Genomic DNA, 72,089 nt, shown 5'->3' with positions numbered 1-72,089 from the left:
TGTCAAATAAAGAAATGATCAAAGTAAATGTTGTAGATCTTGAAAATTTATATAACTTTGTAGTTAAAAACTTTTTGATTTGAATTCGTTAAGGCCTTCAAAATTCGATTTGAAACTTTCTTTGCCGAGTGTTTTATTTTTGACACTCCGGCAATGAAGGTCTTTGCCGAGTGTCACAGAAAAACACTCGGCAAAGAATTTTCAAATTTAAGAAATTCAAATGTAGTGTTTGCATGACAAGATGATTTCAAAACAAAAAGTTATGAACTACAAAGTTTCATAACTTTTTTAGATCTACAAAGTTTATTTAGAGAGTTTTTCCATCCGAGGTGGTTTAAAACAAATCAAAATTTAAAATTTTCAATTAAAAACGCGGTTTTGCATGACAAGATGAACTCAAATAAAAAAGTTGCCAAATACAAAATTTCATAACTTATCAAGATCTACAGAGTTTATTTAGGTTATTTTGTCATATGTTCATCCGACATGGTAATTTTAATATTTTTCTCAAATCTTATATATCTCTCTTGTAGTTTCATAAACTATAAGATAGAGATGTAAAATTTGTAAATAAATTTGTTTTGGCTTTGTCAAATGAATAAATGATCAAAGTAAATGTTGTAGATCTTGAGAATTTATACAACTTTGTAGTTAAAAAGTTTTTGATTTGAATTCGTTAAGGCCTTCAAAATTGGATTTGAAATTTTCTTTGCCGAGTGTTTTATTTTTGACACTCGGCAAAGAAGGTATTTGCCGAGTGTCAAAGAAAAACACTCGGCAAAGAATTTTCAAATTTAAGAAATTCAAATGTAGTTTTTGCATGACAAGATGATTTCAAAACAAAAAGTTATCAACTACAAAGTTTCATAACTTTTTTAGATCTACAAAGTTTATTTATGTAACACCCAAAATTTGAATTTCAATTAATAGGATTTAATTTCATTTATTTAAGTATTTTTGTGAGCATTTAATTCAGAGAATAAATAATTGTTGTTAAAATTAAAATTCATCATAAGTTTAGAAACATGAATTTGCATTCATGCTGGGGCATATTTTTATTTGAGCTGTGAGATTTTGGATTGAAGTTAATTGTGTTCAAAATTCTATTTGAAAAGGGCTTTGAAAAATAAAATAAAAAAAAAAGAGAAGAAAGGGGAAAGAACCCCGCAGCCAACCCCTCGCGGCCCAGCTTTCCCCCGGCCTGGCTCTTTCCCCCGGCCCAGCTCCTCCGGCCCAGCAACCAGGCCGCCAGCGCGCGCGCCTTCCCTTTCCCCCTCCTTCTTCTCGCTGACCTTCAGGCCCCGCGCGTCAGCGCCTACCCTTTCTTCCCCAGCGCGACCCCGAGCCGAGTTCGATGGAAACTTCGTTTCCACCCCGATTCGCCGGGATTTCCTTGCCAAATAACGAACTGAGCCTCTGCAAAACTGTCAAGCCTTTCCCCCGTGCTCCCCTATTCCCTTATATTGAAGCCGTGAGGCCATATCCGTCGCTCAATCTCGCTTTCGGATCTCGCCGAGAAAAGCAAGAGCGCCGCCGTCGCGATTGTCACCAATCGAAGCTTCTCCGCGGCCTGTGACTCGTCGCCGAGGTCCGCGTGGAGTTTCCGAAGTCCCCGAGCCTCTCCATTCTCTCTCTCGTGCGATCTGAGCCGTGCTAACTGCTGCCGAACCCAGCAGGATCACCGCCGCCGGCCATCCGCGTGGACAGCCCAACTCCGTGCACTCCCCGGCCTTCAAACCCCCCTACGTGAGTTCGCCTTGACCTCCTCTTGCCTCCCATGCCCTTGGTTTGGAGTTTGGCTCACCGTGGCACGTTTTCCGCTAACTCCGGCGAGCTCCGGAGGGAGCGTCTATGGCGCCGCCGCGAGGGGTCACCGCCGGTGGCCGAGCCCTCTTTCTCTCTCTCCTGCATCTAATCGGAGCCGTCTCTTGCTGATCCAACGGCCCAGGGTGGCCGATACCCTTTCGGCGTACATCTTGCTTAAGAGCCCCTAGAAAACATGATAACCAACCCGCGGTCCAAGGCGTAATCACCGGTTTACGTTTTCATGTTTTAAAAGCGTATTTTAGCTTATAGCTCTCAGATTACGTTTTCAGCTAATTACAGAAATGCCACTGATATTGTTTTGCTCATAAAATATTCATTTTAACTCCGTTTTGTCCATTCAAATCCCGTTAGATTCGTATTTACGATCTCTACATGTTAGAAATATTAGTTTACTGTTTTGAAACTTTTTAATTTTCTGGTTCTATTTAATTATTTACTTCTCTATAGGAAATCTTAGAAAATTCATATCTTTCACGTTTTAATTCCGATTTTCGTAAACTTTACGTCTGTATGATCGTAGCGCTGCGTAGAATATTTTGATAAACTTTTACATTTGTTTTACCACTGTTTGGTATATTGTTCTAATTATATCTTGTTTGCTTCGTGTATGATTGTCTACATTGGATTGCGTGTTGTTGATTGATGATTGGGATTAGACGGTGAGCCGTACGTCGGTGATCAAGGTCAATCTTTTGAGGACCAGCAGGCTCAGGAGAGCTTTGAGCAAGGCAAGTATAACTTGGGATCATCCTTGTTACCTATTCACTTATAACTACACATATACATCATATGCATGCTATCACCTTGTCGACCTTAGCAAAATCATAGATGATGGTTACCTGGATTCCTTGCTACCTACTTGATATGCATTTGTTGTAGATGTGCTAGTGCTTGATATAATCCATGATCTTGTAAGATGATTAATAGCTATGCAATGAACATAAAAGAATGACAAATAACTGTATGAGATCTTGTCTGTAAGTGATCACCGGGACAACAGTACAACCATGAGGGCTATAATGGCTCTGGCTTTAGCTCAGTATGGAGACCTTTTCTAGCTTGTTAGCGGTTACCCGAAAGGGCGCTAGAGGGGCTGAACCGACACGGGTACAGTGCGAGCCCTGTCCCTATGTGTATAGGCTGCGCGTCATTGTGCCATTCGGAAGGGGGTATCTATATCTGCTCGCAAAGGAAACCTTGCGGCCCTAACATGTTAGACAAACTTTTGAAAGGCTTCATAGTGATCCCTGCCGACCTCCCTAGGAAGGGGGTTAAGAGATTAGCTACCTCGGGCGAAAGGGTAAATCATGACTCATGGGTAAAGATGTACAACCTCTGCAGAGTGTAAAACTGGTATACTAGCCGTGCTCACGGTTATGAGCGGCCTTGGGGGTTCTTGCTGCGCCGACGATGAGCTTATTAAGTTGTTATGTTCATTTGATTATCGTTTATGCTATGAATTAATTATGCTTACACTTGATCATAGGATTAATGGGTTATTTATGCTACCTTGACAATTGCTATTTAATTATGAGCATGCTATCCACCATTTAAAGCTTAATGCAGTCAAACCAGTGTCAGCTATTTGAGCCTCATGAACCCCTGGTTATACTTGTTGAGTACGATATGTGCTCACTCTTGCAATTTCCCAACACCTCAGGATATGATAATGAAGATGACTGGAATGAGGATTATCGCTATGAGTACTAGGTTTGGAGTCAACCAGTCAGCAGTGTCCCTGTGTGGAGCTTCCGTCGAGAGCATTGTTTACATTATGCTATCATTTCTGTATGAGACTATGTGACATTTTATATTCCGCTATGTAATAAACACTGCAATGGTACATTTGAGATTTGTCTACTTATGTGTGCGACTGTTTCTGGGGCACATATGAGTCTTTTATGCATCCTATTTTGTTCTTAAAATATGGGTGTGACAAATTGGTATCAAAGCTTTGTTGACTGTCGGACGCAAGCCTAGTTAGAAATTGGCCGTCTTAAGATTTTGAAATTGCTACAAAATCCTTATTCTATGAACCTTGATATTTTCTCCTATACTATATCCTTTTCATTGCTATTCATCTTCACCTTGTTGCTTATTTTAAATACTTGTTCTCATCCCCACTCCTTGCTTGATATGCTTTTAGAACTTTTCTTACCACCTTCTAACGTCATTGAAATAGGAGCTATAGGATCTTTACCCTTAATAGGAAGAGAACGTTAGTACCGCAAGTTGAGTCAATGCTTGAAGTGTGAAACTTTGATGCTTGGTTTGGTTTGTTATTATGTTCATGATTGATTTGGATCTTTGTAATGAGTGTAATGATCTTGTGGATTTTCTCTACAATTTCATTTAGTCTATAGGCCTAAGGTATAAGGATTAATGAACTAAATAGTTGGGTTTGGTGAAAATTCTGTTTCTGTCTTTTGCTGTTTTCTGGAGCAGTCTGCAAAGAATCTGGTGCATCTCAAAATCTGTTCGTGCAATGTTCATCAAATGTTTCTGGGAACAATTGGACTTTCATATCTTTCCAATGCCTCAAGAATGACAATATTATCGGTTATGAGCTGGGAGATATGACTGTTCAAAGTTGAGGTTTCTGCGCAGTCTGGAATTCTGGAACAGTTTCGGTTGTACCCAGTTTTTGATTAAACTCACGTTGGAATCTGGTAATATGATCAAAATTAAAGTTGTAGACAATTTCTTTATCTTTCCAACGGTGTACAGCATGAATCCTTTTGAGTTCTGGAACTCGAGATATGACTGATATTCTGATCTACTGATGTTGGATGTTACCCAGAAAATTTCAGATTCCGTTAACTCTTGTAATTGTCATGTTGGACATTACTAAGAAGTGTTTATATACCTTGGAATGCAGATGGCAGCAAGGGGAAGAGGCAGAGGCAGAGGCAGAGGCCGTGGCAATGGCAATGGTGACAATATCCCAATCACTGTGGAGGAACTCATGCAGACTCAAAATGAGATGATGCACGTCTTCATGCAGCACTTGCAGCAACAACCTCCACCAACACCACCACCTGTTCATGTGAAGGACAAGCGTGGAGAGTTTATGAAGGGAAGACCTCCTGTATTTACACACTCAGCTGATCCTATGGAGGCAGATGATTGGTTACGTGCTGTGGAGAGGCAACTAAACATAGCACAGTGCAATGACTTGGAGAAGGTGTTGTATGCTTCTGGACAACTTCAAGGTGCAGCTCAGACATGGTGGGAGTCGTATCAAGTGGCTCGTCCCAACAATGCTCCTCCGGTCACTTGGTTGGAGTTTTGCAGAGACTTTAGAGCACGACATATCAATGAAGGAATGATGGATCTCAAGCAGGAAGAATTCAGATCTCTCAGGATGGGTTCTATGTCTGTGGCTGAGTATCATGACATGTTTGAGCAGTTGGCTCGCTATGCCCCAAACGAAGTTAGAGAGGATGCTGACAAACAACGCCTCTTCATGAAAGGTCTTTACTATGAACTTAGGTTGCAGTTGGCTGGAAACACATATCCTACCTTCCAGGCTCTGGTAAACCGTGCTATTGTGTTGGATAACATGCGTAAAGGTCAAGATAAGAAGAGAAGAATGTTAGCTCAAGGTTCTGGAGGCAACAACCGCCAACGTTACCATTCTCAGCAGAGCGATCAACAGAGGTTCCAGGGACCAGTTAGTCAAGGGGATCGCAACCAACAATCTCAGCATAATCCTAATCAACAACAGAGTGGACAACAGACTTCTCGCTCGGGAAATTCAAATGCCACCTCTATGAAGAGAAGTGCTTCCAATACCCCTACTAGGTGTTTTCGCTGTGGGAAAGAAGGTCATATGTCATATGATTGCCCGGAGAGATTCAACCAGCAGAACAACAATCAAAAATCTAATTCTCATGGAGCAAAAGTGAACCACGTGGCTGCAGAGACAGTACAAGAGGGACCAGAGATTATGATGGGTACGTTCAGTATCAACTCTATTCCAGCTACAGTTTTATTTGATTCTGGAGCTTCGCATACATTCATATCACAAGCATTTGTTAGAGTTCATAGCATTCCACTAGTTGCCATGAGAACCAATATGCTAGTGAACTCACCAGGAGGGACTATACCAGTTTCTTATTGTTGTCCCTCAGCAAGTCTCTCTTTAAGGGGGGTAGATTTCCCGGTTAGCCCTATGGTTATGAGAACCTCAGGCATAGATGCGATATTGGGTTTGGACTGTATGAAGAAATATACTACGGAGATTAAGTGCAAAGAGAAAGTAGTAGTTGTGACAACACCAAAGGGAGAGAGAATAAGTGTTGACGTAGCAGTACAGGCTCCACCCACAGCTACAGTAAACCAGCTGGATGATGATATTGATTTTCCAGATCATGCATTGAATAAATTTCCAGGTGATTACCAGGTATGCTACTTGATTAGAGACATCGAATTTGCTAGTGCAATGGAATTGGTTTTTAGAGGCAGGAGCAACTTGAAACAGAGAGAATGTTTGGAGAAGGTCATATCCAAAGTGGTTTGTTTATGCACTACTCAATCTCGAGGACGAGATTATTTTAAGGGGGGTAGAATTTGTAACACCCAAAATTTGAATTTCAATTAATAGGATTTAATTTGATTTATTTAAGTATTTTTGTGAGCATTTAATTCAGAGAATAAATAATTTTTGTTAAAATTAAAATTCATCATAAGTTTAGAAACATGAATTTGCATTCATGCTGGGGCATATTTTTATTTGAGCTGTGAGATTTTGGATTGAAGTTAATTGTGTTCAAAATTCTATTTGAAAAGGGCTTTGAAAAATAAAATAAAAAAAAGAAGAAAGGGGAAAGAACCCCGCAGCCAACCCCTCCCAGCCCAGCTTTCCCCCGGCCTGGCACTTTTCCCCGGCCCAGCTCCTCCGGCCCAGCAACCAAGCCGCCAGCGCGCGCTTTCCCTTTCCCCCTCCTTCTTCTCGCTGACCTTCGGGCCCCGCGCGTCAGCGCCTACCCTTTCTTCCCAGCGCGACCCCGAGCCGAGTTCGATGGAAACTTCGTTTCCACCCCGATTCGCCGAGATTTCCATGCCAAATAACGAACTGAGCCTCTGCAAAACTGTCAAGCCTTTCCCCCGTGCTCCCCTATTCCCTTATATTGAAGCCGTGAGGCCATATCCGTCGCTCAATCTCGCTTTCGGATCTCGCCGAGAAAAGCAAGAGCGCCGCCGTCGCGATTGTCACCAATCGAAGCTTCTCCGCGGCCTGTGACTCGTCGCCGAGGTCCGCGTGGAGTTTCCGAAGTCCCCGAGCCTCTCCATTCTCTTTCTCGTGCGATCTGAGCCGTGCTAACTGCTGCCGAACCCTGCAGGATCACCGCCGCCCGCCATCCGCGTGGACAGCCCAACTCCATGCACTCCCCGGCCTTCAAAACCCCCTACGTGAGTTCGCCTTGACCTCCTCTTGCCTCCCATGCCCTTGGTTTGGAGTTTGGCTCACCGTGGCACGTTTTCCGCTAACTCCGGCGAGCTCCGGAGGGAGCGTCTATGGCGCCGCCGCGAGGGGTCACCGCCGGCGGCCGAGCCCTCTTTCTCTCTCTCCTGCATCTAATCGGAGCCGTCTCTTGCTGATCCAATGGCCCAGGGTGGCCGATACCCTTTCGGCGTACATCTTGCTTAAGAGCCCCTAGAAAACTTGATAACCAACCCACGGTCCAAGGGGTAATCACCGGTTTACGTTTTCATGTTTTAAAAGCGTATTTTAGCTTATAGCTCTCAGATTACGTTTTCAGCTAATTACAGAAATGCCACTGATTTTGTTTTGCTCATAAAATATTCATTTTAACTCCGTTTTGTCCATTCAAATCCCGTTAGATTCGTATTTACGATCTCTACATGTTAGAAATATTAGTTTACTGTTTTGAAACTTTTTAATTTTTTGGTTCTATTTAATTATTTACTTCTCTATAGGAAATCTTAGAAAATTTATATCTTTCACGTTTTAATTCCGATTTTTGTGAACTTTACGTCTGTATGATCGTAGCGCTGCGTAGAATATTTTGATAAACTTTTACATTTGTTTTACCACTGTTTGGTGTATTGTTCTAATTATATCTTGTTTGTTTCGTGTATGATTGTCTACATTGGATTGCGTGTTGTTGATTGATGATTGGGATTAGACGGTGAGCCGTACGTCGGTGATCAAGGTCAATCTTTTGAGGACCAGCAGGCTCAGGAGAGCTTTGAGCAAGGCAAGTATAACTTGGGATCATCTTTGTTACCTATTCACTTATAACTACACATATACATCATATGCATGCTATCACCTTGTCGACCTTAGCAAAATCATAGATGATTGTTACCTGGATTCCTTGCTACCTACTTGATATGCATTTGTTGTAGATGTGCTAGTGCTTGATATAATCGATGATCTTGTAAGATGATTAATAGCTATGCAATGAACATAAAAGAATGACAAATAACTGTATGAGATCTTGTCTGTAAGTGATCACCGGGACAACAGTGCAACCATGAGGGCTATAATGGCTCTGGCTTTAGCTCAGTTTGGAGACCTTTTCTAGCTTGTTAGCGGTTACCCGAAAGGGCGCTAGAGGAGCTGAACCGACACGGGTATAGTGCGAGCCCCTGTCCCTATGTGTATAGGCTGCGCGTCATTGTGCCATTCGGAAGGGGGTATCTATATCTGCTCGCAAAGGAAACCTTGCGGCCCTAACATGTTAGACGAACTTTTGAAAGGCTTCATAGTGATCCCTGCCGACCTCCCTAGGAAGGGGGTTAGGAGATTAGCTACCTCGGGCGAAAGGGTAAATCATGACTCATGGGTAAAGATGTACAACCTCTGCAGAGTGTAAAACTGGTATACTAGCCGTGCTCACGGTTATGAGCGGCCTTGGGGGTTCTTGCTGCGCCGACGATGAGCTTATTAAGTTGTTATGTTCATTTGATTATCGTTTATGCTATGAATTAATTATGCTTACACTTGATCATGGGATTAATGGGTTATTTATGCTACCTTGACAATTGCTATTTAATTATGAACATGCTATCCACCATTAAAAGCTAAATGCAGTCAAACCAGTGTCAGCTATTTGAGCCTCATGAACCCCTGGTTATACTTGTTGAGTACGATATGTGCTCACTCTTGCAATTTCCCAACACCTCAGGATATGATAATGAAGATGACTGGAATGAGGATTATCGCTATGAGTACTAGGTTTGGAGTCAACCAGTCAGCAGTGTCCCTGTGTGGAGCTTCCGTCGAGAGCGTTGTTTACATTATGCTATCATTTCTGTATGAGACTATGTGATATTTTATATTCCGTTATGTAATAAACACTGCAATGGTACATTTGAGATTTGTCTACTTATGTGTGCGACTGTTTCTGGGGCACATATGAGTCTTTTATGCATCCTATTTTGTTCTTAAAATATGGGTGTGACAATTTAGAGAGTTTTTCCATCCGAGGTTGTTTAAAACAAATCAAAATTTAAAATTTTCAATTGAAAACGCGGTTTTGCATGACAAGATGAACTCAAATAAAAAAGTTGTCAAATACAAAATTTCATAACTTCTCAAGATCTACAGAGTTTATTTAGGTTATTTTGTATGTTCATCCGACAAGGTGATTCTAATATTTTTCTAAAATCTTATATATCTCTCTTGTAGTTTCATAAACTATAAGAGAGAGATGTAAAATTTGTAAATAAATTTGTTTTGGCTCTGTCAGATAAATAAATGATCAAAATAAATGTTGTAGATCTTGAGAAGTTATACAACTTTGTAGATAAAAACTTTTTGATTTGAATTCGTTTAGGCCTTCAAAATTCGATTTGAAATTTTCTTTGCCGAGTGTTTTATTTTGGACACTCGGCAAAGAAGGTCTTTGCCGAGTGTCAAAGAAAAACACTAGGCAAAGAATTTTCAAATTTAAGAAATTCAAATGTAGTTTTTGCATGACAAGATGATTTCAAAACAAAACATTATCCACTACAAAGTTTCATAACTTTTTTAGATCTACAAAGTTTATTTAGAGAGTTTTTCCATCTGAGGTTGTTTAAAACAAATCAAAATTTAAAATTTTCAATTAAAAACGCGGTTTTGCATGACAAGATGAACTCAAATAAAAAAGTTGCCAAGTACAAAATTTCATAACTTCTCAAGATCTACAGAGTTTATTTAAGTTATTTTATCATATGTTCATCCGACATGGTGATTCTAATATTTTTCTCAAATCTTATATATCTCTCTTGTAGTTTCATAAACTATAAGATAGAGATGTAAAATTTGTAAATAAATTTGTTTTGGCTTCGTCAAATAAAGAAATGATCAAAGTAAATGTTGTAGATCTTAAGAATTTATACAACTTTGTAGTTAAAAACTTTTTGATTTGAATTCGTTAAGGCCTTCAAAATTCGATTTGAAATTTTCTTTGCCAAGTGTTTTATTTTTGACACTCGGCAAAGAAGGTCATTGCCGAGTGTCGAAGAAAAACACTCGGCAAAGAATTTTCAAATTTAAGAAATTCAAATGTTGTGTTTGCATGACAAGATGATTTCAAAACAAAAAGTTATCAACTACAAAGTTTCATAACTTTTTTAGATCTAGAAAGTTTATTTAGAGAGTTTTTCCATCCGAGGTTGTTTAAAAAAATCAAAAATTAAAATTTTCAATTAAAAACGCAGTTTTTCATGACAAGATGAACTCAAATAAAAAAGTTGCCAAATACTGAATTTAATAACTTCTCAAGATCTACAGAGTTTATTTAGGTTATTTTGTCATATGTTCATCCGACATGGTGATTCTAATATTTTTCTCAAATCTTATATATCTCTCTTGTAGTTTCATAAACTATAAGATAGAGATATAAAATTTGTAAATAAATTTGTTTTGGCTTTGTCAAATAAAGAAACGATCAAAGTAAATGTTGTAGATCTTGAAAATTTATATAACTTTGTAGTTAAAAACTTTTTGATTTGAATTCGTTAAGGCCTTCAAAATTCGATTTGAAATTTTCTTTGCCGAGTGTTTTATTTTTGACACTCGGCAAAGAAGGTCTTTGCCGAGTGTCACAGAAAAACAGTCGGCAAAGAATTTTCAAATTTAAGAAATTCAAATGTAGTGTTTGCATGGCAAGATTATTTCAAAACAAAAAGTTATCAACTACAAAGTTTCATAACATTTTTAGATCTACAAAGTTTATTTAGAGAGTTTTTTCATCTGAGGTTGTTTAAAACAAATCAAAATTTAAAATTTTCAATTAAAAACGCGGTTTTGCATGACAAGATGAACTCAAATAAAAAAGTTGCCAAGTACAAAATTTCATAACTTCTCAAGATCTACAGAGTTTATTTAGGTTATTTTGTCATATGTTCATCCGACATGGTGATTCTAATATTTTTCTCAAATCTTATATATCTCTCTTGTAGTTTTATAAACTATAAGATAAAGATGTAAAATTTGTAAATAAATTTGTTTTGGCTTTGTCAAATAAAGAAATGATCGAAGTAAATACTGTAGATATTGAGAATTTATACAACTTTGTAGTAAAAAACTTTTTGATTTGAATTTGTTTATGCCTTCAAAAATCGATTTGAAATTTTCTTTGCCGAGTGTTTTATTTTTGACACTCGGTCTTTGCCGAGTGTCAAAGAAAAACACTAGGCAAAGAATTTTCAAATTTAAGAAATTCAAATGTAGTTTTTGCATGACAAGATGATTTCAAAACAAAAAGTTATCGACTACAAAGTTTCATAACTTTTTTAGATCTACAAAGTTTATTTAGAGAGTTTTTCCATCTGAGGTTGTTTAAAACAAATCAAAATTTAAAATTTTCAATTAAAAACGCGGTTTTGCATGACAAGATGAACTCAAATAAAAAAGTTGCCAAATACAAAATTTCATAACTTCTCAAGATCTACAGAGTTTATTTAGGTTATTTTGTCATATGTTCATCCGACATGGTGATTCTAATATTTTTCTCAAATCTTATCTCTCTCTCGTAGTTTCATAAACTATAAGATAGAGATGTAAAATTTGTAAATAAATTTGTTTTGGCTTTGTCAAATAAAGAAATGATCAAAGTAAATGTTGTAGATCTTAAGAATTTATACAACTTTGTAGTTAAAAACTTTTTGATTTGAATTCGTTAAGGCCTTCAAAATTCGATTTGCAATTTTCTTTGCCGAGTGTTTTATTTTTGACACTCCGCAAAGAAGGTCTTTGCCGAGTGTCGAAGAAAAACACTCGTCAAAGAATTTTCAAATTTAAGAAATTCAAATGTTGTGTTTGCATGACAAGATGATTTCAAAACAAAAAGTTATCAACTACAAAGTTTCATAACTTTTTTAGATCTACAAAGTTTATTTAGAGAGTTTTTCCATCCGAGGTTGTTTAAAACACATCAAAATTTAAAATTTTCAATTAAAAACGCGGTTTTGCATGACAAGATGAACTCAAATAAAAAAGTTGCCAAATACAAAATTTCATAACTTCTCAAGATCTACAGAGTTTATTTAGATTATTTTGTCATATGTTCATCCGACATGGTGATTCTAATATTTTTCTCAAATCTTATATATCTCTCTTGTAGTTTCATAAACTATAAGATAGAGATGTAAAATTTGTAAATAAATTTGTTTTGGCTTTGTCAAATAAAGAAATGATCAAAGTAAATGTTGTAGATCTTGAGAATTTATACAACTTTGTAGTTGAAAACTTTTTGATTTGAATTCGTTAAGGCCTTCAAAATTCGATTTGAAATTTTCTCTGCCGAGTGTTCTATTTTTGACACTCGGCAAAGAAGGTCTTTGCCGGGTGTCGAAGAAAAACACTCGGCAAAGAATTTTCAAATTTAAGAAATTCAAATATTTTGTTTGCATGACAAGATGATTTGAAAACAAAAAGTTATCAACTACAAAGTTTCATAACTTTTTTAGATCTACAAAGTTTATTTTGAGAGCTTTTCCATCCGAGGTTGTTTAAAACAAATCAAAATTTAAAATTTTCAATTAAAAACGCGGTTTTGCATGACAAGATGAACTCAAATAAAAAAGTTGCCAAATACAAAATTTCATAACTTCTCAAGATCTATAGAGTTTATATAGGTTATTTTGTCATATGTTCATCCGACATGGTGATTCTAATATTTTTCTCAAATCTTATATATCTCTCTTGTAGTTTCATAAACTATAAAATAGAGATGTAAAACTTGTAAATAAATTTGTATTGGCTTTGTCAAATAAAGAAATGATCAAAGTAAATATTGTAGATCTTGAAAATTTATATAACTTTGTAGTTAAAAACTTTTTGATTTGAATTCGTTAAGGCCTTCAAAATTGGATTTGAAATTTTATTTGCCGAGTGTTTTATTTTTGACACTCCGCAAAGAAGGTATTTGCCGAGGGTCAAAGAAAAACACTCGGCAAAGAATTTTCAAATTTAAGAAATTCAAATGTAGTTTTTGCATGACAAGATGATTTCAAAACAAAAAGTTATGAACTACAAAGTTTCATAACTTTTTTAGATCTACAAAGTTTATTTAGAGAGTTTTTCCATCCGAGGTTGTTTAAAACAAATCAAAATTTAAAATTTTCAATTGAAAACGTGTAACATCCTAAAAATTTGCATCTTTTGAAATAGGTCTAAAATGATTTAATTAGGTATTTTTGTGCTCATAAAAACATAGTAAAAATGAAAATTTTCCTTAAATTAAAATTCATCATAGGGTTTAGCAACAATGTTGTGTATACATGCTGATGCATATGATTTAAGGTGATGTTGCTTGTTGCTCCTTTGTGTATTGAGAGTGAGAAAAATCTTTAAAATACAAGGCCGATCATACTTGTCTGACACGTCTTTCTCTTTTCCTACAATCAAACTCCTTGATTCTCAGCTTATGCTTTCATTTGGAGTTTCTCAAAATATTTTCTTTGTAACCCAAATCACTTCTTGAGTTCCTCACCCGTCAATCTATAAAAACATATCAAAAACTATTTCAGTATTTTTCTGGAACTTGTTCCCACATTTCTGTAAGCATAATCTAATTTGTAGATGCTCCAAATTATATTGTCATGAGCTCCAAATATTTTATTTGAGTTCTTCAATCATTCAATCTGTCTCTAGGAATTTTTCCAGGGATTTTCTAAGCTTAGGAGCATTGTTGTGATATAAATAGTAATTGTAAACTTTGTTAGAATTATTTTTATGCACAAAATTAATTAATTCCGAAAGTACTTAATCCTAACTCTTGTCCATCTCAAACCAAACCTTTGGCTCTTAGACTAATGGATCAAGGTCTATACACGACTATCTCGCATCGATCTGCTCTACCTGTTCTTTTATTTCCTTTCTTGGTCTATTTTGCTTTCACGAGAGGTTATTATATATACGGATATGAAGAAGCAAGCAATTAGGCCAAATCTTTTATGCGTATAGCTTACGGCAGCCTGTTGCTAGTTTTGTTTCTGTTGCCACGAAAGAGAAATCGAACTATATTTCCTCCCAAATATACGCTAAAGGTGCACAGGGACTCCATGACTCGATGTTGGTTGTTATGCCCATTTATAAATAGCAAATCGAGCCTCCTGTATCCCTTTTCCAAACCTTTGAAAATATCCTGGTTGATCGAAGCCACGCAATCTGTCGCCGGTGCCGCTTACCTCGCACAGAATCAAACTACCATCATCGGCATATACAGCCACCCATTAAAAAGCGAGCTGCTTCCTGATGCCGCTAACAGATGCACCGTGACGGCTAGGATGCCTTTGCCTTATTTCTTGTTTCTCCACAAGATTTTGGTCCCATACAACATCCGCATCAACTACGGCTGTAATTCGATTCTACCACGGATAAAACAGCCACCAGCCTATAGATTGGTCCGACTTGTTTTGCCTTTCGATGTTGCTGCTCTTTTCTCCTAACCCTAGCACCTCTCATCTACCGAACCATCTCTTGCCGTAGCCGCCATAGCCAAACGATGACCAAAAAGATCATCAGCCACGATGCAGATCAGCCGAAATCGTCTACACCCCGACAGCGCAATCTACCATCAGCTGGAATTTTCTTGTGAAGACGCACAGGCTTTCGAGGAACACTTGCTTTGTTTTCGGCCGGAGGAGCACGACGATATGAAACACCACCACCGGTACGGTCACCGTTCTTTTTCTGTATCTATATCATCTTCGGCTGTGTACCAGTCTTACCATCGATCTGTTTCCAGCTATGAACTTCCGCAAAGCAAGTAGTTGCCGGTCACGAAGGGATAAGCTAGCAGGCTATCTTGTTTTCATCTACATCTACTACACATCCAACCACCGCGTCCGTGTTCGCTAGCATGAAGTACCTCAGCTGTGATCGTCCTGACCACGCGAGCTAGCTGATGAAGCATACGCTAAAGTGCACCATGATTAACGAAAGGTTAGCGGCCAGATTAGTTCTTGTCATATTACTCTATTACTAAATCAGGTGCTGATGTCATGCTAACATCACTTTGGTGCAATATCCGAGTCCCTGCAATAAAAAAATAATAAATAGGAGTGCTTACACACGTAACCAGCTTAATTCATGCAGGCATGATTAAAGATGTGTATTATTTTATTGATTAAAGATGATGCTGACCAGGTCACGTACATGTCATTCATGCATAATAGATTACTATTATCCATTTATTCCTCAATTCAAGAAAATTCATCTTATATATATATATCCCGAAGGTATTCCCTAATAACTACATAAAAAAAATTATGCAATTGGATTTATAAATAAGATATAATTAGTTTATTTTGGTTTTCTATTTCAAAATACAAATTGACTTAACATGATATTTCTCTAGAATTTTCTATATATAATTTTTATATAATTAAAATAAATAAGTTTCAAAAGTAAATCTTTCGGTAGTTGTTTCTATTTTGGCATAGCTCTAATTAGAGTGCTTTTCACGTCTTGGTGCTTGTAGCAATGTGTAGATTAGTTTTCAAACCATTTTTATTGTTTGGTGTTTGTTCTAATTTAGTTCTATTGTTTGCTTCGTGTATGTTTGGCCCCGATTGTTTGTGTGTTTGTGATCGATGATCGGAATTAGTCGGTGGGCAATTCGTGGTGATCAAGAGTGCTTCAGTGATCAAGATCAGAGCCTTGGCAACTAGTAAGACAAGCAGGATCAACAAGAGCATTTGAATTAAGGCAAGTATAGCATTTGGATTTTATTTGTGTGACCATGATCCTGTGACTAGATTAATGTTAAGTAATAAATGATAAAAATGACTTTTTAGCCACTTTATGATTTATCTGTACGTGATCACCCGGGACAACAGTGCAACCATGAGGGCTATAATGGCTCTGGCTTTAGCTTAGTATGAAGACCTTTTCTAGCTTGTTAGAGGTTACCCGAAAGGGCGGAGGGGCTGAACCGTTTTGGGTATAGTGCGAGCCCCTGTCCTTATGTGTATAGGCTGCGCGTCATTGTGCCATTTGGAAGGGGGGCATCTATATCTGCGCGCAAAGGAAACCTTGCGGCCCTAACATGTTAGACGAACTTTTGAAAGGCTTCATAGTGATCCCTGCCGACCTTCCTTGGTAGTGGGTTAAGAGGCTGATCACCTCGGGCGAAAGGGTAAATCATGACTCATGGGTAAAGATGTACAACCTCTGCAGAGTGCTAAAAACTAGTATACTAGCCGAGCTCATGGTCAGGAGCGGCCTTGGGGACATCTACATTAAGGGTGATGATTCTTGTGTGTTAAATATACTCATTGTTTATTGTTTAATGCTTTACATTACTTATGTCACATTGATCATGAGGTTGTGGGAGCTATACAATCTAGTTGCTATACTTGTGGAGTTCGACATGGACTCACTCTTGCTATTTCCCCCACACTTCAGGAGATATTTTAGGCTTGTGATCAACCAGTCAGTTTGGATCCTGTAGAGTGAAGTTAATACCCGAAGTTTGAAGTTGTCTATCCGCTGTTTGCTATCAAAGGTTATCTCTTTTATACTAAGTATGTGATATATTTATGCATTGTCTTTTGATATTACCCTTTATTTGTAGCTATATGTGAGGTTTGACTTGTAAAACTCACATATGGTGCATATCTGATTTTGTCCTTAAAATCGGGTATTACAAAACGCGGTTTTGCATGACAAGATGAACTCAAATAAAAAAGTTGCCAAATACTAAATTTCATAACTTCTCAAGATCTATAGAGTTTATTTAGGTTGTTTTGTCATATGTTCATCCGACATGGTGATTCTAATATTTTTCTCAAATCTTATATATCTCTCTTGCAGTTTCATAAACTATAAGATAGAGATGTAAAATTTGTAAATAAATTTGTTTTGACTTTGTCAAATAAAGAAATGATCAAAGTAAATGTTGTAGATCTTGAGAATTTATAGAACTTTGTAGTTAAAAACTTTTTGATTTAAATTCGTTAAGGCCTTCAAAATTGGATTTGAAATTTTCTTTGCCGAGTGTTTTATTTTTGACACTCGGCAAAGAAGGTCTTTGCCGAGTGTCGAAGAAAAACACTCGGCAAAGAATTTTCAAATTTAAAAAATTCAAATGTTGTGTTTGCATGACAAGATAATTTCAAAACAAAAAGTTATCAACTACAAAGTTTCATAACTTTTTTAGATCTACAAAGTTTATTTAGAGAGTTTTTCCATCTGAGGTTGTTTAAAACAAATCAAAATTTAAAATTTTCAATTAAAAACGCGGTTTTGCATGACAAGATGAACTCAAATAAAAAAGTTGCCAAATACAAAATTTCATAACTTCTCAAGATCTCCACAGTTTATTTAGGTTATTTTGTCATATGTTCATCCGACATGGTGATTCTAATATTTTTCTCAAATCTTATATATCTCTCTTTTAGTTTCATAAACTATAAGATAGAGATGTAAAATTTGTAAATAAATTTGTTTTGGCTTTGTCAAATAAAGAAATGATCAAAGTAAATGTTGTAGATCATGAAAATTTATATAACTTTGTAGTTAAAAACTTTTTGATTTGAATTCGTTAAGGCCTTCAAAATTCGATTTGAAACTTTCTTTGCCGAGTGTTTTATTTTTGACACTCGGCAAAGAAGGTCTTTGCCGAGTGTCACAGAAAAACACTCGGCAAAGAATTTTCAAATTTAAGAAATTCAAATGTAGTGTTTGCATGACAGGATGATTTCAAAACAAAAAGTTATCAACTACAAAGTTTCATAACTTTTTTAGATCTAAAAGTTTATTTAGAGAGTTTTTCCATCCGAGGTTGTTTAAAACAAATAAAAATTTAAAATTTTCAATTAAAAACGCGGTTTTGCATGACAAGATGAACTCAATTAAAAAAGTTGCCAAATACAAAATTTCATAACTTCTCAAGATCTACAGAGTTTATTTAGGTTATTTTGTCATATGTTCATCCGATATGGTGATTCTAATATTTTTCTCAAATCTTATATATCTCTCTTGTAGTTTCATAAACTATAAGAGAGAGATGTAAAATTTGTAAATAAATTTGTTTTGGATTTGTCAGATAAACAAATGATCAAAGTAAATGTTGTAGATCTTGAGAATTTATATAACTTTGTAGTTAAAAAGTTTTTGATTTGAATTCGTTAAGGCCTTCAAAATTGGATTTGAAATTTTCTTTGCCGAGTGTCGGCAAAGAAGGTCTTTGCCGAGTGTCAAAGAAAAACACTCGGCAAAGAATTTTCAAATTTAAGAAATTCAAATATAGTTTTTGCATGACAAGATGATTACAAAACAAAAAGTTATCGACTACAAAGTTTCATAACTTTTTTAGATCTACAAAGTTTATTTAGAGAGTTTTTCCATCTGAGGTTGTTTAAAACAAATCAAAATTTAAAATTTTCAATTAAAAACGCGGTTTTGCATGACAAAATGAACTCAAATAAAAAAGTTGCCAAATACAAAATTTCATAACTTCTCAAGATCTACAGAGTTTATTTAGGTTATTTTGTCATATGTTCATCCGATATGGTGATTCTAATATTTTTCTCAAATCTTATATATCTCTCTTTTAGTTTCATAAACTATAAGATAGAGATGTAAAATTTGTAAATAAATTTGTTTTGGATTTGTCAGATAAACAAATGATCAAAGTAAATGTTGTAGATCTTTTGAATTTATATAACTTTGTAGTTAAAAAGTTTTTGATTTGAATTCGTTAAGGCCTTCAAAATTGAATTTGAAATTTTCTTTGCCGAGTGTCGGCAAAGAAGGTCTTTGCCGAGTGTCAAAGAAAAACACTCGGCAAAGAATTTTCAAATTTAAGAAATTCAAATATAGTTTTTGCATGACAAGATGATTACAAAACAAAAAGTTATCGACTACAAAGTTTCATAACTTTTTTAGATCTACAAAGTTTATTTAGAGAGTTTTTCCATCTGAGGTTGTTTAAAACAAATCAAAATATAAAATTTTCAATTAAAAACGCGGTTTTGCATGACAAAATGAACTCAAATAAAAAAGTTGCCAAATACAAAATTTCATAACTTCTCAAGATCTACAGAGTTTATTTAGGTTATTTTGTCATATGTTCATCCGACATGGTGATTCTAATATTTTTCTCAAATCTTATATATCTCTCTTTTAGTTTCATAAACTATAAGATAGAGATGTAAAATTTGTAAATAAATTTGTTTTGGCTTTGTCAAATAAAGAAATGATCAAAGTAAATGTTGTAGATCATGAAAATTTATATAACTTTGTAGTTAAAAACTTTTTGATTTGAATTCGTTAAGGCCTTCAAAATTCGATTTGAAACTTTCTTTGCCGAGTGTTTTATTTTTGACACTCGGCAAAGAAGGTCTTTGCCGAGTGTCAAGAAAAACACTCGGGAAAGAATTTTCAAATTTAAGAAATTCAAATGTAGTGTTTGCCTGACAAGATGATTTCAAAACAAAAAGTTATCAACTACAAAGTTTCATAACATTTTTAGATCTACAAAGTTTATTTATAGAGTTTTTCCATCTGAGGTTGTTTAAAACAAATCAATTTAAAATTTTCAATTAAAAACGCGGTTTTGCATGACAAGTTGAACTCAAATAAAAAAGTTGCCAAATACAAAATTTCATAACTTCTCAAGATCTACAGAGTTTATTTAGGTTATTTTGTCATATGTTCATCCGACATAGTGATTCTAATATTTTTCTAAAATCTTATATATCTCTCTTGTAGTTTCATAAACTATAAGAGAGAGATGTAAAATTTGTAAATAAATTTGTTTTGGCTCTGTCAGACAAAGAAATGATCAAAATAAATGTGGTAGATCTTGAGAAGTTATACAACTTTGTAGATAAAAACTTTTTAATTTGAATTCGTTTAGGCCTTCAAAACGCGATTTGAAATTTTCTTTGCCGTGTGTTTTATTTTTGACACTCGGCAAAGAAAGTCTTTGCCGAGTGTCGAAGAAAAACACTCGTCAAAAAATTTTCAAATTTAAGAAATTCAAATGTAGTTTTTGCATGACAAGATGATTTCAAAACAAAAAGTTATGGACTACAAAGTTTCATAACTTTTTTAGATCTACAAAGTTTATTTTGAGAGTTTTTCCATCCGAGGTTGTTTAAAACAAATCAAAATTTAAAATTTTCAATTAAAAACGCGGTTTTGTATGACAAGATGAACTCAAATAAAAAAGTTGCCAAATACAAAATTTCATAACTTGTCAAGATCTACAGAGTTTATTTAGGTTATTTTGTCATATGTTCATCCGACATTTACATTCTAATATTTTTCTAAAATCTTATATATCTCTCTTGTAGTTTGATAAACTATAAGAGAGAGATGTAAAATTTGTAAATAAATTAGTTTTGGCTTTGTCAGATAAAGAAATGATCAAAATAAATGTTGTAGATCTTGAGAAGTTATACAACTTTGTAGAGAAAAACTTTTTGATTTGAATTCGTTTAGGCCTTCAAAATTCGATTTGAAATTTTCTTTGCCGAGTGTTTTATTTTTGACACTCGGCAAAGAAGGTCTTTGCTGAGTGTCAAAGAAAAATACTAGGCAAAGAATTTTCAAATTTAAGAAATTCAAATGTAGTTTTTGCATGACAAGATGATTTCAAAACAAAAAGTTATCGACTACAAAGTTTCATAACTTTTTTAGATCTACAAAGTTTATTTAGAGAGTTTTTCCATCTGAGGTTGTTTAAAACAAATCAAAATTTAAAATTTTCAATTAATACGCGTTTTGCATGACAAGATGAACTCAAATAAAAAAGTTGCCAAATACAAAATTTCATAACTTCTCAAGATCTACAGAGTTTATTTAGGTTATTTCTTCATATGTTCATCGGACATGGTGATTCTAATATTTTTCTCAAATCTTATATATCTCTCTTGTAGTTTCATAAACTATAGGATAGAGATGTAAAATTTGTAAATAAATTTGTTTTGGCTTTGTCAAATAAAGAAATGATCAAAGTAAATGTTTTAGATCTTGAGAATTTATACAACATTGTAGTTGAAAACTTTTTGATTTGAATTCGTTAAGGCCTTCAAAATTCGATTTGAAATTTTCTTTGCCGAGTGTTTTATTTTTGACATTCGGCAAAGAATTTTCAAATTTAAGAAATTCAAATGTTGTGTTTGCATGACATGATGATTTCAAAACAAAAAGTTATCAACTACAAAGTTTCATAACTTTTTTACATCTACAAAGTTTATTTAGAGAGTTTTTCCATCCGAGGTTGTTTAAAACAAATCAAAATTTAAAATTTTCAATTAAAAACGCGGTTTTGCATGACAAGATGAACTCAAATAAAAAAGTTGCCAAATACAAAATTTCATAACTTCTCAAGATCTACAGAGTTTATTTAGGTTATTTTGTCATATGTTCATCCGACATGGTGATTGTAATATTTTTCTCAAATCTTATATATCTCTCTTGTAGTTTCATAAACTATAAGACAGAGATGTAAAATTTGTAAATAAATTTGTTTTGGCTTTGTCAAATAAAGAAATGATCAAAGTAAATGTTGTAGATCCTGAGAATTTATATAACTTTGTAGTTAAAAACTTTTTGATTTGAATTCGTTAAGGCCTTCAAAATTCGATTTGAATTTTTCTTTGCCGAGTGTTAGGTCTTTGCCGAGTGTCACAGAAAAACACTCGGCAAAGAATTTTCAAATTTAAGAAATTCAAATGTAGTGTTTGCATGACAAGATGATTTCAAAACAAAAAGTTATCAACTACAAAGTTTCATAACTTTTTTAGATCTACAAAGTTTATTTAGAGAGTTTTTCCATCCGAGGTTGTTTAAAAAAATCAAAATTTAAAATTTTTAATTAAAAACGCGGTTTTGCATGACAAGATGAACTCAAATAAAAAAAGTTGTCAAATACAAAATTTCATAACTTCTCAAGATCTACAGAGTTTATTTAGGTTATTTTGTCATATGTTCATCTGACATGGTGATTCTAATATTTTTCTCAAATCTTATATATCTCTCTTGTAGTTTCATAAACTATAAGAGAGATGTAAAATTAGTAAATAAATTTATTTTGGCTTTGTCAAATAAAGAAATAAAAAAAATAATTGTTGTAGATCTTGAGAAGTTATACAACTTTGTAGTTAAAAACTTTTTGATTTGAATTCGTTTAGGCCTTCAAAATTCAATTTGAAATTTTCTTTGCCGAGTGTTTTATTTTTGACACTCGGCCAAAGAAAAACACTCGGCAAAGAATTTTCAAATTTAAGAAATTCAAATGTAGTTTTTGTATGACGAGATGATTTCAAAACAAAAAGTTATCAACTACAAAGTTTCATAACTTTTTGAGATCTACAAAGTTTATTTACAGAGTTTTTCCATCCGAGGTTGTTTAAAAAAATCAAAATTTAAAATTTTCAATTAAAAACGCGGTTTTGCATGACAAGATGAACTCAAATAAAAAAGTTGCCAAATACAAAATTTCATAACTTCTCAAGATCTACAGTGTTTATTTAGGTTATTTTGTCATATGTTCATCCGACATGGTGATTCTATTATCTAAAATCTTATATATCTCTCTTGTAGTTTCATAGTTTATAAGAGAGATGTAAAATTTGTAAATAAATTTGTTTTGGCTTTGTCAAATAAAGAAATGATCAAAGTAAATGTTGTAGATCTTAAGAATTTATACAACTTTGTAGTTAAAAACTATTTGATTTGAATTCGTTAAGTCCTTCAAAATTCGATTTGAAATTTTATTTGCCGAGTGTTTTATTTTTGACACTCGACAAAGAAGGTCTTTGCCGAGTGTCAAAGAAAAACACTCGGCAAAGAATTTTTAAATTTAAGAAATTCAAATGTAGTTTTTGCATAACAAGATGATTTCAAAACAAAAGGTTATCAACTACAAAGTTTCATAACTTTTTGAGATCTAGAAAGTTTATTTAGAAAGTTTTTCCATGCGAGGTTGTTTAAAAAAATCAAAATTTAAAATTTTCAATTAAAAACGCGGTTTTGCATGACAAGCTGAACTCAAATAAAAAAGTTGCCAAATACAAAATTTCATAACTTCTCAAGATCTATAGAGTTTATTTAGGTTATTTTGTCATATGTTCATCCGACATGGTGATTCTAATATTTTTGTCAAATCTTATATATCTGTCTTGTAGTTTCATAAACTATAAGATAGAGATGTAAAATTTGTAAATAAATTTGTTTTGGCTTTGTCAAATAAAGAAATGATCAAAGTAAATGTTGTAGATCTTGAGAATTTATACAACTTTGTAGTTAAAAACTTTTTGATTTGAATTTGTTAAGGCTTTCAAAATTCGATTTGAAATTTTCTTTGCCTAGTGTTTTATTTTTGACACTTGGCAAAGAAGGTCTTTGCCGAGTGTCAAAGAAAAACACTCAGCAAAGAATTTTCAAATTTAAGAAATTCAAATATAGTTTTTGCATGACAAGATGATTTCAAAACAAAAAGTTATCAACTATAAAGTTTCATAACTTTTTTAGATCTAGAAAGTTTAAAAAAATCAAATTTTAAAATTTTCAATTAAAAACACACTTTTGCATGACAAGATGAACTCAAATAAAAAAGTTTTCTAATACTAAATATCATAACTTCTCAAGATCTACATAGTTTATTTAGGTTATTTTGTCATATGTTCATCCGACATGGTGATTCTAAAATTTTTCTAAAATCTTATATATCTCTCTTGTAGTTTCATAAACTGTCACACCCATATTTTAAGAACAAAATAGGATGCATAAAAGACTCATATGTGCCCCAGGAATAGTCGCACACATAAGTAGACAAATCTCAAATATACCATTGTAGTGTGTATTACATAGCGGAACATAGTAAATCACATAGTCTCATACAAAAATGATAGCATAAAGTAAACAACGCTCTTGACGGAAGCTCCACACAGGGACACTGTTGACTGGTTGACTCCAAACCTAGTACTCATAACGGTAATCCTCATTCCAGTCATCTTCATTGTCATATCCTGAGGTGTTTGGAAATTGCAAGAGTGAGCACATATCGTACTCAACAAGTATAACCAGGGGTTCATGAGGCTCAAATAGTTGACACGGGTTTGACTGGATTTAGCTTTTAATAGTGGATAGCATATTCATAATTAAATAGCAATTGTCAAGGTAGCATAAATAATCCATTATTCCCATGATCAAGTGTAAGCATAATTAATCCATAGCATAAACGATAATCAAATGATCATAATAACATAATAAGCTCATCATCTTAATGTAGATGTCCCCAAGGCCGCTCCTGACCGTGAGCTCGGCTAGTATACCAGTTTTACACTCTGCAGAGGCTGTACATCTTTACCCATGAGTCATGATTTACCCTTTCGCCCGAGGTAGCTAATCTCTTAACCCCCTTCCTAGGGAGGTCGGCAGGGATCACTATGAAGCCTTTCAAAAGTTCGTCTAACAAGTTAGGGCCGCAAGGTTTCCTTTGCGCGCAGATATAGAGCCCCCCTTCCGATGGCACAATGACTCGCAGCCTATACTCATATAGACAGAGGCCACACTATACCCAAAAGGGTTCAGCCCCTCCGCCCTTTCGGGTAACCTCTAACAAGCTAGAAAAGGGCTTCATACTGAGCTAAAGCCAGAGCCATTATAGCCCTCATGGTTGCACTGTTATCCCGGGTGATCACGTACAGACAAGATCTCATACAGTTATTTGACATTCTTTTATGTTCATTGCATAGCTATTAATCATCTTACATGATCATGGATTATATCAAGCACTAGTAAATCTACACCAAATGCATATCAAGTAGGTAGCAAGGAATCGAGGTAACAATCATCTATGATTTTGCTAAGGTCGACAAGGTGATAGCATGCATATGATATATATGTAGTTAATAGTGAATAGGTAACAAGGATGATCCCAAGTTATACTTGCCTTGCTCAAAGCTCTCCTGAGCCTGCTGGTCTTCAAAAGCTTGGTCTTGATCACCAACGTACGGCTCACCGTCTAATCCCAATCATCAATCAACAACACGCAATCCAATGTAGACAATCATACACGAAGCAAACAAGATATAATTAGAACAATACACCAAACAGTGGTAAAACAAATATAAAAGTTTATAAAAATATTCTACGCAGCGCTACGATCACACAAACGTAAAGTTCACGAAATTCGGAATTAAAACGTGAAAGATATGAATTTTCTAAGATTTCCTATAGAGGAATAATTAATTAAATACTACTGCAGAATTAAAAAGTTTCAAAACAGTAAACTAATACTTCTAACATGTAGAGCTCGAGAAAACGAATCTAACAAAATTTGAATGGACAAAAACGGATTTGAAATGAGCATGTTATAAGCATTTTAAAACCAGTGGCAAACTTGTAATTAGCAGAAAACGTATTTTTCTTTTAAACCGACAAAAATACGCTTTTAAGTTGAGAAAACGTATTCAGTGGAATACGCCAAGGACCGCGTGTTGATAAGTGAAGACCCCAGGGGCTCTTTAGCAATTCTCGCAGCGAAAGGGTATCTTCTAATCTCGACCGTCCGTGAACGATCCGACGGCCGAGATTACTCCAGAGGTTCCCAGGCGGCGGGCCGGCCGGCTCTCTGGCCTCCGGCGCGGTGGCGCCATGGCCGGGGAGGCCGAGCTCGCCGGAGCTCGCTGCCTGGCCGATTCCGAGCGCTGCTGCTTGAAGGAAAAGCACCGGGAGACGAAGAAACTCACCGCGAACACGTCTGGGGTCGTTGCTCGGGCCGAGGAGCAAGGGAGAGGTGTGGACACGCGCGGCGGCGGAAATTTTTCCGACGAGATCCGGAACACACGGTTTAGGGCTTGGTTTCACTAAATAGATGCAAAGGAGAGTTCGCTGCGGTGCTTGGGGGTCTTATAGGGCGCAAAGGAGCAAGAAATCCCAGAATCTTCGGGATTTGGGAGTTGGCTCGGGATCGGTTGCTTCCAACCGATTCCTACCCGGCCACGGCAGGAGGTAGGGGAAGGAGTGGGCGCTGCCATGCGGGCCCCGGTTGTCAGCGGTGCAAAGAGAGAAAAGAGGGGAGGGATGCGGGCCGCAGGGTTGCAGGGCCTCGGGAGGTTTCCTGGGCCGCGCGTAGGGGGAAAAGAAAAGGAGCATGCCTGGGGTGAGGGGAGCTGGGTCTCAGCCTGGATTCCAGGAGCTTTCTCTTTTTTTTTCTTTCCAATTTTTTTTCCAAAGCCGTTTCCAAAGAGAGTTTTGAATTCTCATCAAAAACAAGCATAAAATAAAATGTGCTCCAACATGAATGCGAAAAACATTTTTCTAAAACTTACGATAAATTTTATTTTCCACAAAATTATTTAAGTGCTACTTTAAATGCTCACAAAAATACTTAATTAAATCAAATTAAATCCTATTAATCCGAAATCAAATTTTGGGTGTTACATAAACTATAAGAGAGAGATGTAAAATTTGTAAATAAATTTATTTTGGCTTTGTCAAATAAAGAAATGATCAAAATAAATATTGTAGACCTTGAGAAGTTATACAACTTTGTAGTTAAAAACTTTTTGATTTGAATTCGTTTATGCCTTCAAAAATCGATTTGAATTTTTCTTTGCCGAGTGTTTTATTTTTGACACTCGGCAAAGGTCTTTGCCCAGTGTCAAAGAAAAACACTCGGCAAAGAATTTTCAAATTTAAGAAATTCAAATGTAGTTTTTGCATGACAAGATGATTTCAAAACAAAAAGTTATCGACTACAAAGTTTATTTAGAGAGTTTTTCCATCCGAGGTTGTTTAAAAAAATCAAAATTTAAAATTTTCAATGAAAAACGCGGTTTTGCATGACAAGATGAACTCAAATAAAAAAGTTGCCAAATACAAAATTTCATAACTTCTCAAGATCTACAGTGTTTATTTAGGTTATTTTGTCATATGTTCATCCGACATGGTGATTCTAATATTTTTTTTAAAATCTTATATATCTCTCTTGTAGTTTCATAGTTTATAAGAGAGATGTAAAATTTGTAAATAAATTTGTTTTGGCTTTGTCAAATAAAGAAATGATGAAAGTAAATGTTGTAGATCTTGAGAAGTTATACAACTTTGTAGTTAAAAACTTTTTGATTTCAATTCGTTAAGGCTTGCAAAATTTGATTTAAAATTTTCTTTGCCGAGTGTTTTATTTTTGACACTATGCAAAGAAGGTCTTTGTTGAGTGTCAAAGAAAAACACTCGGCAAAGAATTTGCAAATTTAAAAAATTCAAATGTAGTTTTTTCATAACAAGATGATTTCAAAACAAAAAGTTATCAACTACAAAGTTTTATAACTTTTTGAGATCTACAAAGTTTATTTAGAGAGTTTTACCATCGAGGTTGTTTAAAAAAATCAAAATTTAAAATTTTCAATTAAAAACGTGGTTTTGCATGACAAGATGAACTCAAATAAAAAAGTTGTCAAATACAATATTTCATAACTTCTCAAGATCTACAGAGTTTATTTAGGTTATTTTGTCATATGTTCATCCGACATGGTGATTCTAATATTTTTCTACAATCTTATATATCTCTCTTGTAGTTTCATAAACTATAAGAGAGATGTAAAACTCATAAATAAATTTGTTTTGCATTTGTCAAATAAAGAAATGATCAAAGTAAATGTTGTAGATCTTAAGAATTTATACAACTTTGTAGTTAAAAACTATTTGATTTGAATTCGTTAAGTCCTTCAAAATTCGATTTGAAATTTTCTTTGCCGAGTGTTTTATTTTTGACACTCGACAAAGAAGGTCTTTGCCGAGTGTCAAAGAAAAACACTCGGCAAAGAATTTTTAAATTTAAGAAATTCAAATGTAGTTTTTGCATGACAAGATGATTTCAAAACAAAAAGATATCAACTACAAAGTTTCATAACTTTTTGAGATCTAGAAAGTTTATTTAGAAAGTTTTTCCATGTGAGGTTGTTTAAAAAAATCAAAATTTAAAATTTTCAATTAAAAACGCGGTTTTGCATGACAAGCTGAACTCAAATAAAAAAGTTGCCAAATACAAAATTTCATAACTTCTCAAGATCTACAGTGTTTATTTAGGTTATTTTGTCATATCTTCATCCGACATGGTGATTCTAATATTTTTCTCAAACTTATTGTAATACCCGATTTTAAGGATAAAATCAGATATGCACCATATATGAGTTTTAGAAGTCAAATCCCACATATAGCTACAAATAAGAGGTAATATCAAAAGACAATGCATAAATCTATAACGTACTTAGTATAAAAGAGATAACCTTTGATAGCAAACAGCGGATAGATAACTCCAAACTTCGGGTATTAACTTCACTCTACAGGATCCAACTGACTGGTTGATCACAAGCCTAAACTTCTCCTGAGGTTTGGGGGAAATAGCAAGAGTGAGTCCATATCGAACTCCACAAGATTGTATAGCTCCCACAATCTCATGATCAATGTGACATAAATTATGTAAAACATTAAACAATAAACAATGAGCATATTTAACACACAAGAGTCATCACCCTTAATGTAGATGTTCCCAAGGCCGCTCCTGACCGTGAGCTTGGCTAGTATACTAGTTTTAACACGTTGTACATCTTTACCCATGAGTCATGATTTATCATTTCGCCCGAGGTGATCAGCCTCTTAACCCACTTTCAAGGAAGGTCGGCAGGGATCACTATGAAGCCTTTCAAAAGTTCGTCTAACATGTTAGGACCGCAAGGATTCCTTTGCGAGCAGATATAGATACCCCCTTCCAAATGGCGCAATAACGCGCAACCTATACACATAAGGACAGGGGCTCGCACTATACCCAAAACGGTTCAGCCCCTCCGCCCTTTCGGGTAACCTCTAACAAGCTAGAAAAGGTCTTCATACTGAGCTAAAGCCAGAGCCATTATAGCCCTCATGGTTGCACTGTTGTCCCGGTTATCGGTTACAGATAAATCATCAAGTGGCTAAAAAGTCATTTTTATCATTTTTTGCTTAAATATTAATCAAGTCACAAGATCATGGTCACAGAAATAAAATCCAAATGCTATACTTGCCTTAATCCATTTGCTCTTGCTGATCCTTTTAGTTCTGCTGGTCTTACTTGTTACCAAGGCTCTGATCTTGATCACTGAAGTACTGCTCACCGTCTAAACTCGATCATCGATCACACAAACAATCGGGACCAAACATACACGAAGCAAAGAAAGCTACAATTAGAAACAGTACACCAACCAATAAAAAGATTTGAAAACTAATTTACGCATCGCTACGAGCACTCAGACGTAAAAAGCACTCCAATTGAAATAAGAAACTACTACGGAAAGATTTAAATTGTAAAAGAAATAAACATGTAAAAGCATCTAACTGAATTTATATGACGTGTTTTTAATCTTAAGAAAATATAATTTATAACTACATTTTTGTGAATAATTAATCAAATTAATATATGTATTTCACACCAGGTTAAAAAACATATGTTGCTTTTATTACAAACTAGTTTCATACAAATTAATCGAGCTAATATTATTATATATCTTAATGATAAACACATGTCATGAGACAGGTTAAACATTACTGCTAGCATGTAGATTGTATCGGCCAGATTCTAGCGCAATAGTCACGGCATGGTGTAATTAATAGACAGCAAGGCATGGAGATGCTCACATCGAACAACTATGAATAATAGGCAGCGTCGTTGATGATCCTGCATGGCTGGACATGAAGATCATGCATGTGGTCGTGCGCCTGTATCAGTGGTTCCACAGCGGCCGGCAACTCCAAGCGACGGACTCGGCGACTTGTAGATGGCGAAACTATGATGGGATGGGTAGCAGCCATGGCTCCTGCAGCAGGCGATACTAGATCATAAAAAAACAGAGGTAGGAAAAAGAAGAGACATGACTCAGGAGGAGATCGACAATGTTGCCAGGCTCTTCTTAACACGAAGAAGACATGTACTCTCCTCAAAGGCTCGTACATTCTTGATGCCAGCAAGGAAGCTACAACAATGGAAACGACGTATGGCCTTCTCTGCCGAAGATGAACTGGAAGGCAACGGCTTGATCTTTCTCATCATGGTGGTGCTCGATCGAATCCGTAGCTTCAGCAAGCGTGGCTCAAGGCAAGGATTAACATGTAGTTTTTAGCATGGCAGATGGAGACGACGAGAGAGAGCAGTAGGGCTGTGCCTTAATCCTCGATTGCTATCTATAGTTGGGCATCACGGGATGGATATGGAGTCCTTGGCTTGCACGCCATATATCGCAGAAAGATTGGAAAGTAAAACAGAATTGATGGGTGACTCTTGATCTGTATATGTCCTCTCGTCCAAACAAAATATATGGGCCTAGAAACAAAACAACAGGTAGAACATGGATCAATGCGAGAATAGTATAGACCTTGATCCATTAATCAAAGAACCAAAAGGTTTGGTTTGAGATAGATTAGAGTTAGGAATAATTATTTTCGTAGTTAATTTATTTCATAAATAAAATAATTCTAGAAAGTCTAGAATTGATATTTAAGCTGCGAAAAATACTTCAAATGCTCTAAAAATTTGGAGAAAATTATCCGAGACATTATGAAACATGAAGAACCCAAATAAAGTATTTGGAGCTCATGATAAGTTTGTTTGGAGCATCTAAAAATTGGATTATGCTCCACGGAAAAGGCCAGAAAAATTCCCAAGAAGTTTATAGAGATTGTTTGACGGATGAGGAACTGAAAGGAGTGATTTGGGTTGTAGAGAAAAGATTTTAGGAAGCTTCAAATAAAAACATGAGGTGAAAAATAAGGAAATTTTGTTGTGGATAAAGATAAATACATACCGATCATGGAAGACCGTTCTACTAAACACAATTTAAAGATTTTGCTCACTCTCAACACACAAAGGAGCAACAAGCAAACATTACATTAAATCGAATGCGCCAGCGTGTATGCACAACAATGTTGCTAAACCTTATGATAAATTTTAAATTAGTGAAAAATATTATTTTTCCTATATTTTCATGAGCACAAAAAATACAAAACTAAATCAATTTTCATCCATTTCAAAAAGAACAAATTTTAGGGTGTTACAAATCTACCCCCTTAAAATGAATCTCGTTCTCGAGATTCGGAAGAGACACAGATTCCAAAAGTGAAACAAGAACAAGATCTTGATATCTATTTCAACTTCACAACTTGTATTCCAATGTAAACACTTATGTCTCGGGATCACAACTTGTGAACAAAACTTCCATAAAATATCTATTATTCGTAATTGTTCAAGGTCCATCTTGACTACCAAATTTTTAACTTATACAACTCAAGGACATGATACCTCAGCATGGATCTTCCTCCTCAGGTAGGAGTGGACCACCCTGATACTCAATTATTTTCCCTGATGGTGCGGTTAAGAAAATTTTCCACTAGGTAGCATAGATCACTGCTTTGTGCGCACATAACCATCCATTGCCAAGAACCAAAGGAATGTCGAGTGACTCTAACACAATGAGATTTACAGTGAAGTTTTCCTTGCTTATGACAAGACTGATATTTGAGCAAAACCCGATCTTCCTGCATTTCTCCCACTGGAGTTTGAACTAACAAAGGCTTCCTCGTTGGATACTTCACTCGCTCGATTGTCTTTACCAAGTTGGCGGATATGAAAGAATGCGAAGCACTTCGGTCAGACAGAGCAAAAACTAGCACTGAGTCCACATGAATATAACCTCCCACCACTTTGGTGGCTCCTTGAATGTTATTCATATCCACATTGCTCAGTCTTCCATTGATATAATTTTGCTGCACTTTACTTCCGAGAGCAGGCTTTTTACGAGCTTTCCTTTTACGCTTCCGTCGTTGTGGATTCTGATTTGGTTCAATATCAACTTGCCCTTCTGTATTATTATTTTGATAACACTCAGCTTTGTCATACTCGTAACATCTTTCTTCAAAGGCAAGATGATCATAACCATAGGATATCTTAGAAGACAATTATCACTTCAAGATAAATTAAATATGCATCATCCCGTGATATCCAGGTACTACCCCCCTTAAGACGAGATTGATTGGGGAATAGTAAGGACTAGTTCGAACGCTACACATCATAGTCTTTTAAATTTTCTTGTACCAAGTCTCTTAATCCAAGGTTACGTTCCTCACTAAGTTCCAATTATCGGTACCTTTATCATAGTTAAGTTGCTTCACCCTCACATTGTACATATAGCTTTGTAGACTTTGGTGTCATCTGATCCTCATAAACATAACTCTCAATCCATGAGTATCAGCAATGACATAAACCTTCATTGGTATTAGCACACTCCAAATAGAATGATATCTTGAAACAAACCAACATACCAAGCACTTGATGTCCTTGTAGATGTTCCTGTCCTTAACCACTTCTTCTCTTGTAACTTCTTTAATTAGGCTACCCCCCTTAAGAAAAGTCAACTAGGGGACACAAGAAAGGTAGCTTGCATATTTTCTAGATAAGTTAATATTGAGAACTTCTGACATCCCAAAGAACTTATGTGCAAGAGAACAAACAGGTATCCTGAAATTTTCTCGTGATATGAAAAACACCAGCGTAGTAAAATGGACATAACTCTTATTCTGTGAATCCAATAGAGTTGTAGCTTATACCTTTAGAAAACTTATGAAATTCCCAGCAACTTTCATGTAGAAAACCTCCTTAGGTTCTGTCTTTAAACTTAGGTAAAACAGCCAAACTTAATATCCATCCTGAAAATGTCTCAGCAAAGGTACAGTAACTTCCAAAAGTTATATCTCGAGCTACTTAACTCATCTGGAGATGATCCTTACATTTTTGAAAAGCTTGGGAAATCCTCTACAACTTTTGTATACCACGTTTTCCCAGATTCTGTCTTTAACTTGGCTGAAAATAGGAAATGCCAGATCTATCCAGATTTTGAAACTGAACAGAAACATCCAAGTCTAAATGTCATATCTCAGGTTCTACTTATCCAAATGAGTTCCAGCTTATACTGCTAGAAAGCTTAGAAGACTGTCTACAACTGTTCTATAGAACACTTTTCCAAATTCTATAGCTATATTTGTCAAAAACAGTAAGCAACCGAAACTGGTCTAGATTTCTGACAGCACAACTGTATCATCTTATAATTTTTGTAACTTCCAAACCATAATAGCTATGAGGGTGATTCTTACGGTCAGAGAAAGATCTTGAAGTCTAATTGTTACCAGAAAAAGGTGCTAGACTTTGCATGATCGAAACTTGAGATACTCCAGAATCATCGCAGACTGCTCCAGAAATCAGCAAGGGATAGAAACAAGATATAACCAAACCCAACTACTTATTTCATTAATCCTTATGCCTTAGGCCTATAAACTAATGAAATTGTGAAGAAATCCCACAAGATCATTGCCATCATTACAAAGATCCAAATCAAGCATAAACATAATGATAAACCAACTAAGCATTAAATGTTCACACGTCAGTCAACTTGCGATATTATCGTTCTTTTTATATTAAGGGTAAAGATCCTAAGATTCCCTTTCAACTATGTAAGCAGGTGGTAAGAGAAGATTCTAAAAGCATATCAAATCAAGGAGCGAAGATGAGAACAAGTACTTTTAAAATAAGCAACAAGGTAAAGATGAATAGCAATGGAAAGGATATAGTGTAGGGAAAAATATCAAAGTTTATAGAACAAGGATTTTATAACAATTTCAAAACCTTAAGACGGCCGATTACTAACTAGGCTTGCGTCCTACAGTCAGCATTGCTTTGATACCACTTTGTAATACCTGATTTTAAGGATAAAATCAGATATGCACCATATATGAGTTTTAGAAGTCAAATGCCACATATAGCTACAAATAAGAGGTAATATCAGAAGACAATGCATAAATCTATAATGTACTTAGTATAAAAGAGATAACATTTGATAGCAAACAGCGGATAGATAACTCCAAACTTCGGGTATTAACTTCATTCTACAGGATCCAACTGACTGGTTGATCACAAGCCTAAACTTCTCCTGAGGTTTGGGGGAAATAGCAAGAGTGAGTCCATATCGAACTCCACAAGTATAGCAACTAGATTGTATAGCTCCCACAATCTCATGATCAATGTGACATAAATTATGTAAAACATTAAACAATAAACAATGAGAATATTTAACATACAAGAGTCATCACCCTTAATGTAGATGTCCCCAAGGCCGCTCCTGACCGTGAGCTTGGCTAGTATACTAGTTTTAACACTCTGCAGAGGTTGTACATCTTTACCCATGAGTCATGATTTACCCTTTCGCCCGAGGTGATCAGGCTCTTAACCCTTTCCAAGGAAGGTCAGCAGGGATCACTATGAAGCCTTTCAAAAGTTCGTCTAACATGTTAGGGCCGCAAGGTTTTCTTTACGCGCAGATATAGATACCCCTTCCAAATGGCACAATGACGCGCAGCCTATACACATAAGGACAGGGGCTCGCACTATACCCAAAACGGTTCAGCCCCTCCGCCCTTTCGGGTAACCTCTAACAAGCTAGAAAAGGTCTTCATACTGAGCTAAAGCCAGAGCTATTATAGCCCTCATGGTTGCACTGTTGTCCCGGTTCTCGCTTACAGATAAATCATCAAGTGGCTAAAAAGTCATTTTTATCATTTTTTGCTTAAATATTAATCAAGTCACAAGATCATGGTCACTGAAATAAAATCCAAATGCTATACTTGTCTTAATCCATTTGCTCTTGCTTATCCTTTTAGTTCTGCTGGTCTTACTTGTTGCCAAGGCTCTGATCTTGATCACTGAAGTACTGCTCACCGTCTAAACTCCATCATCGATCACACAAACAATCGGGACCAAACATATACGAAGCAAACAGAGCTACAATTAGAAACAGTACACCAACCAATAAAAAGATTTGAAAACTAATTTACGCATCGCTACGAGCACTCAGACGTAAAAAGCACTCCAATTGAAATAAGAAACTACTATGGAAAGATTCAAATTGTAAAAGAAATAAACATGTAAAAGCATCTAACTGAATTTATATGACGTGTTTTTAATCTTAAGAAAATATAATTTATAACTACATTTTTGTGAATAATTAATCAAATTAATATATGTATTTCACACCAGGTTAAAAAACATATGTTGCTTTTATTACAAACTAGTTTCATACAAATTAATCAAGCTAATATTATTATATATCTTAATGATAAACACATGTCATGAGACAGGTTAAACATTACTGCTAGCATGTAGATTGTATCGGCCAGATTCAAGCGCAATAGTCACGGCATGGTGTAATTAATAGAGAGCAAGGCATGGAGATGCTCACATCGAACAACTATGAATAATAGGCAGCGTCGTTGATGATCCTGCATGGCTGGACATGAAGATCATGCATGTGGTCGTGCGCCTGTATCAGTGGTTCCACAGCGGCCGGCAACTCCAAGCGACGGACTCGGCGACTTGTAGATGGCGAAACTATGATGGGATGGGTAGCAGCCATGGCTCCTGCAGCAGGCAATACTAGATCATAAAAAACAGAGGTAGGAAAAAGAAGAGACATGACTCAGGAGGAGATCGACAATGTTGCCAGGCTCTTCTTAACACGAAGAAGACATGTACTCTCCTCGAAGGCTCGTACATTCTTGATGCCAGCAAGGAAGCTACAACAATGGAAACGACGTATGGCCTTCTCTGCCGAAGATGAACTGGAAGGCAACGGCTTGATCTTTCTCATCATGGTGGTGCTCGATCGAATCCGTAGCTTCAGCAAGCGTGGCTCAAGGCAAGGATTAACATGTAGTTTTTAGCACAGATGGAGACGACGAGAGAGAGCAGTAGGGCTGCGCCTTAATCCTTGATAGATTGAACTCAGAGATTGCTATCTATAGTTGGGCATCACGGGATGGATATGGAGTCCTTGGCTTGCACGCCATATATCGGAGAAAGATTGGAAAGTAAAACAGAATTGATGGGTGGCTCTTGATCTGTATATGTCCTCTCGTCCAAACAAAATATATGGGCCTAGAAACAAAACAACAGGTAGAACATGGATCAATGCGAGAATAGTATAGACCTTGATCCATTAATCAAAGAACCAAAAGGTTTGGTTTGAGATAGATTAGAGTTAGGAATAATTATTTTCGTAGTTAATTTATTTCATAAATAAAATAATTCTAGAAAGTCTAGAATTGATATTTAAGTTGCGAAAAATACTTTAAATGCTCTAAAAATTTGGAGAAAATTATCCGAGATATTATGAAACATGAAGGACCCAAATAAAGTATTTGGAGCTCATGATAAGTTTGTTTGGAGCATCTAAAAATTGGATTATGCTCCACAGAAAAGGCCAGAAAAATTCCCGAGAAGTTTATAGAGATTGTTTGACGGATGAGGAACTGAAAGGAGTGATTTGGGTTGTAGAGAAAAGATTTTAGGAAGCTTCAAATAAAAACATGAGCTGAAAAATAAGGAAATTTTGTTGTGGATAAAGATAAAGACGTACCGATCAAGGAAGACCGTTCTACTAAACACAATTTAAAGATTTTGCTCACTCTCAACACACAAAGGAGCAACAAGCAAACATTACATCAAATCGACTGCACCAGCGTGTATGCACAACAATGTTGCTAAACCTTATGATAAATTTTAAATTAGTGAAAAATATTATTTTTCCTATATTTTCATGAGCACAAAAAATACAAAACTAAATCAATTTTTATCCATTTCAAAAAGAACAAATTTTAGGGTGTTACAAATCTACCCCCTTAAAATGAATCTCGTTCTCGAGATTCGGAAGAGACACAGATTCCAAAAGTGAAACAAGAACAAGATCTTGATATCTATTTCAACTTCACAACTTGTATTCCAATGTAAACACTTATGTCTCGGGATGACAACTTGTGAACAAAACTTCCATAAAATATCTATTATTCGTAATTGTTCAAGGTCCATCTTGACTACCAAATTTTTAACTTATAAAACTCAAGGACATGATACCTCAGCATGGATCTGCCTCCTCAGGTAGGAGTGGACCACCCTGATACTCAATTATTTCCCCTGATGGTGCGGTTAAGAAAATTTTCCACTCGGTAGCATAGATCACTGCTTTGTGCGCACATAACCATCCATTGCCAAGAACCAAAGGAATGTCGAGTGACTCTAACACAATGAGATTTACAGTGAAGTTTTCCTTGCTTATGACAAGACTTATATTTGAGCAAAACCCGATCTTCCTGCATTTCTCCCACAGGAGTTTGAACTAACAAAGGCTTCCTCGTTGGATACTTCACTCGCTCGATTGTCTTTACCAAGTTGGCGGATATGAAAGAATGCGAAGCACTTCGGTCAAACAGAGCAAAAACTAGCACTGAGTCCACATGTGTCGAGGGTATCAGTAAGGGGTACCCTCAGCGATGCGCATTATGAGATTCCCCGTACGCCGGTCGAGACCCTCAATTCGACACTCTAATCTTACGTATGCGCCGCCATCGACGGCCGCAACCTCGAAGACGGAAATAGCGTCGAGCGAATCGATCAGGCGTCGAGCGCCGGTTACTGTCGAATACGGAACAGGCTCACGCGAACCGGGGGGCGTCGAGCGCAAGGACGCCGTCCGCCGCCTGACGCGCGCACGCGGGCTGGAGCATTAAATGCGCCTGATGCTTCCCCACCTAACGCACAGGTCACGGGAGGCGTGATAGGGAACAGGCTTCCGTCCCACCAATCTTTTTGCAGCCTTCCCGCCGAACGACCCAGGGCATGACAGGGCGCGGGAAATAAGGATGGGACGTCTAATCGGGACCCCCTCGAGACGTCTAAAGTCAGCGCTCCGGATATCGTTACGATACATGGCGTCCGACCCTCGACCGAACAAGGTTCCCTCCTAGGACGTAGGGGGCGTCAACTGACCCCGCCATAACCACCCCGCCGGATCCGCTGCCATACCGTACAAGCGTGCGACCGCTGAACCAACACAAGACGGCGCACAGGGCAGAACGCAGGGGCACGCGTAATCATCACCAGGCTACCCAGACGGGACAGCTCGAGGCTATGCCGGTACGGATGCCTCAAGTAGGTCAGCGCTTCATGCAGCTATCGACCCCTATTCTGACACCTATACATGTACCCTGGGTCTCTCCTTGGAACTATAAAAGGAGGGACTCAGGGATAGAACATCACGACACAAGACCACGCTCATACGTAGTAGAGCTCCACACTTCATACCACGCTTGTATTCGCCCCTGTACAAGCACTTAGGTGCAAGATAATACAAACTCTCCTCCCCCCGCTGGACGTAGGGCCTTCTCTTGCCCGAACCAGGATAAATCCCTGTGTCTTCTTGCATCACCATCTGGGAAAGGGAGCACGCATACAAATTTACTCGTTGGTGTGACCCCCCGTGGGGAAAACACCGACAGTTGGCGCGCCAGGTAGGGGTCCTGCGTGTTTTTCATCGATTTCCCACTCCTTTCCAGATGGCTACTCTCGCCTCGCCGATTCCACGCTCCAAGGTGATTTGGTTCGGGAGTCTCGAGTTCATGTCTACGGGCTCCGGTTACGACATGATCTTGCTCTCAGTCAGAGGACCAGGAGGAGCCCGCGTTGCGCCAGCACGATCGGGGGCCCGAGACGTCCACACCACCACGCCTCCCCGCCTAAGAAGAGGCGCGGACAGCATCACCGCGGCCCCTCTGCCTCATCACGACCGACAACTCGTGCAAGGCAGGAAGCGGGCCACAGGTCGGTAGCGCCGTGCGACGGGGCATCAAGCGCGACGGCTCAGCACCGCACAACGACAGGAGGGGATGCGTCTCGCGCGTTCTCCCCCACCGCTGCTAGGCTACTTCCACACGGGTTGTTCGCCCCAAGAACGGCACTGCCGTTCGGATTGGACAACGCCGCGGCGTCGCTCGCCAGGGCGATATGCCCAAACGCCCAGACGAGCGTTGAAAGACCAATGGTCCCCCCGCACGGCTCTGACGCGCGGCGGCCGGCGTACGAGCAGCCGGACCTTTCCCGAGTACGAGGCCTCCGTCGTCTAGGCCCTGGACGATACACGGTCACCTCCCTCAGACAGCGATTGCTGGAGGAGGGACGTGAGTGTTTCTACGCCGCCAAATCAGACTCCGACTCCGAGACTGATAGCTACGACCCTACGAGGGAATGCTATCACATCGACGGGGCGGTAGAAACTACCGACGAGACACAGGATGCTGTTGCGGGCGGTCGAGCCCCCGCGGCACGAGAAGACCCCAGGACGCCTGGGAACGGCGGACAGGTCGACCCCCCTCCACAGGAAGACAGAACCGCGCAGCTCGCGCAGTTGCGAGAACTCAAGATGAAGCTCGACGAAGGCCGCGAGCGCCTCGTCCTGCTCGAGCAAATCCTTGAGCAAGATCTACCCTACCCGCCGGGCGGAAGTGTCCGCAGACGCGCCCGAGAGGTACATCGACAGATCGTCGGTGACGCAGAGCCAGAGCAACCTGTCAGCCGTTTCCCTCGAGCGGGCCAGAACGTAGTGGCAGCAACGATGCTGCTGCGTAACATGCCAGAGCCATCGAACTCCCAGGCTCGACGCATTCGAGATGAGGTACAGACATTGCTCCAGGTGGCGGCGGTTCAACAAGCCGTAAGCTCGGCTTCTCGACGGCGAGGGGCTGCCACTGAGAAGCGCGACGAGCAGCCTCAAAATGAAAAGGAGGTGTCAGTCCATCAGCAACCTCCACCTCGAGGCAGAAAGACCACCCTCATCCTCCCCGTCGACAACCAGCGTCGACACGACGCACGGCATGACATCGAGGAGAATCGACGCCGCCGGTACGGGGACGCGGAAGAGCGCGGTTACAGCGCACATCGCGGTGGCAGGTACGACAGCGACGAAGATCGGGTGGCCCCCGAGCCACCGGGCCCACGGGTTTTCAGCAGGGCGATCCGCAGCACGCCCCTGCCCAGTCCATTTCGACCCCCGACCAGCATCGCGAAATACAACGGCGAAACCAAACCGGAATTATGGTTTGCCGACTTTAGGCTGGCCTGTCAGTTGGGGGGAGCTCGAGGAGACGATCGAGCTATCATCAGGCAACTCCCGCTTTTCCTCTCCGACACCGCCCGTCGATGGCTCGAGGAACACCCCGCTGATCAGATCCACAACTGGGTTGATCTGGTCAGAGTCTTCGAGGGTAACTTCAAAGGGACCTACATACGGCCCGGGAGCTCGTGGGACCTCAGCAAGTGCAAACAGAAGTCAGGAGAAACTCTTCGAGAGTATGCTCGACGCTTCTGGAAGCAGCGCACTGAGCTGCCGCACATCCCTGACCACGACGTCATCTTGGCGTTCGTCTCGGGCACTACCAGTCGAGACTTGGTGCGGGAATTAGGTCGCAATCGACCTCAGACCATCGACGGGCTGATGGACATAGTAGCCAACTATGCGGCAGGGGAGGAGGCAGTCGGGGCTTTCTTCGGCTCTGAAGGGAGAAAAGGCAAGCAGCCCGTCGATGAAGATGGGACCCCCAGTCGAGGCCTCAAGAAAAACAAGAAGAAGCAGAAAGAGCGGCGGTTCCACCGAGAAGATTCCGATGACAACCTTGTCGCTGCCATGGATCGAAAGAAACCTCGAGGCCCTCCAGATGGAGGCATCTTCGACAAGATGCTGGAGGAGCCGTGCCCTTACCATAAGGGAGGCGCCAACCACAAGCTCAAGGACTGTCGTATGTTGAAAAAGCATTTCGACGGTCTGGGGTTCAAGAAAGATGTGCGTGACGACTCCAAGAAAGAGAAGGGTGGCAATAAGGAGGACGGCAAAGATGACGACGGCTTCCCCGTCGTCCACGACTGCTACATGATTTATGGCGGACCCTCGACTCAGTTAACCACGAGGCAGCGCAAAAGGGAGCGTCGTGAGGTCTTCGCGGCAAGAATGGCGGTGCCCCAGAACCTTAGCTGGTCAAGCACCGCCATTACCTTCGATCGAGACGACCACCCCGACAAGGTAGTTGCCCCAGGCGTCTACCCGCTCGTCGTCGACCCTATCATCGTCAACACCCGTCTCTCAAAGGTGCTGATGGACGGTGGCAGCAGCCTCAACATCGTCTACCTCGAGACCCTCGACCTCCTCGGCATAGACAGAGGAAAGCTCCAGCCAAGCGCCGGCGGTTTCCACGGCGTCGTGCCAGGGAAAAAGGCACTGCCAGTAGGTCGAATCGACTTACCGGTTTGCTTTGGCACGGCGGCCAACTTCATGAAGGAGACCCTCACCTTCGAGGTGGTGGGGTTCCGAGGCACGTACCACGCCATCATCGGACGCCCGGGCTACGCCAAGTTCATGGCTATACCAAACTATACCTACTTGAAGCTGAAGATGCCAGGTCCCAAAGGCGTCATCACTGTCAGTTCTTCTTTCGAGCACGCGTACGAGTGCGACGTCGAGTGCGTCGAGTACGGGGAGGCGGTCGAGAACTCCACCGAGCTCGTCACGAAACTTGAGGCCCTGGCCGCTGAGGCTCCAGAGCCTAAGCGCCACGCGGGCAGCTTCGAGGTGGTAGAAGGAACCAAGAAGATCCCGCTCGACCCCAACAACTCCGACGGCAAGGTGCTGACGATCAGCGCCGACCTCGACCCCAAATAGGAAGCTGTGCTCGTCTACTTTCTCCGTGCAAATGCCGACATGTTTGCATGGAGTCCCTCGGACATGCCAGGCATACCAAGGGAAGTCGCCGAGCACTTCTTGGAGATTCGAGCCGATTCGAAGCCAGTGAAGCAGCGGTTGCGCCGATTCGACGAGGAGAAGCGCAAGGTCATTGGCGAGGAAGTCCAGAAGCTTTTGACGGCCGGATTCATCAAGGAGGTTCATTATCCCGACTGGTTAGCAAACCCGGTATTAGTTAAGAAAAAGAATGGGAAAATGAGGATGTGTGTCGATTATACCAGTCTAAATAAAGCATGTCCAAAAGTTCCTTTTCCATTGCCACGTATTGATCAGATTGTCGATTCTACCGCGGGATGTGAAACCCTTTCTTTCCTTGATGCATATTCTGGTTACCACCAAATAAAAATGAAAGAGTCCGACCAGCTCGCGACCTCTTTCATCACCCCTTTTGGGATGTATTGTTACGTGACCATGCCATTTGGGCTTCGAAACGCGGGAGCCACGTACCAACGTTGCATGCTCCACGTATTTGGCGAACACATAGGGTCGACGGTCGAGGCCTACGTCGACGACATTGTTGTCAAATCAAAGCGGCGAGGAGACCTGATCCAGGACCTCAAAATCGCTTTTAGCTGCTTACGCACCAACCGGATCAAGCTCAATCCCGAGAAATGTGTTTTCGGTGTGCCTCGAGGCATGCTCCTAGTCTACATCGTCTCGCAGCGCCGCATCGAGGCCAACCCCAAGAAAGTCTCAGCCATCACAAGAATGGGGCCGATCCGAGACATCAAGGGCGTGCATAGAGTCACGGGATGCCTTGCGGCTCTGAGCCGTTTCATCTCGAGACTAGGAGAAAAGGCGTTACCATTGTATCGACTCCTGAAGAAGGTCGAGCGCTTTTCTTGGACCCTCGAGGCCGAGGAAGCGCTCGAAAGACTGAAGAAGACGCTGACCTCGGCGCCAGTCCTGGTTCCGCCTCAACCTGTAGAGCCGCTACTCCTCTACGTTGCATCAACTACCCAGGTCGTCAGTGCGGCAGTGGTAGTTGAAAGACAGGAGGAGGGTCATGCGTTGCCGGTCCAAAGGCCAGTCTATTTCGTCAGCGAGGTGCTTTCGGAGACCAAGGCGCGTTACCCCCAAATCCAGAAGCTGATCTACGCCGTAATCCTCGCCCGCCGTAAGCTGTAGCATTACTTCCTTGGTCACCCCATCACGGTGGTTTCGTCTTTCCCTTTGGGTGAGATAATCCAGAGCAAGGAGGCCACGGGAAGAATAGCTAAGTGGTCGGTCGAGCTCATGAGTGAGACCCTCACTTACGCACCTCGGAAGGCCATCAAATCGCAAGCCCTGGTAGACTTCGTCGTGGAATGGACGGACTCCCAGCTTCCCGCGACTCAGGTCCAGGCGGAGCTGTGGACAATGTATTTCGACGGGTCACTCATGAAAACTGGGGCCGGGGCTGGCCTACTGTTCATCTCACCTTTGGGCGTCCACATGAGGTATGTAATCAGGATTCATTTTGCCGCATCTAACAACGTCGTAGAATATGAGGCCCTCGTCAATGGTCTCAAGATCGCTATTGAGTTAGGAGTCCGACGCCTCGACGTCCGAGGTGACTCCCAACTCGTCATCGACCAAGTAATGAAAACCTCGAGCTGCCACGACCCGAAAATGGAAGCGTACTACAAAGAAGTCCGTCGACTCGAGGACAAATTCTATGGTCTTGAGCTTGTCCATGTCGCCCGACGCTACAACGAGGCAGCCGACGAACTCGCCAAGATCGCATCGACTCGAGGCACGGTGCCACCTGACGCGCTCTCGAGAGATCTCCACGAGCCGTCCGTCGACTTAGGCTCGGGGGCTGGCATCGACGCTGCTCCCGCCCAATCGACTAACACCGTCGACACGCTCTTGATGGCGGCTGAAGTAATGGAGGTAGAACGGCAGCCTGGTCGACCGTTCGACTGGCGCACACCGTTCCTCGACTGCCTAGTCCGCGGTGAGCTGCCGGAGGATCGGTCAGAGGCCCGTCGTATCGCTCGACGGGCCAAGTCATATGTGATCTATGGCGAAGATAATGAGCTTTATCGACGAAGCCCGACGGGGGTCTTACAGCGCTGCATCACCGTGGAAGAAGGCCGAAAACTCCTCGAGGACCTACACTCGGGGGCTTGCGGCCACCATGCTGCCCCACGGACCCTTGTAGGGAACGCTTTTCGACAAGGCTTCTACTGGCCGACGGCCGTGGCGGATGCCATCGAGCTCGTACGGTCGTGTCATGGGTGCCAGTTCTATGCCAAGCAGACGCATCTGCCCGCCCACGCTCTTCAGGTGATCCCCATCACCTGGCCGTTTGCGGTGTGGGGTCTCGATTTAGTAGGACCTCTACAAAAGGCGAAAGGAGGGTACACCCATTTGCTAGTGGCCATTGACAAGTTCTCCAAATGGATCGAGGCTCGACCCATCACCAATATCCGCTCCGAGCAGGCTGTCCTTTTCTTCACCGACATCGTCCATCAGTTTGGGATCCCCAACGTCATCATCACCGACAACAGCACTCAGTTCACCGGCAAAAAGTTCTTGGACTTCTGCGATCAGCATCTCATCCGTGTGAACTGGTCTGCAGTAGCCCACCCTCGAACTAACGGCCAGGTCGAGCATGCCAACGGCATGATTTTGCAAGGACTGAAACCGAGGATCTACAATCGATTGAAGAAATTCGGCAAGAAATGGGTCGAGGAGCATTCCTCAGTCCTATGGAGCCTTAGGACAACACCAAGCAGGGCCACAAAGTACACCCCGTTCTTCATGGTCTACGGCTCTAAGGCTGTCCTCCCCACAGACCTCGAGTATGGGTCACCTCGACTCAAGGCGTATAATGAGCAATCCAATAAGGAGACTCAAGAAAACGCGGTCGACCAACTCGAGGAGGCTCGAGACATGGCCCTCCTCAACTACGCCAGATACCAGCAAAAACTTCGACGCTACCACGACAAGCACGTGCGCAAGAGGGACCTCAACGTGGGCGACCTTGTCCTACGACGCCGGCAAAGCAATCAAGGACGCCACAAGCTGACTCCGCCTTGGGAAGGCCCGTACGTGGTGGCCGAGGTCCTGAAGCCGGGAACGTACAAATTGGCAGACGAAAAGGGGGCAATCTTCACCAACGCATGGAACATCGAACAGCTACGTCGATTCTACCCCTAGAAGTCCTAAACTTACGTTCCTACATTTTGTACCAAGACTTTGTAAACGAACGCATGAATAAATAAAGTCTTTCCCTCGAGCGACTTCTTTTTGTGCCAAAAAGAGTTACAAGTCATAGTCTCGACGTTAAAAGGGGATGCCGACCATGACCCATCATAGTCAACACCCCCTCGGGGGCTACCAGGGGGACGACCCCCCCCAAACGTCGACAAAGCTAAGAAACTTTCAACTTTCTTTTCTTATTTAGTAAACCTTGCGCGGTTCGAGTAGCAGAGGTGCCTCGAGCCCCTCAAAGGCCGAGGGACAACGAGCCGGAGAACTCCTACGCCCCCGGGCTACGGAAACTCTACTCACTTCCTCACCATTGAGGTGATCGAGTTTGTTTGTGACGAAAGATCGAGCAGGGGGTACAAACGTAGGAACAAAGAGAAATAAAAGGACCTCGAGCGGAAAGGCAAATAAGCATTTAACAATTACAAAAAGACACTGTATTACTTAGCAACAGAATTAACAAAATATCATACAAGGGGCCCCAGGCGCCCTGAGCAGGCTCGCAGGCCTCAGTCCGCGGCACGATCCTCACCGCCCTCGCCTCCGCCTAAGCTAGTCTCAGGAGGGAGCACCTCAGGCTCAAAAAGCCTAGCCAGCCTTTCCCCAGGAGCCTCCGCATCGTCGATCAAGGCATGGAGCCTCTCCTCGTTCTCCGCGTCGGTCTTGGAGATGTCGGTGACAAAGCCGTGAGACACCACCTCCATGTCGTAGGAGAAGCCCGAGCAGACAACCGCCATCGCCCGCTTCACCCCGATGTGGAGGGCCAATACAAGAGACCTTAGGAAAAACCAAGCACACCCCGAAAAAAGAAATTTGATAGAGGAAACGTACCGCGTACGGTCTCCTCTAGGGCCGTGTTCTCGCCGACCAGCCTGGTGTTGGCCCTCTCGATCTCTTTGTTGGAGCGTGCCAGCTCGGTGTTGGCAACGCGAAGATCCTCGATCGCCTTGCCAGCCTGAACAATGGCCCCACTCTTCTCCAGTAGCTCTCCCTTCAGACGTTCAGCGTCGTCAGAGAGCCTGCGGGATTGAGCTCGCTCCGCCTCGAGATCTTCGAGGGCCTTCTTCTTGGTTTCCTCCGCGGCGCTCCTGGCAATCTCGCCGTTCACGTGCTCCACCTTCATCCTTTGGAAGGACTCTCGAAGGGAGTCCAGGTCGGTTTTAAGAAGGCCCTTCTCCTTGTCCAGGTCTGCGATAACGCTCTTGTAGGACAGGGCCTCCTCCCGGGCTTTGGACGCGGCCTCCTCGACCGTAAGAGCCCGCTCCCATAGCAGCATCGTCTCCTCCTCCGCCTTCTTTGAGGCCTCTCGGGCCTCGGCCAAGGCAGCCTCCCTCGCCTTCTTCTCCTCCTCGAGTGCTATGAGATCCTTATAAGCTTTAAGGAGCTTTTCCTGCGACTCGAGGAGTTGATCCTTGAGGAGGGGAAGCTGCTCCCAGCCGCCTCTCGTGGCGTGTATGAAACTAGACTTGATGCGGGAGGTCTCTTTCATATCCTGCGAACCAAGGATCGAACGGTTAGAGCGCAAAACCAAAAGGCTCCATGAGGGTTGAAGATCGAAAAGCACTTACGAAATAAGCCGGGCCGAGCCCGTTGTTGATAACGTCTGAGAGGAGCCCCACCACATGCTTCATCCAAAGGCGGAGCTCCTCGACGTGCTCCCACTTCTCTGCCTCCTTCCGATCGTCCAGAAAGATGCTAGGCTCGGACGGGTCGTGGGAGGCCCGGATGCGGATCCGATCGGGGCACCAGTGCTCCATCTCCCGGTCGGCCTGTGCCTTGACGCCGCGGATGAGGTCCTCGACGGTCTCGAGGGAGCCCCCATGGCGCAGGAACAGGTCGACGAGGCATGGGAACCGCCCGTCGTCGTCCACCGTCTTCCAGGTACCGTCCTTGGTCCCCGACGTCCCGATTTCATCCTCCTCGGAGGGAAAGCGGTCCTCCCATGCCCGACGCTCCCGGAGGAACCCTGGGGCGATCCCGTCCATGCCGTAGATCGTCCGCTTGATCTCGGACTCAGGGTCGGTGGGGGTGCGCATCATGCAGGCGAGCGCCACCACTCCATCCGCACGCCCCGGCTCTGCCCCGATCGCGGCGGGTGCCCCCGGGAGGAGCCACGCTGGGGTCGGGGGGCCGTACACCGGCAAATCCTCTTCTTGTTCGCCGGGCCCTTGCGGCTCCGGCGGTACTGGCTGGGCCGGACCTTGGGGCGGGGGCTCGAGTAGCCCCTCTTCTTGGCCCCCCTGCTCCTGCTGTTGCTGTTCCTCCTGCTGCTGTTGCTGTTGCTGCACCTCATATTCCTGCGGCTGCCGCGCCGCCTTGCGCTCCCGCTGTTCATCCTCCTCCCTCTTCTTCTTCTGCTCCTCGAGGGTGCGGAGGCCGTCGGGCCAGGGAGTCGATCCCGCGACGTTGGGGGTCGACGCTTCCTCCTCCATAGGGCGAGCGCCCCCAGACGCTTCGTTACCATCGGACGTATCGCTGATGGTGATGGGTTCCCCCTCGACCCCCAATCGAGGGGGCTCGGGGGCTCCCTCTGACGCTTGCGTCTGGGGCGCCTCATCATGAGTCGGCGGCGACGGAGTAGGCGCGGGACGAGACGGAGCCCTCTCGACGCCGGCTGGAGGTTGGGAGCTGGAGGAGCCTACGAAACAAAGGGTAAGGGTCAGACGTTATGATAACCGACACAAGAACATCGCAACCCCTAGAAATAAACTACGAACCTGGTTCCTTGGAGGCGGCACCCGTTTTGAGCCTCTTTGCCATGGATGGTTGGGCCTGCTCAAGGGTCCGCTTTAGCCTGAGAAAAGGTTGACATATGAGGAAAGGTGGAAGAATGGGAAGACAAAAACCGCAACATCAAAAAGGCTTACCCCACAGGGAGAACGGCTCGCCTCCCGCCACCCCGACCAGTGGGCCTCGAGCCACCCCGCGTCAGGGCCCCAGGCCCCTCGAGGGCAGGCACTGGCCTAGGCGCGTCGGTCCCCGCCTGGCGGGCGCCGGGACTGGCGCTCCTACGGCCGGCATCTCCTTTCTCAGAGGCCGCGGCGCGACCACGAGTTAGTGGCCCCGACGCCTGGGGCCTAGCCAGACCGCTCTCCCTGGGCACCGGGGGAGGGCGCGGTGCGTCTTGGCCCGCCTTGGGCGCGGGAGGGGTGTCGGCCCGGGGGCGACGAGATCCACTCGGACCCTCCTCTGGCGCCTCCGTCCGGGGGGCGTCGACGTCACCTCGAGGCGGGCCCTCGAGAATCCGATCGAGGCGCGACGCCATCCCCTCAGAGTCGTCGCTGTCCTCGTCGTCATCGTCATTGTCGTTAGGGGATTCTTCCTCAGGCTCCCCCCTCTGTCTGGATTTGGCTCGACGCGCCTCTAATGCTTGGCGGTCGAGGTTCTTCTTCTTCTCCCCCTTCTTTGCAGAGTCCTTGGCGGACTTTAGCTTTTCGGCAGATTGGCGCCGTTTGTCACGATCGACCTCGTCCTCCTTTACTGGAGGCCTCGAGGACCGGACATCAATCCGACCCTGCCAAAACAAAGGCAGACTTAGAAAAAAGAGAGGGGAGAAAGTAAACCCAGAATCGAGGCTGCGCGCAAGAAGAAAGCGTACCAGATCGATCGAGCCTGCGTCTGGTCTCATGGGGAAGCCGTTAACGTGCTCCGGCTGAAAATCACCGGCAATTGCAGCCCTGACTCGGGCCGCGACTTCGTCGTCCGCCGGAGCCTCGTTGGACATCCGACACGCCTCGAGGTCCCGAGATGAGACGCCAGGGCCCATCTCGTCCATCCTCAACGGTCGAGACATCAAAGGGAGAACTCTCCGTTGATGGACGGCCGAGAGGACGAGAGCGGCGGTCAAACCCTCCTGGCGAAGCTTCTTCAGGGCGTCGAGGAGGGGGTCGAGCCGAGATGGATGAGCTTGGACGACGCCGTATGTCCAGTCCGCTGGACGCTCCATGATCAGATGGCCCGAGTAGGAAGGTAGGAGGTTGTCATCGTTCCGCAGGTAAAACCACTGGGAGTCCCAGCCGGCGTGGTTGGTCGATAACCCTACCGGGATGTACTCCCGCGGCCTGTCCGTCTTCCCCGTCTTCTGCACCAGATTGAGGCATCCCGCCCGCACGGGCTTCCTTACGCCCGTGGTTCCGGTGGGGGCATGGAAAAGCTCGCCCCTGTAGAGGTGGAGCCACAGCTCCCAGTGCGGCATCATCCCCAAGTAGCCCTCACACACGGCGGCGAAGACCGCCGCTACGGTGATGGCGTTCGGAGAGAAGTGCTGGAGCTCCACCCCATAATGGAAGCAGAGGGCCCGCATGAAGCGGCTCGGGGGCGCGCCTAGACCGTGGCGGTGGAACTTGGCGATCGACACCACGTAACCCTCGGGCGGCTGAGGCCCCCTGTGACTCGCCGGCGGCGCGATCCACTCTGGCGATGATAGCGAGGTACGGCGGCGCAGCAGTCCCTCTTTCTCAAGCTCTAACAACCGGCGCTCCGTCATCGACGACGGGCGCCAGTCGTCGGCGGCAATGAGTCTTACAGGCATCTCGGCTGGAGGGCCGGTGGATTCGCTATAGCTCGAGGAGGCGTGTGCGCGTGAGACGGCGAGAAAGCAAAGGCAACGAGAGAATAAAAGCGAGAAGGCGGAAGGGAGAGGAACGGCGGCGACACCACGACGTATTTATAGGCAGCAGTCCGCCAACGGACAGATCCGAGAAATAAGGTAACTCCCTCCCTTAAATGCGCCACCTAATCCTAAAATTCCACGTCGACGCAGTGTCGTAACGTCAACCGCCTAAAAAGGCGCGCCCAACGGGCAGAAAGGCGAACCGCCACGGCCACTTCCTTCCCTCGTAAGCCAAGGGATGTACCCGCGAGAGTCTCGAGAGGTCGATGGCTGGCCCGCCGAAAGGGTTCGATAGCCGATCTCGAGCGCCAGAGTCAGGGATCCCCAGCGAGCGGTCGAAGATCGAGGCCCGCCTCGAGGACTCGCTGGCGATGTTCAAGGTAGGGTCGAGACAGTCGAGAGGAATCCCCCCGACGGGAGGCATCGAGCCGCCGGTCTCTATCGAATGAGACTGGTATCCCCGACCACGTCGATCCCGCTTTATGAGAACGCCTCCGGGCTACAGCTGACCCCCTCAAAAGGGGCACAGGTTCTCACTTGGACTACCCGCCAGGAACTCAATTTGGGGTGGAAGACGCTCGCTCTATCGAGAGTACGTTGAAACCCCCGGGCAAAACGAGCCAGTCAGAACCTTCCACCACTGGTGTCGAAAGCGCTTCTGCGAATTAGACAACATAACCCTCGAAGGAGTCAAAAACTCCTCCGAGGGCTCGGGGGCTACCCCCGCGGGGTCGCTCGCGCGCCCCCATGGAAATTCGACCACAAAACAAAGCCTCCACTCGAGCGCTAGCGCTCAAATGGAGGCTCGGGGGCTACTATCGAGGGTATCAGTAAGGGGTACCCTCAGCGAGGCGCATTATGAGATTGCCCGTACGCAGGTCGAGACCCTGAATTCGACGCTCTAATCTTACGTATGCGCCGCCATCGACGGCCGCAACCTCGAAGACGGAAATAGCGTCGAGCGAATCGATCAGGCGTCGAGCGCCGGTTACCGTCGAATACGGAACAGGCTCACGCGAACCGGGGGGCGTCGAGCACAAGGACGCCGTCCGCCGCCTGACGCGCGCACGCGGGCCGGAGCATTAAATGCGCCTGATGCTTCCCCACCTAACGCACAGGTCACGGGAGGCGTGATAGGGAACAGGCTTCCATCCCATCAATCTTTTTGCAGCCTTCCCGCCGAACGACCCAGGGCATGACAGGGCGCGGGAAATAAGGATGGGACGTCTAATCGGGACCCCCTCGAGACGTCTAAAGTCAGCGCTCCGGATATCGTTACGATACATGGCGTCCGACCCTCGACCGAACAAGGTTCCCTCCTAGGACGTAGGGGGCGTCGACTGACCCCGCCGTAACCACCCCGCCGGATCCGCTGCCATACCGTACAAGCGTGCGACCGCTGAACCAACACAAGACGGCGCACAGGGCAGAACGCAGGGGCACGCGTAATCATCACCAGGCTACCCAGACGGGACGGCTCGAGGCTATGCCGGTACGGACGCCTCAAGTAGGTCAGCGCTTCATGCAGCTATCGACCCCTATTCTGACACCTATACATGTACCCTGGGTCTCTCCTTGGAACTATAAAAGGAGGGACTCAGGGATAGAACATCACGACACAAGACCACGCTCATACGTAGTAGAGCTCCACACTTCATACCACGCTTGTATTCGCCCCTGTACAAGCACTTAGGTGCAAGATAATACAAACTCTCCTCCCCCCGCTGGACGTAGGGCCTTCTCTTGCCCGAACCAGGATAAATCCCTGTGTCTTCTTGCATCACCATCTGGGAAAGGGAGCACGCATACAAATTTACTCGTTGGTGTGACCCCCCATGGGGAAAACACCGACAACATGAATATAACCTCCCACCACTTTGGTGGCTCCTTGAATGTTATTCATATCCACATTGCTCAGTCTTCCATCGATATAATTTTGCTGCACTTTACTTCTGAGAGCAGGCTTTTTACGAGCTTTCCTTTTACGCTTCCGTCGTTGTGGATTCTGATTTGGTTCAATATCAGCTTGCCCTTCTGTATTATTATTTTGATAACACTCAGCTTTGTCATACTCATAACATCTTTCTTCAAAGGCAAGATGATCATAACCATAGGATATCTTAGAAGACAATTATCACTTCAAGATAAATTAAATATGCATCATCCCATGATATCCAGGTACTACCCCCCTTAAGACGAGATTGATTGGGGAATAGTAAGGACTAGTTCGAACGCTACACATCATAGTCTTTTAAATTTTCTTGTACCAAGTCTCTTAATCCAAGGTTACGTTCCTCACTAAGTTCCAATTATCGGTACCTTTATCATAGTTAAGTTGCTTCACCCTCGCATTGTACATATAGCTTTGTAGACTTTGGTGTCATCTGATCCTCATAAACATAACTCTCAATCCATGAGTATCAGCAATGACATAAACCTCCATTGGTATTAGCACACTCCAAATAGAATGATATCTTGAAACAAACCAACATACCAAGCACTTGATGTCCTTGTAGATGTTCCAGTCATTAACCACTTCTTCTCTTGTAACTTCTTTAATTAGGCTACCCCCTTAAGAAAAGTCAACTAGGGGACACAAGAAAGGTAGCTTGCATATTTTCCAGACAAGTTAATATTGAGAACTTCTGACATCCCAAGAACTTATGTGCAAGAGAACAAACAGGTATCCTAAAATTTTCTCGTGATATGAAAAACACCAGCGTAGTCAAATGGACATAACTCTTATTCTGTGAATCCAATAGAGTTGTAGCTTATACCTTTAGAAAACATATGAAATTCCCAGCAACTTTCATGTAGAAAACCTCCTTAGCTTCTGTCTTTAAACTTAGGTAAAACAGCCAAACTTAATATCCATCCTGAAAATGTCTCAGCAAAGGTACAGTAACTTTCAAAAGTTATATCTCGAGCTACTTAACTCATCTGGAGATGATCCTTACATTTTTGAAAATCTTGGGAAATCCTCTACAACTTTTGTATACCACATTTTCCCAGATTCTGTCTTTAACTTGGCTGAAAATAGGAAATGCCAGATCTATCCAGATTTTGAAACAGAACAGAAACATCCAAGTGTAAATATCATATCTCAGGTTCTACTTATCTAAATGAGCTCCAGCTTATACTGTGAGAAAGCTTAGAAAACTGTCTACAACTTTTCTATAGAACACTTTTCCAAATTCTATAGCTATATTTGTCAAAAACAGTAAGCAACCAAAACTGGTCTAGATTTCTGACAGCACAACTGTATCATCTTGTGATTTTTGTAACTTCCAAACCATAATAGCTATGAGGGTGATTCTTACGGTCAGAGAAAGATCTTGAAGTCTAATTGTTACCAGAAAAAGGTGCTAGACTTTGCATGATCAAAACTTGAGATACTCCAGAATCATCGCAGACTGCTCTAGAAATCAGCAAGGGATAGAAACAAGATATAACCAAACCCAACTACTTATTTCATTAATCCTTATGCCTTAGGCCTATAAACTAAAGAAATTGTGAAGAAATCCCACAAGATCATTGCCATCATTACAAAGATCCAAATCAAGCATAAACATAATGACAAACCAACTAAGCATTAAAGGTTCACACGTCAGTCAACTTGCGATATTATCGTTCTTTTTATATTAAGGGTAAAGATCCTAAGATTCCCTTTCAACTATGTAAGCAGGTGGTAAGAGAAGATTCTAAAAGCATATCAAATCAAGGAGTGAAGATGAGAACAAGTACTTTTAAAATAAGCAACAAGGTAAAGATGAATAGCAATGGAAAGGATATAGTGTAGGGAAAAATATCAAAGTTTATAGAACAAGGATTTTATAACAATTTCAAAACCCGCCGATTACTAACTAGGTTTGCGTCCTACAGTTAGCATTGCTTTGATACCACTTTGTAATACCCGATTTTAAGGATAAAATCAGATATGCACTATATATGAGTTTTAGAAGTCAAATCCCACATATAGCTACAAATAAGAGGTAATATCAAAAGACAATGCATAAATCTATAACGTACTTAGTATAAAAGAGATAATCTTTGATAGCAAACAGCGGAAAGATAACTCCAATCTTCAGATATTAACTTCACTCTACAGGATCCAACTGACTGGTTGATCACAAGCCTAAACTTCTCCTGAGGTTTGGGGGAAATAGCAAGAGTGAGTCCATGTCGAACTCCACAAGTATAGCAACTAGATTGTATAGCTCCCACAATCTCATGATCAATGTGACATAAATTATGTAAAACATTAAACAATAAACAATGAGCATATTTAACACACAAGAGTCATCACCCTTAATGTAGATGTCCGCAAGGCCGCTCCTGACCGTGAGCTCGGCTAGTATACTAGTTTTAACACTCTGCAGAGGTTGTACATCTTTACCCATGAGTCATGATTTACCCTTTCGCCCGAGGTGATCAGCCTCTTAACCCACTTCCAAGGAAGGTCGGCAGGGATCACTATGGAGCCTTTCAAAAGTTCGTCTAACATGTTAGGGCCGCAAGGTTTCCTTTACGCGCAGATATAGATACCCCCTTCCAAATGGCACAATGACGCGCAGCCTATACACATAAGGACAGGGGCTCGCACTATACCCAAAACGGTTCAGCCCCTCCGCCCTTTCGGGTAACCTCTAACAAGCTAGAAAAGGTCTTCATACTGAGCTAAAGCCAGAGCTATTATAGCCCTCATGGTTGCACTGTTGTCCCGGTTATCACTTACAGATAAATCATCAAGTGGCTAAAAAGTTATTTTTATCATTTGTTGCTTAAATATTAATCAAGCCACAAGATCATGGTCACAGAAATAAAATCCAAATGCTATACTTGCCTTAATCCATTTGCTCTTGCTGATCCTTTTTGTTCTGCTGGTCTTACTTGTTGCCAAGGCTCTGATCTTGATCACTGAAGTACTGCTCACCGTCTAAACTCGATCATCGATCACACAAACAATCGGGACCAAACATACAAGAAGCAAACAAAGCTACAATTAGAAACAGTACACCAACCAATAAAAAGATTTGAAAACTAATTTACGCATCGCTATGAGCACTCAGACGTAAAAAGCACACCAATTGAAATAAGAAACGACTACGGAAAGATTTAAATTGTAAAAGAAATAAACATGTAAAAGCATCTAACTTAATTTATATGACGTGTTTTTAATCTTAAGAAAATATAATTTATAACTACATTTTTGTGAATAATTAATCAAATTAATATATGTATTTCACACCAGGTTTAAACATATGTTGCTTTTATTACAAACTAGTTTCATACAAATTAATCAAGCTAATATTATTATATATCTTAATGATAAACACATGTCATGAGACAGGTTAAACATTACTGCTAGCATGTAGATTGTATCGGCCAGATTCTAGCGCAATAGTCACGGCATGGTGTAATTAATAGAGAGCAAGGCATGGAGATGCTCACATCGAACAACTATGAATAATAGGCAGCGTCGTTGATGATCCTGCATGGCTGGACATGAAGATCATGCATGTGGTCGTGCGCCTGTATCAGTGGTTCCACAGCGGCCGGCAACTCCAAGCGACGGACTCGGCGACTTGTAGATGGCGAAACTATGATGGGATGGGTAGCAGCCATGGCTCCTGCAGCAGGCGATACTAGATCATAAAAAAACAGAGGTAGGAAAAAGAAGAGACATGACTCAGGAGGAGATCGACAATGTTGCCAGGCTCTTCTTAACACGAAGAAGACATGTACTCTCCTCGAAGGCTCGTACATTCTTGATGCCAGCAAGGAAGCTACAACAATGGAAACGACGTATGGCCTTCTCTGCCGAAGATGAACTGGAAGGCAACTGCTTGATCTTTCTCTTCATGGTGGTGCTCGATCGAATCCGTAGCTTCAGCAAGCGTGGCTCAAGGCAAGGATTAACATGTAGTTTTTAGCATGGCAGATGGAGACGACGAGAGAGAGCAGTAGGGCTGCGCCTTAATCCTTGATAGATTGAACTCAGATTTTTTTTTAGGGTAGGATACATGAAGCAGAGATTGCTATCTATAGTTGGGCATCACGGGATGGATATGGAGTCCTTGGCTTGCACGCCATATATCGTAGAAAGATTGGAAAGTATAACAGAATTGATGGGTCGCTCTTGATCTGTATATGTCCTGTAACAGAACCGACCAAATTATAAGAGATTAAGCCTAACAGTGACCATTTGCATAGTCAAACCATCGAGCTTAAGCCCATATAATCCCGGTAGTCCGTGAAATCTCGAAGGATTTCAAACCACATATCATACAGACAGCCAAGATCGTAATAAGTTTAGCGGTCGCCATCCACAAATACATCCAGATTACAACATTCATAAAATACATCGGAGTTCTTAAAATTATTACAAACCAAGTTCTTCAAGTAGCGGAAGCTTCATAGTTCGAAAATACAACACACACACTTAGTCTGATAAAGTGCCATAGTTCGGTCATTCCCACAAAAGCAGAAGAGAAGATGGAGTGACCATCGCCCTTGGTCTGGTCATCAACCATGGCTGGGTACAGACAGAGGATGCAATAACTATAGTACATTTGAACATCTGCAAAACAACATGGGAGTAGAACCCTGAGTACGAGAATATACTCAGCTAGACTTACCCGTCATAAACTTAAAATAAAGACTCTTCAAGGATCATGAAGGCTATATAGTGGGGTAGCTGACAACCATTTTGCATAACTGCAGGATTTTATTACCATAACCTACATAAATCTTTCTTCTTGTAATTTGCTCAAGTTGAAAGTATCATTACCTATTATCTAGGTTTGCACCTGCACTATTACAAGCAAGTATAGTGATATAATAGTACCTCATCATAGCATTCTTAAAACCATTTATCATTATAACCCAAGTGTTCCATAGTCCTTACTACAAGGACGAAGCTCATGTCAAGTGCTCACTATCCAGGAGCGATGGCGATTCGAATCGATTTCTAACCAGCTGGCGAGTTTATTCCCCATACAAACCACACTCACTGATCAAGTGAGCTACAGATCACCGTATTGCACTATCCAGGACCAATTCGCGGGTTCGACAGGCACCTCCCGTACCCGAGGACCATTCCGGCGACCGAGGTATCCAAGGTATACCAAGGTTGCGCGCCACGCCCTCGTCGTTCTCCTCAACCATCACCAATACAGCGCGTACATCGGGTCGATTCGCGGTCGGAACGACTTATCCTTCCAGCTAAATGTGGGGCATGCGTTCAACATGACAAGAGGGCCGTCAACGATCGGTCCTTAATCGACACAGGCAGGGGCACCATGGTCAACCCACCATAAGATCCTGCCCGGTCTCCAATTCCATTCCGCACTTGATTATTCTTTTCCCCAAAGCAACCACTGCTTAACCAGGCAGGTATCCACCTATATCTCGCAGGTGACAGGGAATCACCCGACTTCTACCGGACTAAGCAAGCTAAGCATAGACTCCGCGGCTATCTACATAGGACAAGGTAGATAAACGAGTAGGGATAACAAGGAGTACATATGCATCAACGGTATCAAGCAATTCCTATCACTTAAATGCAGTATAGTAGAACAAGCATAGTATATCATGTAAGTTAGCGAGAATAGGGAGACTTAGAATGCTCCGGGGCTTGCCTTTCTCAAACGTGCTGGGCCGGTGATCCGGACACTCCTCTAGCTCCTCTCCGGGTTCCGGTGCTTCCGGAGGTTCCTGCTCCTGAATCTCCTCTGGCCCCTCGGGTCCCACCTCGTTCTCCTGCGAGCCTGTATGATGCATGTGTGCTCATGAGTGGAGTGCGAGATATCCGAGTGGATGCTTGTATGATAAGGTACCAAATGATCATGACATGATGCATAGTGTTGACGGTCCTTAAGTATCAAATTTAATTATCAAATAAACAAAGAAAAGGATCCAAATGAAATCAACATCTAGACTTAGGGTTTTATCTGACAGAATTCCACGAGTTTTGGTGTTTGTCTATTTCTGCAGGGGGTTATCACGAAATAAGGAAGAAAGGCCCACATGTCGGGATTACATAGAGATATCAACCCACCGCGCAATTTTCTTCCATCTAGAAGACTCCAGAAGCCACGGGAAGGAAGCGGAGCCCGAAAGGGGCCAGGCCCAGGGCGCCCGCCCACCTCTGGACTCCGTTCCGGACTCTCTTCGCACACGACGTTCTACCGACCTATTGGATCCAGAATAACATAGTACCACCTTGCCTATCGACCCAAAAACGCATAGAAGGGGAGGACTATATAAGGAGACCCCCTCTGGCCCCTGGAGGAGACAAGAAATTATCATAAAGATTGAGGGGTGCCCTCGAAGGAAAACCTCTTCTCTAAATAATATTTCTTTTTAGGCTTAGCAACCAATGTAAAGTAGAAATAGATCTTCTAGTTTCTACTAGATTGAGAGAGATAGAGTGGAGGTGTAGATCGGAGGAAGGCCGGCCTGTCGGTGTCTACTCCGAGTTGTACCTACGGGATCAAGTTTCCTAACCCGAGGCTTGCTTCTAAGATTCTTCAGTAATTCGACTTCTAATACTAGTAAGTTCTTGTTTTATTGTTCTTTGGTTTATGAGTTTACTTTAATCCTCTTCTGGTTGAGTATTAGAGTAATCACTTGTTAGCGTAAACGTGGTGTTTAGGCTAGGGTACTCATAGATATCCCCTGACTAGCTGGACCGTGGTAGTAGCGAGGAACGTGACAATTCTGAGTTACCTTTGCAGATCACATCTCGTTAGCAGGACGGGTAGGGTTATAGGTGCGGGTCGAACATCCTTTGTGTTGTCTAGATTCCGTGAGCCTCCCCAGTAGAACAGTAGATCATCCTTACCAAGGTTAGAACGAGACTACGGTTGCAGTCTTCTCTATACATCACTCACATCGAGAAACATTCTTTGTAGCCTAAAGGGATAGTAGCAATAGATCTGGTTAGTCAGATGCACCCTTTCTCCCAGTGGTAAAAATATAAATACGATACTCTGGAAAACCTCCCGGGTGAAATGCTCACCGATATCCGTGTGCTTGCGGATCATTTTCTAATTGCGTTACCAAATATCAACAAGCATTTCTGGCGCCGTTGCCGGGGAGAAAGACGGTTTGCTGAGATAACTTTGAGTCTTGCTATTATCTTGTATTATACTTTTATACTTTTATTCTTTTATCTTTTTATTTTTATCTTTATGGATAACTCAAATTCCATACCTATTATTAAATTCTTTGCACCTTCGGAGACCAATCATAGACCATGGGAGTCAACACGTCCTGCCCCTAATTATGATCTGTGTCCGAAGTTGATTGCAATAGGTCAAAACCAACCCTTTTCTATAGCCGAGGTCCTATCTTTTAATCAAAAAGATAATGCACTTTTAGCTACACCTAGGGAATCTATTAATCTTTCTATAAATTCTGGTTTAGACCTAGCCCTACAAGACCATGTTTTTCCTAGATATTTTCACATTGGTCTTAATCATATAACCTTTGGTAGAGTCCTTCTTTCTTTATCTATTAGTAAAGGAAGGTATGTCTTCATTTGTGGACATCCTTCTTGTACTAGTCTTCATAGAAAAATCTTAGAAATAGAGAAGGAATCATCTCCCAGACGAGGAAAGGAAGTTTCAATAGCCGATTTCCAAACATTTCAATCCCATGATTCGGCTATCCATCCCATCCTTGAGCTTAATAAATTCTACTATGCTCTTTCTCTTAAACCTCCCGATAATCCTATGAATTTCTCTAGACATCCCCTGCATAAGAAGGAGGATCGAGAAGAGCAACATCAATGGCTAGAGGGCATTAAAAATCCATGTGCTATCACCATTGAATGGATAGATAAAACAAACTTGAGAGACAATCCTAGAGGAATTTTTAGCATTCATGAAGAATCATCCTTGGAGTTTGAGAATGAGAGAAACAACAGTGAGCATGGAAGTTATTTCATAAATACCTTACCCAGTCCTTGCTCATATAAAACATCTCTCCAATCAATTAGTCTCTCCATCCTTATCACATTTGAGATCTCCAACCCTCTCTTCTTTTCTATTTATAAAAACTTTAAAAGAGCGGTTGTCGATGCATATGTCTATAATAAATATTCCAGATCTCGTTGAGTTAATTGATGGTTTCCCAAGGACAAGCTTAGTGTCCTAAAACAAGGACTTCTAATTATTTGCAACACTGCCTTGTGTATTGAGCATATAAAGATAATTGTAGAAATATTCCTTCGGGTATTCTTGTCACTAACCTTTCCAGGATTGGAGCAAGAAGATCGGATGAATGACAAGCACAAGGTATGTCCAACCAACCATCACACAACATTGAATTAAATTCATCCAAACTTGAATTTTGCAAAATTCAAGCTTGAGGGAGTACTTTACATAAAAACATCCTTTGCCATGTTGCTACGTTGGTTGTCCCTACCTTTGAGAGATGCTCAATTTGTTAAGTACTAATTACACTACTTCACCTCCACTTGAGTAGATCGCTATAAATGCTCTCATGCTACCTTTATTTGCTTTAGTATATGTCTAGGTTTGGAGTAGTTTCATTTATCTCTTAAATCAAGCATGGTGCTTAGTTTAGGAATGATGATCTTACTTCCAAAGGATTTTTAAATTAAGCATGGTGCTTAGGTTAAAATGCCCTCCTAAATCAAATTAGACATGGTGTCTAGGTTGATTTTTGAGCCGATAGTATGCTATAGTAGATATGGGATATTTTGTTGGACTAACCCCTGCAGGAAAACTTTCAATATCAACATGGGAAGTCCTGAGATACAAATTCATTGGAGATAAAGGAGACACATGAAGTTTAACAATTTGCACAAGAAGGACATAGCTCATTCATCATAAAGAGATGATCCATGGAGGGTGCCACAAACACGATGCACAACCGTTAAGAAAGGAAAGCTTCCACAAGGTGATACTGTACCGTCACTCCTAAAGTAAGGTAACATTTTAAGGTACGCGACTATCACTTTCATAAGCTTCTCCTTGGTTCTGGCATACACATGAATAAAAGAGACAAACATGTATGATTTGTAGCTCCAAATTAACCAACCCAATTAATTCAACATGTTTAGTCCTTTAATCTTTGTTCTTAGGACTACCTTCGTGATCCCACACTCCTAATCATATAAGCTAAAGTATTGCACATTCAATCTTTGGAAGATATAAACAAAACATAAATATAGATAGATTATCTTTCCATTAGGTTGAGCCATCTGATCTGACAAATGCTACACTCATGATCCATCAACTTTGTCTTGCTCACTATGCTTAAGGTTAGAGAAGAACAAATACACTTTTGGTTCTGTTGGTGTTTTCCACCAACAGGGCCCATGCACTTGATGTCTGCCTTGTCTCTATGAATAGGTACACTTCAAACAAAACATGGACGAGTTTTACAACTCCCAGATTCCATCAAGTGAAGAACCGGGATCTACGAGCACAAACACAATGGAGATCAGACACTTAGTTTCCCAATGGAAATATTGAAGAACCTCTGTGTCCGAGTTGGTACCTTGTACACTCCAGCAAACTTCGTGGTGATAGAGACTGGCACTGAGGAGAGGGCACCCATCATCTTAGGAAGGCCATTCCTAAACACCAGAAGTGTCATCTACGCTAATGCTGCCAAGATCAGTCTCTACATCAAGAGGAAGAAGGAGATTTTCCTTCAAGAACAAGACTACACAAACTTCAGAGCAATCCCGACATGAACCAAGGAAGAGGACCAACAGGAGGAACAGGAACAAGCAAATGTGGACCGAGTCAGCTAAGATGGTCACTGCAGCTCAAGGAGGTCAAGATCGTCGACTCAAGTCACCTTTCTTGATCAAGAAGGACGACCCTGGTGTTCCAAGAATCGAATGCACAAACAATGGATACTCTTTTTAAGAAGACACTCTACGACACCGGATCTGACGACAACATAATGGCCGCAGTCACTTATCAGCTCCTGCATGGAACCATGCCCCTAAAACCAAGATACATTCAGCTTCAAACAATTTTCAGGTCATTGACATGGGAGAAGACGAGTATGATCCATCCACCATCCTTGGAAGACCGTTCCTCAGCACTATCAAAGCCATTATCTACATTGGAATTGGAGAAGTCCACGTGTACTTCCCCTCTGAGAAGGTACGCCGCTATTTTACTGACCCTAACTATATAGTTGAAGATTCTAAGCAGGTCAGGACAAGAAGAAGACAACCCGCAACCAGAGGAGGCAAATCGGACGGATGGGTAGACTACGAAGGAGAAGTGATAAGGACTGAAGACATACAACTTGAACAGAACTGTCCTGAGGAGACCGTAGCACCGAGTCAGGTGTGGCAAGAGAAGATAGTTATACACGAAGAGGAGACGCCGCCGGAACCACCGACTACGCCACCCAGTGAATCTCAGGACGACTGAGAAAACAGAGAGTCCTGTTCGGAGGACTTAAAAATACCGAACGCCTTGCCAAGAGGTAAACTTGGTAGTTATCCTTTTCCTTTTAATTATTCAATTATAGTTTGCTTAGTTAATCATCTTCACACTATCTTAAAAAGAAAATAAAAATGTGAAAAAAACTGTAAGCCCCATGTGAGTAGATGTTGGGTATTCTTAACATCATTACCAAAAGTAGACTAAGTTCTCTAAATCTAGTAACGGTGCCAAAAATGCCAAACCTATCCCTCACACCACTTAAGCCAAGTTGTCATCCCCAGCATGATATAAGAGACGCGGTATTGAAATATGCAATTGCTCTTCTAAATAAATAATGAATGGGATCTGCAAGCGCACAGATTAATACCGATGCAGCATTTTAACCGGGAAGTATTCCAGGTATCGTTATTTATATTTTTACCACTGGGAAGGGATTAGCAATCATCACTATTGATTACAGAATAGAATATGAGATTGAGCATCTATCATTGCATGTATAATTGAGAACATTATATCTAACTCTTCATACAGGGATAAGTGTCACATAAAAGATATATGAAATAATAATAGTGACAAGGATAACTAATCTGATCTAGCCACATAATAAATATGATAAGCACCTCAATTAGATACTCTAGAAAGTCATTAGCATGGTATTAGAACGAACTACAAGAATATTCCCTAAGTTATTCTCAACTATATAGTCTAGCATTATCATAATTAGTGCAAGCATACTTAGCAATCATTGCGAGACAAGACTACGCCCATGCATAGTGATATTAGCAAGGAATATGAGAAACATAGCAATCACTCCCCTGTAATAATGTTGCTCTGCCAGCCCAATACACGAGAGGGGGACTATATAAGAATCAATGAAGCTGTCACTATCACGAACCACCCCACAATCTGGCATTTTGGGTACAATCGCAGATAAATACGGTATAAGCACCACGCCTACACAATATCTATCATTTACCCATGGATCCGATGGATAAACGCTATACGATCCTAAGCATGTATATAGATCGAATCTAACTAAGCCAAGTACATAACTATGATAAACTAAGAACAATATAATCTTGAATATAAGCATGTAGAGCAAAGTCATAAGCAATATATTGAAGTAGAACAAAGTCATATTCATAATATTGAAGAACAAAGATAATTAGAAAGCAATTAGAAGCACAATTAGAGAATTACCAAGAATCCTCTTGACAGATCCGGAAACCAATCGAAGATTGACTCCTTCTAGTTCTAATCCTATGTAGCTATGCTAATCTAGATGTCTAATTGATTTGGTGGCTCTAATCTTGATCAGAGGCTTCTTCTCCCTTGATGGAACAATGAATTAGGGTTGAGAGGCTCTCTCCTCCAGGGGCCAGGGGGTCTGGTTTTAAAGTCCCTCCAAGTGAATATGGGCCCTTGGATCAAACCGACATAGATTGTATGGTTTAGATTCATCCTTTAGGTCGGTGGAGATCTCCCGCAAAGCAGAGTCCTGATTGGACTCCTGGAGGGGGCGGGCGCCCAGTAGGACAGGGCGGGCGACCTGTCTCTGGCCCCGTTTCGCCTCCGCTTCGGTCTCATGGCTTCTGGAGTCTTCTAGATGTAAGATAATTGCACAGCATGTTAATATCTTTACGTAATCCCGACATGTGGGCCTTTCTTCCATATTTCCTGATAACCCCCTGCAGAAATAGACAAACACCAAAACTTGTGGAATTCTGTCAGATAAAACCCTAAGTCTGGATCTTGTTTTCATTTGGATCCTTTTCTTTGTTTATTTGATAATTAAATTTTATACTTAAGGACCGTCAACAAACTCCCCCAAGCTTACCTCTTGCTCGTCCCTGAGCAAGGATAGACTCAGCTATGGATCATAAGTAGTTGCAATATCTTTAAAAATTTGACGGTACACATGCTTTTAAATAAGATCTCATCTCGGAGTTAGAGTAAACTGTCAAGACTTAAAACTTACTTACTTTACCTTCACCATGGGACTTGTAACTGTCACTTCTGTCTTGAGTGGTTAAAAGATAGAACAGTCTAGCCAAGTGCCATGTCTCTTATTCTTGATCAGCTATAGCTCTGGGGTTTTTTGCAGATTTTCAAATAAAACTCAGAAATTCCTTGTATGACTCTCTCAGATCTCTCTTTTGTGGTATTTTTGGATCCTTACCAAGGCAGTGATGGTATATGCCTTCTCTCAAGATATGTAGTATTTGTGGTATGAGGCATAGTGACATTGCCCTCTCTCTCACCCTACTCTAATAAGGCTTTTATATCTGGAGCTCATAGGTGGGAGATAAAGTATACATACTTATAAGACATTTATTGCATAGTCAAACCATGGATCCAAAGAAACAAATCAATAAGCCAAATCAAGATGTGCATGTGTGGCGAATGAATGGTGTATGGTGATGATGGTGATAACAATGGTGAAAACAATGGTGGTGGAAGTCTAATTCTACTTTGCTCTTTGAGGGGATACATACCTTTCTTGCTTTTGAAATTTTATGAGGAGAATGAGATGCTCTTCTTTTTCTTTTCTCTCAGGTGGGTATCTTGTACCCCTAATTCTACTGTCGAACACTTGTCCATTTTTACCTCTCGTCTCACTCTTTTTTTTCTTTCGAGGTTCCGAGCACTTGCTCCTTTTTATTTTCTCGTATCTCTCTTTCTTTTTTTTAGAGTATTCATCTCTTGAGATAATATAGCAAGTGGTAGTAACAAGATAACTTGAGCATTTATTTCACAAGGGGAAAACAGAAATATTTTTGGTTATTCTCTCCCGGATTAGGAGTAGAATATTTTTGGGTGATTCTGGAGATGGAATGGGTGGATATATGTGGATGGTACTTCCGGAGTAGAAGTAGCATATATGAGTGAACGTGCAAGTGAAATCTTGATTTAACCACATGACAAGCTCCTAAGGGTCTACACAGCTTGACCACACTCAATGCTCATAAGCAGTAAATAGTAAATGTGTGGCTCAAAGTCTAGCAAGCATGTATATATGGCTGTGGTAGGAATTTAAACTCTCATCATACAGGAACTCATCATGCAACATTTTAAAGATTTTCAAAGATAAAATTCTCCAGAATTCTAGCATCTCTAGGAACAGATAAACAGCAGCTCAACCTTTCCATATCATATCCGTTAACAACTTAGACTTCAGATCAAATTTTCATCCCACAAGTTTAGGTCTAGGGTAAGCTTTAAATTATAACAGTTATATCTAAACTTGAGAGAGAACTTAAAATTTGCAAATTAGGCAGAGCAACTATTTATCATATCCATGCTTAAGTTTTATTTAGATACAGATTAGCATAGCCACTTTATTTATTTATTAAACACACTAAGCAAAAGACATATATATATATATAAGCATAAAATCTTTATTTGGTTTTCCATAGTTTATGTGTATTTATATTCTAAAATAATATAAGTATAAAGATAGATAGAAATACTTATCGAGATAAATGGGGGTGCTCTCCCCCAAGCTGAATTTTGACGTAATTTCTCTTGATGTAGCTAGCAGGTGGCAGAGGTGTATTTGAATGTCAGCAGCATTCTGACAGCAAATAGAATGTCCTCCGTCTGCTAGTCTTCTTGATTCTTAATTCTGTGGAGCTCAAATAGACAACAAAGCTTGTGGAACTGATTAAGTGTTAGCATAAGTATCTAGCCTTTATCATGTTGAGACTCCTTAAGAAATATTACTCCCTGTTTTTATATTTTTATTTTTATAAAGCAGAAAAATATTTATTTTATTTTTATGCCACCACAGTGAATGTACTTATGGGTTTTATGTCACTCGTATTGATGAGGACATCCCAACCAAGCATGGTCCATCTAATTCCACGCCAACCTCAACACCGACTACGCCGGCACCAGCCCAAGCCATTGATGGAGCAATTACACGTAGCCGAGCCAAGAAGCTACAACAAGAGGTGAACGCGCTACTTTGTGAGAGTTCTATTAATGTTAATGAGAATATTATACTACCTAAGTGTTCTACTTTGGTTATGCTTAGGTATACACATGAGGAGGGAGGTGACCTGGATCGCAAGGATTGGAACAACACGGTGCAGAACGGACCAGTTGAAAGAAGGGCAGATCGGACCAGTGCGGTGCAGAACGGACCAGTTGAAAGAAAAGATCATAACTTTCACTTTCGAGATGCTATGAAGGCCCATGAGCACTTGTTGGAAAGCTCTTCGAGTCTACATTCCAATGAATCAAGTGGCGACCAGTTTGGATACTCCATACTGCCTACAGACCAGAATTAGTACAGACTGCTCAGAAGGTCAACAGTCTGTCGTGACAGAATGTTGGTACAACTTGCCAAGTGAAACTGAACCAATCTACAGCGTTTCGTGGTGCATGGAATACATTGATGGAAAGCTCTTGGAGTCTAGTTTCACACCCAAGAAACGGTTCATCATTTGGACTTCCCAATAAAAAGTTATGGTCAGTTTATTGGAAACTGCTCTGGAGGCCAACAGTCACGCGAAGCCACTTCGGGAATCCATTTCGAGGGGACCTTTCACATTGCCTTCCCTCAGAATCTCTATTTCGTTTTCATACCTATCTAGCAAGGCTGTTGCTAGTATAAATACCCCCTAAGACTCATTGTAATGAAAGACTTATGATATTGAGAATACAAACCACTTTGTTCAGCTGTGTGCTAACAAATTCAGAGAGAGATCTCTACCCCTTTGCTCTTGTGTTTTCCTTCGCGGAGATTACAGAAGCGGCCGCGTCATCGGCACCCAATCCGTGCTCCTGATCCTCGAGTTTAGGTTGCGTAGGTTGGTTCTTTGAGAGTGTGGTTGGGCGAATCCTTGGTTCAGGCTGCCATATAGAGACGGTGGTTGGCTCCTTGTGCGTGTCGTCAGGTTGCACTAGTTATCCTCGCTGCTTGCAGCAAGTTATCGGCTGATCTTCAGCTAGTTATCCTACGTCGTGAAGATCGGGACAACGACCTCACCATCTGGTATCAGAGCTCAAGTTTCCACGGTAGGAATTTTACCCTTAGCTACATATATATATCTTGTTCGTCCTATCCACCAAAAAGCCATAAAAAAATTGCATTAGCCCTTTGTTTCAATCTGTTTTTCTTGTGAGTTTGGTTAAGTTTCAGTCCATTAGAGTTTTGTTTAGTTGCTGATCATTATATCCTTTCTGTGTCCTTTGTGCCTCTTTTATATCTATAAATCCCTAAAGAAAATCTGAAACCGGTATCATCCTTCGCGTAAACTTTGAGCCTATCAAGTTAGAACGCTGACGGTTGTGTCTTGTTTCAAAAAAAAAAGTGTGTGCAAGTGTCATATCTGCTCTTGTTCTTAGTTATAAAAAAAGGTATCAAAAAAAAAGGAAAGTGAAAAAAAAGGAGAGTTGAGGAAGAAAAGTTGTGAAGAAAGAGTAGAAAGTTCACTCTGTTTATGTGCTCAAGTTCTGAATTTTATATCAAGTCACACAATCAGTCATTATCCATCTTTGGTGCAAAATTTTGCTTGGGTTTGATTGCAACACTTGCATCCTAGGCATACTCCTTGTTTGCATCAAATCTGAATTATCTTTGCGCGTGTGTTTGTTCTATTTACATCACTCATATCTTGTGGTCAACACTAGGCATTGAACTTCTAGTTTGGATTGTGGTTTAACTTTACAATATCAAGAATTCAGACTGCATTCCTTGTGAAATATATCCCCACCAAGCTCCACAAATAACCCACCGTCATAGGAAAATACTGATCTTGGATTCTCCCAACCATCATTCTCGGTTACCACCTCGCATTGGCCGTTGTAATCTGCGGGGAACTCACATGAGCTTCGGTTGGTAAGAGAGGTGAGATTGTGAGATTCCACATATAATTCCCTATTCTACATATATTGTTGCTTTGCCTTCACTAATTTTTTACAGCAAGATGGCTGAGCATCCGAAGATTGATGATTGTGTCACCATGGCACAATTCGATGAGATGAAACAAAGCATGGAGACGCTAACAAACAATGTTCAAGCACTCATGAACCGGTTGCAAATTCATCCTCATGATAATGCAAATGACAGTCACCATGAAGATGGAGAAGAAGAGGATGAACAGCCCCATTATGATGATCGTCGTCACCGAAGAAATCATAGGCATAATCAGCGCAATGAAGAGAGGTTTGGCAAGTTAAAATTCACCATGCCCCAGTTTGAAGGAGGATATGATCCTGAAGCATATCTTACATGGGAGTTGAAGGTGGATAAAATTTTTCGTGTGCATAATTATTCTGAGAGAAAGAAGGTTGCCATGGCTGCTCTTGAGTTCGATGGGTATGCTCTAATCTGGTGGGAGCAAATGTTGAACGAAAGAGAAGAAGCTGGTCAAGGTGATGTTCGTTCATGGGCTGAAATGAAGAGAGAACTGAGAGCAAGATTTGTCCCCAAACATTGTCGCCGTGATTTGTTTGACAAGCTACAGAATCTGAAGCAAGGAAGCCTCAGTGTTGATGAGTATTATAAAGAGATAGAGAAGGCGATGATTAGAGCCAATGTAATTGAAGATGAAGAGCAAACAATTGCAAGATTTATGTCAGGGCTGCATCGGAATATTCAGCGCAGGTGAGGTCGTTGTCCCGATCTTCACGACGTAGGATAACTAGCTGAAGATCAGCCGATAACTTGCTGCAAGCAGCGAGGATAACTAGTGCAACCTGACGACACGCACAAGGAGCCAACCACCGTCTCTATACGGCAGCCTGAACCAAGGATTCGCCCGACCACACTCTCAAAGAACCAACCTACGCAACCTGAACTCGAGGATCAGGAGCACGGATTGGGTGCCGATGACGCGGCCGCTTCTGTAATCTCCGCGAAGGAAAACACAAGAGCAAAGGGGTAGAGATCTCTCTCTGAATTTGTTAGCACACAGCTGAACAAAGTGGTTTGTATTCTCAATATCATAAGTCTTTCATTACAATGAGTCTTAGGGGGTATTTATACTAGCAATAGCCCTGCTAGATAGGTATGAAAACGAAAAAGAGTTTCTGAGGGAAGGCAATGTGAAAGGTCCCCTCGAAATGGATTCCCGAAGTGGCTTCGCGTGACTATTGGCCTCCAGAGCAGTTTCTAATAAACTGACCAAAACTTTTTATTGGGAAGTCCAAATGATGAACCGTTTCTTGGGTGTGAAACTAGACTCCAAGAGCTTTCCATCAATGTATTCCATGCACCACGAAACGCTGTAGATTGGTACAGTTTCACTTGGCAAGTTGTACCAACATTCTGTCACGACAGACTGTTGACCTTCTGAGCAGTCTGTACTAATTCTGGTCTGTAGGCAGTATGGAGTATCCAAACTGGTCGCCACTTGATTCATTGGAATGTAGACTCGAAGAGCTTTCCAACAAGTGCTCATGGGCCTTCATAGCATCTCGAAAGTGAAAGTTATGATCTTTTCTTTCAACTGGTCCGTTCTGCACCGCACTGGTCCGATCTGCCCTTCTTTCAACTGGTCCGTTCTGCACCGTGTTGTTCCAATCCTTGCGATCCAGGTCACCTCCCTCCTCATGTGTATACCTAAGCATAACCAAAGTAGAACACTTAGGTAGTATAATATTCTCATTAACATTAATAGAACTCTCACAAAGTAGCGCGTTCACCTCTTGTTGTAGCTTCTTGGCTCGGCTACGTGTAATTGCTCCATCAATGGCTTAGCCTGGTGCCGGCGTAGTCGGTGTAGAGGTTGGCGTGGAATTAGATGGACCATGCTTGGTTGGGATGTCCTCATCACGTATACTCACATGGGGCTTACTGTTTCTTCACATTTTTATTTTCTTTTTAGGATAACACGACATGATTAACTAAGTAGACTATTTTTAAATAATTGAAAGGGAAAGGATAACTACCAAGTTTACCTCTTGGCAGGGCGTTCGGTGTTTTTAAGTCCTCCGAACGGGACTCTCTATTTTCTTAATCGTCCTGAGGTTCGTTGGGTGGCGTAGTCGGTACTTCCGGCAGCGCCTCCTCTTCATGTATAGTTATCTTCATTTTCCATACCTGACTCGGTGCTTCCGTCTCCTCTGGATAATTCTGTTTAAATTCTACGTCTTCTGACCTTATCACTTCTCCTTCGTAGTCTGCCCATCCGTCCTTGATGATCTGCCACCTCTGGTTGCGGTTGCGTCTTTTTCTTACCTGCTTAGATTCTTCAACGATATAGTTAGGGTCAGTAAAATAACGGTGTACCTTCTCTGAGGGGAAGTGCATATGGACTTCTCCGGTTCCAATGTAGATAATTGCTTTAACGGTGCTGAGGAACGGTCTTCCAAGGATGATGGGTGGATCATACTCGTCTTCTCCCATGTCAATAACTTGAAAGTCTGTGTAGACAAAGTGATCGTCTATTTTGACTGGGACATCAGATACTATTCCTTGAACTTCTCGAAATGTCTGATCTGCCATCTGAAGCTGAATGTATGTTGGTCTTAGTGGCATGGTCCCGAACAAGAGCCGATAGGTGACTGCGGCCATTATGTTGACGCCTGATCTGGTGTCGCAAATTGTCTTGTAGAAGTTGTATCCATTTATGGAGCAGTAGATGCTTGGCATTCCTAGGTCGTCCTTCTTGGTCAAAAACGGTGACTTAAGTTGGTGATCTTGGCCTCCATGAATTGCAGTGACCATCCTAGCTGACTCGGTCCACACTTGCTTGTTCCTGTTTCTCCTGTTGGTCCTCTTCCTTGATTTACGTCTGGATTGATCTTGAATTTGTGTAGTCTTGTTCTTGAAGAAAAATGTCTCCTTCCTCCCTTTGACGTAGAAACTGATCTTAGCAGCACTGGCGTAGATGATAGCTCCCGCGGTGTTCAAGAATGGCCTCCCTAGGATGATAGGTGCTCTCTCATCATTTCCGGTCTCTACCACTACGAAGTTTGCTGGGGCATATAAGGTACCAACTCGGACACAAAGGTTCCTCACTATTCCTTTTGGAAAAGTTATCGTCTGATCTGCAAATTGCAAACACATGGTTGTCTCTAATAAAGGATATGTAAAGAATTTCTCATAGAGTACCCTGGGTATAATGTTGACGCTGGAGCCAAAGTCGCAGAGTGCTTGTGGAACGTCCACCATGCCGATGTAGATCGGGATGACGGAACGTCTTGGATCGCCTCTCTTGACCGGCAGCCGGTCAGTAGAGAATTCATTGACGGGGTTACTCCAATTACCTGCATCAAACATGTCTACAAGATTTGCAGATTCTAATCCTTCCGGTTGTGATGGTATACCGGGGTTAGTAGCAGGAACAGCAGCAGCTATTTGATTTAACTGGGATTCAATCATTTTATTAAAGCTAATTTGATTCTTGATGGCAGTAGAAAAATTATCCATTCTATTATTTATATTTTCTAGCATTTTATCATTAGATGCCAATTTCTTAGATAGATTATCCATTAGCTTTCCTTGATTAGACACTAACTCTCTCAAAGGTGGAAAATTACTATTGTTGTTGTAAGAATTGTTACCTTGATAATTACCTGAGTAGTTAGGCCTCTGTTGATTCCAACCTTGATTTTGTTGAGGACGGTAGTAGTAGTTGTTGTTGTTGTTGTTGATGTAGTTCACATCCTCAAGCATCTCAGGGCAGTGGTTGCCTGAGTGTCCAGTGTCTCCACACTCCTCACAAGTCATGTGAGAGTCGTAGATGTGCATAACTTCTTTCTTGTCTCCAGCTCTATCATCGAGCTTCTTCATGAGCAGGTCTAGCTTTGCAGACAGCATGTCTACCTCCTTCAACTGATGCATACCTCCACCTCTCTTCTGTATCTGGGTCCTCTCTTCATTCCAGTTTTGGTTGGACGCCATCTTCTCCACAAGAGCTGTGGCTTGTGGTATA

This window comes from Sorghum bicolor, chromosome 6 (genome assembly GCF_000003195.3).
Source record: "Sorghum bicolor cultivar BTx623 chromosome 6, Sorghum_bicolor_NCBIv3, whole genome shotgun sequence".
Lineage (NCBI taxonomy): Eukaryota > Viridiplantae > Streptophyta > Magnoliopsida > Poales > Poaceae > Sorghum > Sorghum bicolor.
The sequence above is the reverse complement of the archived record's forward strand: the minus strand, read 5'-3'. Positions refer to the sequence as shown.